This window comes from Cynocephalus volans, chromosome 12 (assembly GCF_027409185.1).
Source record: "Cynocephalus volans isolate mCynVol1 chromosome 12, mCynVol1.pri, whole genome shotgun sequence".
NCBI classification, from domain to species: Eukaryota; Metazoa; Chordata; class Mammalia; order Dermoptera; family Cynocephalidae; genus Cynocephalus; species Cynocephalus volans.
The window spans coordinates 82192261-82264349 of record NC_084471.1 but is presented as its reverse complement, the minus strand read 5'-3'; the positions used below and the strand labels follow the sequence as shown (position 1 = coordinate 82264349).

Genomic DNA, 72089 nt, shown 5'->3' with positions numbered 1-72089 from the left:
CTCTGGTCTCCTCTTCTTTTCTTATAGGAAATCAAGTCTGAATTGATTGATTCTGAATCAAATCTTAATCTTATCACTGAATCCTATTAATTCTTTTCTTTCTATGCCTATTCCCATAGCCCTAGGCCTGGCCCCTGTTTCCTCAACCCCAGATTATGGAAGTACTTTTCTGACTTGTCTTCTTTTTAGTCTCTTTTCTCTATCATCTATTTTACATATCTCTTTATTACATCATTTCCCTGCTTAAAAAAATTGACTGACTCTGCATTGTATAGCAGAGGTCCCAAACTGGAGCTCCAAAGTTGGATCTCGTTTGCAAATTTGTTTTATTATAACTCGACAGTATTCTGAACATTATTTTTTAATTAGCTGGAATCCTTTAGATAGACATATGCTTCACCGATTTGTGTCTCCTGCCTCACCTCTAGACTTCCAAGGACAGCTGAGCAGATTTTATATTTTATGACTCCAGGAGGCACTGTGCACAATCTCCTGGAGTTGTGCAGTGCCCAACCTGCACAATCAGCTACCTGCACAACGCTACCCAGTGGACTTACTGAAGCCTATGGACGTTTGAGGTTTTACACTCTAGTCTGTACAATATGAGAAAGAAAACATATCTTGTCTAACCTTGTCCGCCATAAAGACTCATCAAGGCCATCCTGTACCATAGCCTGGAAAAGGCTGACATTCCTAAAAGCTTTGCACTCTAAGATAAGCCACGAAAAACAGGAATATTTGAAAAGCCTTGAATTCCAAGATATGCCATAAAGTTATTTTTTATTCAAAGACAGAAACATCTTGTTTTTCTTTTTATCAAAACCGACCCAAAAGTTATCCAGTCAGAACTGTTGACTACCATATAACAATCTGAGCTGTCCCCTGACCTTGTGATATTATACTTATTTTATACTCTGTACTAACTTTTCTCCTTTGCAAAGGCAAGTTAAAACTCTAGTCAGTTCTCACATTTGTCTCTGAGTTTTGCAGAATAAAGTGTAAAATTCATGAAATTCCATTTGCGAGCTCATTATAATATGAACCTCACAGCCCCAAAGTTTTCTCCTTTGCATAAACATTACATTTGAGACAAACTGACTTATTTTCCCCAACATAAATTGTCTAGTTCTTTGTTGCATTTCTACTCCCCTGATCCCTCTGCTTATCTTTTTGTTCGTTTAGTTTTTGGTGTTATTTTTTGGTGGCTGGCCACAGGGATTGAATACCGAGCCTTGGTGCTATTAGCACTATGTGCTGATCAGTGGAGCTAACTGGCCAGCCTCTTTCTGCTTGTCTTTTGCTCTCCTCTTAACCTATGTCACCTCCATTCCTTGAGGCCCATTTCATTCCCAACTCCTTCACCTTTGTTTAGCCACCTTGGTTTTCATCCTTTTTTTCTCTGAACTCTTTCTGCCTTTGCAGGCTACCTTATCATTTATTTGACCCTATGCAAATTTTGTACACATATATGTATTTTTCTTATTGATTTTTAGTAATGTTATTATTATTAAAGTTATACTTGTTGAATTTTTTTTTTTTTTTTTTTAAATAAAGATGACTGGTAAGGGGATCTTAACCCTTGACTTGGTGTTGTCAGCACCACGCTCACCCAGTGAGCAAACCGGCCATCCCTATATGGGATCCGAACCCGCGGCCTCGGCGCTCCCAGCGCCACACTCTCCCGAGTGAGCCACGGGCTCAGCCCATACTTGTTGAATTTAAAATACAGAAAATATAGAGGAGCAAAATAAAATGTTGAATTACTTACACTAAAACAATAAAAAGAAAAAAAATTAGCTGAATATTTGTGTAATCTTGGGATGGGGAAGGACCATCTAGTTTGATGTCAAAAGGTATAAACCTTAAATTCAGAAACAATAATCTGACTTTGTAAAACTGTTACATTTCCATATGATATTTGTTCTGCAGAGGAAAACAAGAAGCAAGTTTTGTGAGGTGAGTTTTTAACCTTTAGAAATATGCCATGAAGTTCTGTTGACTTCAGAAGGGGCTAGTTTTCTTGTTAGTAGCATAGCAAAAAAGGGCCAGCCTCTCCAGGCCTCGATGAATAGCTGCACATATCTCTACGAAGCATATTTTGTTGTTGTAAAGAGAGAGTCAGGGGGCTGGCCAGTTAGCTCAGTTGGTTAAAGTGTGCTGCTGATAACACTAAAGTCCAGGGTTCAACCCCTGTACCAGCCAGCTGCCAAAATAAATAAATAAATAAAAGAGAGCATCAAGATGTTTAGGATGTTGACACTTAGGATAGAAATTGTCAGTATTACCAGAGCCTTTGGCTCTAGACAAGGTTTTGAACAGTTCCTGGCAGGAAAATAATGAAAAATTTGTGAATGTTGGGAATGAATGGTTGATGGGAGTTAATCACTTTTCTTTTAGTCTAAAGGCTAAAGAAAAACTATTGGAGTGGTCATTAGTACTTCTGACATCTGAAGAAATCTACCTTATTTTCAAAAAGGCAAAAAAGGAAGAATTTTTTTCTTCAGGGAAAATATAGTAAAATCACTGAGTAATGTGTAACAAATAAAGCACCTTCAAACTCCCAGAGATCGCCACTCTGTGTGTGGCAGTCTGTTGAGAGGGTGAGGTCCAAATATGGCTTTGGAGGTTCCCTTCCTCCATAGTCCCTGTAGTGACTCTCTGCCTCATCCTGGATGCCTTTTGGAGTTTTCATTCATTATTATAAACAATTGATACTTTCTCAAACTTGTGTAAAGTGTAAATAAAACCCATACCTTTAATTACTACACTAGGGACATGGGTTGGGGGAAGAGACTCAAAGAAATAATAATAGCTGCCGTTTATTGAACACTTAACTAATGAGTACATTCAGTCCTCAGCACCACCTTCTGAACTGTTATCATCCTCCCCCTACAGATGAGATAAATGAAATATAGAGAAGTTAACTAATGTAAGAGACCCCGAAGGGCTGAGAATTTTCCATGTGGAAGATGTCCCTTGCACAGGATCTTAGTCCCTAACTCTTCCCCCCATCCAGTCTGATAAATGCAAATTGACCAAACAATGGCTGCTAATCTGCAACAACAATTCCTCCCTCTTCTGGGAATATTTCTGACCAACTCTTCCCAAAAGTAGCTGAATTTCGGCTGACAACCCCTTCTCTCAGCGCAGCTAAAGTTCAGTGAAATTCTTGCCCCGTCCTTCCCCAAGACAAACTGTTCCTTAACTCCTTCAGGAGCTTCTCAGGCCAGACTTTTTTTTTAAAATTGAAGCGTAATTGATTATACATATTTGTGGGCAGATGTTTTTGAATAAAATTTATGCTAATAGTACTCTGATGGATTTTTTTCATGTTAATTTCTCTAAAACCACACAGCTGGGAAGTAGCAGAACTAGGATTCAGACCCTCATCTCATAGCTGCTCTACTATATAGGTAAGTTTCTACTTTAAAAGTCACCGGTTGAGTTGTGTGTTTGCAACCTGAAATGCCATTTCTCACTGGAGCGAGTCGAAGGTCTGAAGCCAGCCCTTTCTCTTGTTATAACCACCCTGAAGCTGCCGAAAGTGGGGGAAACAAAGCAATAAAGAAATAGAGGATTGGATTTGAGAGAATGAAAGAAATAGGTTTTGGTAGAGTGACTATATAATTTATTGTTCGACTAGGAAACTCTGGAGGGTCAAACGGTGCTATTAATAATTACACTAGGAAATAATAACTATGAAAACAACAACAACAAAAGAAGAAAGACAAAGATACAAAAAAAATTTTTTTTAAAGAGAGAGAAAAAGAAATTACACTAGGACAATAGGCCTATACTGGAAGTGTCCTGAACACCCCAGGACATATTTTCACTCTAGGATTAGGTCAAAACAGAATAACGTTGAGCAAGTTACCTTAACCTCCTTGAGCCTCAATTTCTTCATTGTACAATGGGAGCATGGACACCTAACTCAGGGGATAGTTGTGAGAATGAAATAGTCTGTAGTGCACACTTGAATTTCTAAAGTACTATATAAACATAACAGTTCAGTAATTATTACTAACATTGCTGACCTGAGGTGTTGGTGCTTTAGGACACTGTCACACTGTACGTTATTGTTGATTTATCTTGCTCTCCTCTTTGACACTGTCCTATGTAGGCGGTCTCTTCCTAACTGTTATAAGAGGCAGAGAAAGCAAACCAAGCAGCAAGAGGCTGTAATAAGTTCTATTTCCTTCCAGAAAAAAATAAGCAAGTTCAAGGGTTCTAATCCCAATACTGGCCAGCCACCAAAAAACAAAACAAAACAAAAACAAGCAAACTTTTTATTCAAGTATAAAACAAGTAAGTGTTGGTGAGTGGAACATCAGATTTATAAACATTAAACCCCAATCATCAAGCCAGTCAGAGAAAGGTCCACAGACGTTCAGTACCCAGGAAGCCTCTGTACACAAGTCTCAGTTTACCTTTTATTTATAGTGTAAAATCTTCACTCGGGTTATCTCATCCTTTGTCTACTGCTCAAACTTCTTCCCAGATCTTTATCCTTAGTGGTGCTAATAAATTAGACCAATGTTAGGCCGGCCCATGGCTCACTCGGTAGAGTGCGGTGCTGATAACACCAAGGCCACGGGTTTGGATCCTATATAGGGATGGCCGGTTTGCTCACTGGCTGAGCATGGTGCTGACACCACCAAGCCAAGGGTTGAGATCCCCTTACCGGTCATCTTTAAAAAAAAAAAAAAAAAAAAAATTAGACCAATGTGCTTCCCAGCCCTGTTGACTATGTACTTCGTTTCTCATTATAATATTATCTTGAGGAGAAGGCCCACTTTTACACTAACCAGGACCTACCTGGGGAGACCCGTTTTCCAGTGTGTTCTTGGCTTACTTGACATCTGCTGGTCTTAAGTCTGAAACATAATTTGGTTTTCATTCTCTTACCTCATGACTAAGAGATATTCAACTTGCTTCTTATTTATTGCTGTCCAGAGCAATTTCCCCACAGAACTTAATATCCTCCCAATACCTACATCTACATAACATTATTCTTTATTTTCCAAGTCTTTTAACCAAATACAATTATTATTTATAATTCTATATAAACCTTATGTGGGTGTTCCACATACTATTGTAATTCATTTACTCATTACATGTAACAAATATTTATTGAGCACCTGGTATACTTGTACAATGGGCACTGGTCTAGGTCTAGGGCTGTAACCATGAACAAAACTAAGTTTTGCTCTCAGGAAGTTTACATTTAATTGGGGAACATAAAAAAACTACAATAAAGAGAGAATATATCTATTATACAAATGGTAATAGGTGCTAATGTTTTAGGCGTCAGGAGCAATCATCCTCAGAGACCCATATGAAGAAGGGAAAAAAAAAAACTTTATCTCCAGCAGCTGGGACTGCACCAGCCAATTCAGAGTGCGGCCCCGAGCCATTTTTATTTTCAATTTTTAAAGCTGCAAGCGCGGCAACTCGTTAGCCCGATCACTGAGCTGGGAGTTATTAGCCAATGCAAGCAAGCCAACAGTACATAAGCTAATTTTGCGGTTAGTGAAGTGCCTCCCATCCCACCCCCACATTCCTGCCTAAATTTTCACAAAATGGAGGGGTTATCTTAAATGGTGTCAGTCCTGCTCTCTGAAAAAGGACATTACTTCATTATGGGTAAGAGTTGGAGGGGATAGATGGTGGGGGGGATGTGGAAATACTATTTTATATAGGGTGGTCAGAGAAAGCTTTACCATCAAGGTGACATCTGAATAGAGACCTGAAAGAAGTGAAGGAGCAAGCCATATGGAAATGTGATGAAAGCATTCCAAGCAGAGGGAGGAGGAAGTTCAAAGGTCCTGAGGTGGAAGCATGCTTCTGTTCAGGGAACAGAAAGGAAGCCAGTGTGGCCAGAGTGAGGGACCAAAGGGGAAAATATAAGGAGATGAGGTCACGAGAAGCTGGGCTATGTGGGTTGTAAAATCAAGTGAGATAGGAAGTCACTGAAGGTTTTCAGCCAAAGTGTGACATGATCTCACTTGCATTTACATAGGATCACTCAGAATACTGTGTGAAGAACAGATACAGAGAAGTATAAAGATTAGTTAGGAAGTTATTGCAATAATCCAGGCAAGAAATGATGATGGTTTAAACCAGAGTGGTAGCAATGAACTGTAAGAAGTGGTCATATTGTGGATATGTTTTAAATTTCAAGTCAATAAGATTTGTTAAAGGATTCATGCAGCGTGTGAGAGAAAGAGAGGAGTCGAAGATGCCTCCAAGATTTTTGCCCTAAACATGTAAAAGTTTTTCTTCTCTGAGATGGGGAAGCCTATGGGAGGAACAGGTTTGGAAAGGAAATCAGGAGTTGAGCTTTAGATGCCAACCTGACATCCAAGTGGAGGTGTTGAGTAGGTAGGAGTTCAGAGAAGAGGCCCAGGCTGGAGATGGAAATTGGGGAGTTACCAGCTTGTGGATGAGTTTTAAAGCCACACAACTAGTTAAGCTCACCTAAGGAGCAAGAGTAGACAGAGAAGGGAAGGGATCCAAAGGGTAGAGTTTTGGGCTACCCCAGAATTTAGAGTTTGGGAGATGTAGAGGAATTAGCAAAAGATGCTGAGAAGTAGCAGCCAGTGAAGTAGGAAAAGAAGAGTGATGTTGCATAATCCAAGTGAAGACAATGTTTATATATTTTTTTGAGTTTCAATAAAGCTTTATTTACAAAAACAGGAGGTGAGCCAGAGGGTCATAGTTTGTAGACCCCTGGTCTAAATCACCAGCACCCAGACTAGCACCTTGCACATAGTAGGCACCCAGTGAACGAAAAAAGCTAAAAAAAAAAAAAAAAAAGCCATTGGCTTTGGCTGTTAGCTGGGAATTGGTACCAAGGGAAGGTGGCTTTAGTGGCATGGTAGAATGACAGTGGGCTGTTATTGTCATCAAGTATGGGTGTTAAATTTTGTCAAATAATTTTTCTGCATCAGTAATGATCATGTGGTCTTTTTCCCCCTCATTCTGTTAGTGTGGAGGATTTTTTCAAAATGTCAAGGTGTTTTCTTTTTTTTGGCAGTGGGCCTAAACATGAATCTAAACCTTTGACCTTGGTGTTATCAGTACCATGCTCTACCCAAGAGAGCTAACCAGCCAGCCCCATAATTATACTCTAGAATAATATACTTTCTTTTTCGTTTTGTCACATGCCACCAGTGTATTTGTTTATCTCCTTCACTAGACCATTGGGTTTTTGTGGCCTGAGAATATAACATATCCATTATTCTATCTCTAGGGTTTATGCTTAGCTAGACTTTTTCTTTTCTTTTTCTTTTTTTCTCTTTCTTTAATTTGTTTTTTAATTTTTTTTGGTCTTTTTTATTTTTTTGTTTTTTGTTTTTTTTCTTGTTTTCCCTCCCCCCTTTTTTGTTTTTGGTTTCTTTTCTTACTTTTTTTTTTATTATTATTATTTTTTTAGACTTTTTCTTGATGGAATACTTTTCCTTCTTTTACAAAACCTTTTATTTTGAAAAAATTTTGTTTGTTTTGTTTTTTGCCTCTGGCCAGTGCGAAGATCTAAACCCTTGACCTTGGTGTCATAACATTGTGCTCTAACCAACTGAGCTAACTGGCCAGTCATTTGAGAAAATTATAAACTAGAGAAAAGTTCCAAGAATTGTACAATGAACTCGGGAACACCCTTCACCTAGATTACTAATCGTCAGCAAACATTTTGTCATATTTGCTTCTTTTACTTTTTCTCCCTCTCTCCCTTTGAAACTAAATTATAGATATCATGACCGGTCATGCCTAAATAGTCTATCCTTGAAGAAAAAGACATTCTCTTACAAAACCACAGTATAACTACCAAAATCAGGAAATTTAACATTAATACTGATGGATCCTGGGTGTGACCTGGTGCCTTTTTACAAACAATAAGCACAAAATAGCTGCCAGCCTTTCCCTTACTAGAAACCTCGTGGTTTCTGACAAATAGAAACTCCTCTACTTCCGCATGGGTGCAACCTTCCACCTGATTACATCAGCCAGCCTTATCTTCCACACCAGCACCAAACCCCTCCCTGATTCCATCAGCCTTCCCTACAGTCTGTATAAACTCTCCCACCCACAGGTCTGGGGCTGCCCTCCATTTTGAGCGAAGCCCAGCAGACTTTTTTTAATTTAATAAAGCTCGATTGGTACCTGGTGTTTGGCTCACTTTCTTTCATTTCGGTGCCAAAACCTGGGAAGGGTCCTGGCCAGGACCTTCGGACGATCCCCTCTCTTGGGTTGATTGGCCCTCCCGGCTGCCCTTCCCAGACCTGCCAAACTGGGTGCCTCCAGGACTCTACTTTTGCCATTTCAGACCAATGCATCCACCATCGGCCTCAATTCAGGGTGAGTCAGTGGGTCTGTCCTACTTCTATGGGTTCCCCCAACTACTCTCTATGACTACTGTCTACTTGCTACAAAGCCCAGGTGCCAGGCTGAGGGAACTCCTCTCATGCCCCCCAGCTATTGGAGGATGCTCCTCTAGCCAGTCAGTGGCTTCTCTCTCAAAAAGAAGGTGCACAGCAAAGAAGACACTCCTTGGTGTTACCCTTCTACTGGGACTGATCATCTCCTTTTTCACCCTCTAACTGGGATCTTCACAATCCAAACCTCCATGCTCTATGCCTCTTGGCTGTCTACAATCTCTCGGCTTCCAGGGAGACATGAAAACCTGAATGCCTCATTTTTTACTGCAATGAGGTTTGGCCTAAATACAAACTAGAAAATGGATCCCAGTGGCCAGAAAATGGCACTTTTGATTTGGATACTCTCAGAGACCTAGACAACTTTTGTCACTGAAATGGCAAAGTCAGAGAGATTCCTTATGTTCAAGCCTTCTATCTTCAATCATGTCCTTCTCTCTGTCAAAACTGTCCTATGTCTCAAACTCTCCTAGCTCATGCCCAAAATCTCCTTCTAGACTCAGATCAATCTTTTGATCCGTCAGACCACTCTGCTCCCTAACCACCTCCTTATGCTCCAGATCCTTCACCAACCCCTCCCCTTCTCCCCTTTCATCAGGTGACAACCCCACTTCAGCTCTGGCCCCTTTATACCCCCTCCATGAAGTGGCAGGGATGGAGGGAATTGTCCAGGTCCATATCCCCTTTTCTCTTTCTGATCTCTCCCAAGTCAAAAAACAACTGGGATCTTTCCAGTCCAACCCAGACACATATCTTAAGGAATTCAGATATCTCACCCAGTCTTATGATCTCATCTGGCATGATATTTTTATGATTCTCACTACTACTTTGTCCCCCGAGGACAGGGAGCAGGTCTGGATAACAGCCCAACAACAGGCAGAGGAGGTACTTGCCCAAAACAATAAGCATCCTGTGGGAGCTGTTGCTGTCCCTCACACGGACCCAAATATGGACTACCAGGCTGGCCACAGGGACTGGGGTCTCCAGGATAAAATAATCACACATGATTTACGGCCTCCAAAAGGCTACTCACAAGTTGGACAGTTATGACAAGCTTAGAGAAATCCCACAGAGATCCACCAAAAATTCCAATGAGTTCCTAGCCCACCTCTCTGAGGCTTTACGTAAATACACATGTACAGACCCAAACTCCCCTGCAGGCATCGCCCTCTTACACTTTCATTTTATTATGCAATCAGCCCCTGATATTTGAAAAAAACTAAAAAAACTTGAGGATGGTCCAAATTGACCCAACAAAACCTCCTCAATACTGCTTTCAAGGTTTTTAACAATGGGGAGGAGGAGGAGAAGAAGGATCATTACAAAAGAGATCAGGCCAAATACCAGCTCCTGGCTAATGCCATCCAAGGCTCACACACTCCTAAGCCAGCTTCCTCTAGGGACAAGCCACCCAGGAACTGCTTAAATGCAGTCAACCAGGCCACTGGGTATGGCCTGTTCTAACCCCAGGCCTCCTTCCAGGCCCTGTCCCCACTGCAAACAGCCAGGTCACTGGGGGGTTGACCATTCCACTCACCAGAGAGGGAGTGGCCCAGTCCCCAACCCACGACCTTTGGCTTCACAGCCATCCTTACCAGAACTTCTCGGATTTCCAAGAGGGGGAATGATGCCCAGGGCCCAAGGCCCCCACGGAGATCACCATGCATGAGCCCAGGGTAACTCTCCTTGTAGCAGGTAAGCTGATCTCTTTTGTCATCGATACAAGGGCTACTTACTCTACCCTTCCTGGATATGCGAGACCAACAACCCTGTCTTCTATTACAATAGTAGGGGTCACGGGATCAGAACACCACCCACAGATCACTCAACACCTTTCCTGCACCCTACATCACACCCAATTCACACACAAATTTTTAATAATGCCTCAATGCCCAGACCCCTTACTGGGACAGGACATCCCTTCCAAATTCAAAGCTACCCTTACCCTAAACACTTTAACTCCAGCTACAATACTCCTGTTACACGCTGCTCCAGACCTGGACCTTGAGGCTTCGACCTTCCCCTTCCCCTTGGACAAGGTTAATCCCTCCATTGCTACACACCATTCCTCTATCCTTGTTAAGTTGCAAAACCCCTCTTTGTTCCCTAATGTCCCACAATACCCCACCACTTAACAAACACCTAATAGGCTTAAAACCCATCATACACAAACTCCTTTCTTCTCATCTCTTATGGCCTACCCACTTGCCTTTTAATACACCCGCCCTTCCAGTTATAAAGCCTAATGGCTCATACCATTTAGTTCAAGACCTCAGGGCCATTAGTGTGGCCATTTTACCTATAACCCCAATCATTTCTAACCCCTATACTCTTCTATCCACAATCCCAACAACAACCAATTTCTTCTCTGTACTTGACTTCAGAGATGCCTTTTTTTCTATCCTCTTACACCTTTCCTCCCAAAACCTGTTCACCTTCACTTGGACTGATCCTGATACGCATCACTCCCAACAACTCACCTGGATAGCACTACCTCAGGGGTTTTGGGATAGCCCCCACTTCTTCAGCCAAGTATTAGCTCAAGACTTATCTGAACTTCCTCCAACCTCTAGCACTTTAATACAATACATGGATGACCTCCTCCTTTGTAGCCCCTCCTGTGAGGATTCACAGGCCCACACTGTTGCTCTCCTTCATTTCCTGGCCTCCAGGGGATATCAAGTGTCCACCAGCAAGGCCCAAATTTCTTCTCCTTCAGTTACCTATTTGGGAGTCCACCTCACCCCCACCACTAGAGAAATAATGGTGGATCACAAGAGTCTAATTTCTGAACTCCCTACTCCTACCACAAAGGGTGAAATTCTTTCTTTCTTGGGGCTTGCAGGGTATCTTCACCTATGGACTCCTAACTTTGGTGTGCTAGCAAACCACTTTATGAGGCAGCCAAAGGGGATACTGCCATTCCCTTAAATCCCACAAAGCCCATTCATTCTCCCTTCCAGCGATTAAAAGCTGCTCTCCTCGCAGCCTCAGCTCTATCCCTCCCAAACCTATCTCATCCTTTTATCCTATACATCAATGAAACCCAAGGACAGGCAGTCATGGATCTGGGACAAGAGATAGGAGATATCTTCTCTCCTGTTGCCTACCTTTCCAAACAATTGGACAACATAGCTAGAGAATGGGGCTCCCTGTTTACAGGCCTTGGTGGCAGCCACCCTTTTAATACAAAAAAGCTCTAAACTAACTTTTGGACAACAGTCATTTGGTCCCCCCATCATCTTCAAGACCTTCTCAGCTGTTAAGGCCATGTCAATTCTTTCCCCTTCCTGCCTACGACTTATCCATCTTACCTTCATTGAAAATTCCCAGTTCTCCTTTAAACCTTGCCCTCCCTTAAATCTGGCCACTCTCATCCCAAAACACTCATGACCCTTAGAACATAATTGCATGGAAGCTTTAGACCCCTTTCTCAATCCATTTTCATGCATCTCGCCACATCCCATTATGCGGCCCCAACATACATGGTTCATAGATGGGAGTGCCACTTCCATGCCCGCCCCCCAGGCAGGTTATGCCATAGTAAATCTAACACAAGCTATTGAGGCTGCCCCCCTCCCCCCTAACACCACTTCCCAACAGGCAGAACTCATTGCCCTCACCCATGCACTCACTCTGCAAGTAACAAATGAGTCAATATACACAACGACTTTAAGCATGCTCACCACATTCTACACTCCTACACAGCCATATGGAAGGAGAGAGGATACACGACCACTCAAGGAGGGCCCATAAAAAATGGACATCTCATCAAGACACTTTTTGAGGCTGCGCAACTCCCAAAGGAGATTAGGGTTATACACTGCAGAGGGCACCAAACCTCCAATAACCCCACAGCCCAGGGAAACAAACTGGTGGATCTAACTGCAAAGCAAGCTGTTCAGTCACCAGTCCCCCACTCTCCCTTTCCCTCTCAGGTCCTTCTCATGGCCCCTACACCCTTACCCCAATATACACCTTGAGAAATACAGAGGGGAGCACAGAGGAAGGACAGCTGGTATACTCTCTACAGTTGCTATGTCCTCCCTACCACACAAACTGAGCAAATCCTTTTAGATTTCCATAATTCAGTTCATATAGGCTCCCCACATGGCCAAGTTACTTAAACAAATCACTCAAAATTATCCTTTGTGTACTAGTTGCTCCAATCAAGGTGGCCTCCAAATTTGGTCCTTTCCCACCCACCAGGCCAGAGGATACACTCCTGGCCAGGATTGGCAAATTGACTTTACTCACATGACTCCCCACAAAAGGACAAGCTATCTTCTAACCTTAGTAGATCCCTTTTCAGGTTGGGTTGAGGCCTTTCCCTGCACTTCAGAGGATGCTACAGCAGTTATGCATGCTCTCACCTCAGAAATCATCCCTTGTTTTGGTTTGCCCACCAGCCTCCAGTCTGATAATGGCCTGGCATTCATTTCTCAGATTACACAACTCACAGCACAGGCCTTACATATCAAATGGGGCTTACATATACCATATCGGCCTCAGTCATCAGGCAAAGTAGAAAAAGCCAATCACCTCATAGAAACACACCTCACCGAGCTGTCCATGGAACTTCACCTCCCTTGGACCCAACTTCTCCCTCTAGCACTCACTCACTTGTGAGCTGCCCCCACAAACCCACTGGCCTCAGGCCCCTCGAACTTATGTGTGGTAGAGCCTTCACCCTCACACCTCTCCCTCCCAGCTCATCACCTTTAGGCCAGTATCTCCCTACTCTTTTGCTCATTTGGGATCTTCTTTGGGAACAGGCCAACCTTCTGTTACCTCATCCTTTCCCCACCACCCCCTCAGACTTTAAACTGAGACTGGGACAGCAAGTGTATATTAAAAACTAAATCCCAAAGCCCCTCTCACCATGTTGGGAAGGGCCTTATACAGTACTTCTCACCACCCCCACAGCAGTAAAGGTGATGAATTTTGTATGTGACCAGCATCACTGTGCACACAATAAGCACAAAATAGCTACCAGCCTTGTCTTCCACTCCAGTACCAAAGCCCTCCCCTCCTTTCCTTTACAAGAATCCTTGTGACTTAAACAGAAACCCTTTTGCTTTTGCAAGGGTGTAGTTCTCCACCCTAGTTGCATAGCTTCAGCATTAGCATAATGCCCCTCCTTGATGGTATCAGCCAGCCCTTGGTGCCTTATATAAGCTCTCTCACCCCCACATCTGGTGCTGTCCTCCATTTTGAGGGCAGCCCTGGGATACCCTCCACTGTGAGCACAGCCCAGCAGATTCTTTTCCTTTAATAAAGCTTGATTGGTACCCAGTGTCTAGGCTCACTTTCTTTCAAAAGGTACTAGGAAAGACTCCTTGGTATCACTTATCCTTGGTAAAACTAGCACCTGAGACTTTACCTAAAGAATCTGTTAATACCAAGCCAGAGGGGTCCCTCTGCTCAACCCCCAACCTGACATCTCCTTACACTTCATCCATTTTAGGACCCACAAAATTGAAAATCTCCAGGACCTTCACTCTTCCCCCAATCCCAGAAGGATGATCTTTCCCCCCGGTGATTATCCTCTCACTCCTGCAGGCCCACTTCACGTCCTTCACACAGGAGCTGCTGCAAGACTGGTCCCAACTCACCACCTCCAGCATTGAAGACATCCTTGAGTGGGTAACTGAATTAGCCTGGAAGGGTGCCCTCTACAATTACACCCCCAATAAGGTTACCCTCTACTCCTTTTTCCTACTATGCATCCTCTCAACCTCTCACCCCCTGAACGCTTGCCTACTCTCTTCCTCTTGCTTCTTTTCCTAACAGAGACATATGCCACACCCTGTTCACAATGTATAACCAAGGTCTTCGTGGGTAGAAGGACACTTTCCAACCTCCTGGGTCTGCCACCCAGAATCTTTGGGGGAAACCCTACAGGACACATTCACATGCCTGACATACGTTCCCACAACATGCTATGACCAGACAACTCCCACATCATGTTCTTATAGGGGTAAAAACTACTGGATAGCACTTTCCAAAGGGGATTCTGCTGGAGTCCAGTGCCCTCGCCAATAAAAATATTTCTGCTTCACCCAAACTGCTCACCTAGGCTATAGTAATAAGGGAGGACTTCAGGACAAAACACGTTGGTCCCCAACCATGATGGGACTTAGTTTTCTTCTTGGTCCCTGCCTCTTTTGGTGTATCTCTAGTTTCTTACAGGAACATACGCAGACCGTCATCAATCAAAAGGTCACTGAATTCTTCATGGGAGGAGGATATCAGCCCCTCAGAATCAGCAACCCTTTTCTGGAAGAATACAGCCTCCCACACGAAACCAATACCCCACCACCTAATTGTTTTACCTGCCAACATAAATCTTTTATTTTTTCATATCTTCACCCATCTCCAGCAAGAAGTATCTTCAGAAGAATGAGACATTTGCCCCTTTTCCCTTCTCCCTATACTTAAAAGGTGGGAATGATGGATCTTGGATGTGACCGGTGCCATTTTACACACAATAAGCACAAAATAGCTGCCAGCCTTTTCTTTACGAGAAACCTTGTGGTTTCTGAGAAATAGAAACTCCTCTACTTCCGCATGGGTGCAACCTTCCACCTGATTGCATCAGCCAGCCTTATCTTCCACTCCAGCACCAAACCCCTCCCTGATTCCATCAGCCTTCCGTAGAGACTATATGAGCTCTCCCACCCCCACACCTGGGGCTGGCCTCCATTTTGAGTGCAGCCCGGCAGACATTTTTCCCTTTAATAAAGCTTGATCAGTACCTGGCGTTTTGGCTCACTTTCTTTCAGATACACTGTTATTATCAATATATAGTCTATAGGCAAATTCTGCCAATTGTCCCAATAATGCCTTTTGTAACAATCCTTCTCCCTTTCAGTCATTTCATTTATTATCCTCATCTCTTTAGTCTCCTTTAATCTGGAATAGTTACTCAAACTTTGTTTTTAATGACAGTGACAATTCTGAAGTTCACAGACCAATAGGTTTTTAGAACATTCATCAATTTGGATTTTGAAAAGTTTCATTGTTAGGTTTCCTCCATTTTGTGCATGAAAGTACATAAATGATATCGTGTATATATTATAAACTCAATGTTGGCTGAATCACTATTAAAGAGAGAAATTCACCGATTTCTTGAAAGGAGGACTATGAAATAGTGATGGTTCTGAGATGTACCCTACTTGAATAGTCACAGATAGATAGATACATATGCTAATAGATACTGGCAGAAACACTTGGTGTCTGTGTTGTCAGGTACAGGTCTGGCTCCCTACCCTGTCTCAATAACAAACCACCTAAAAGTTAAATGTTGGTTAAAATGGAAGTCAGGTTTTATTCAGGAATACCAATGACCTGAGGACAGATGTTAGGCTAAACCGTCTCTCTGGTAAACCAGACGGAGCTGGCCAGACTAAAGCCATCTCCCAGGCTCACGTTTACTGAGGAGTTTTTAAAGAGGGGGTTGAGAGAATGGAACGTGGGAAATGAAAAGCAGGAGGGAGGGGGACATGAGCCACTGGACTCCATGCCGAATGCAAGGTCTCACCAAGGCTCTCTGCTGTCTGCTCCTGTCCTTGCTGTTATCTCAGGGTCCTGCTGGAGGGGTGAAATCAGTATAGCTTTATTGATGTCTTCCTTGGTTTCCCAGCATCTAGATGGGACATGCAAAGTGTGCAGCTACAGGCTGACTGGAAAACAACTTTACATTCATGTAAATAATGTCATCTTGCCGCATAACCAAGGTTCAAAATATCAAATAACCATGGGAAAAGAGAGAACTCAGAGAAATGCACACCAAGGAAAAAACTATCTCCCTTTAAAATCTAAAAAGAAACTATGTGTTTTTAGGTCCTAACATGGCTTCAGTTCTGCTCACTCCAACATCTGAATCAGAGATCAGAGTTGATTTATTCACAGCAAGAACAGCAGCCAGAGTAACATCACTGAGTTGTCTCTCATGCCTAGCACCCTGCAGGTGACACAGTGAAAGCTAGATGGATGAGCCTATGTGTAGGATGGATCACCCTATAATAGAGGGACTCTACAGTGTGGATCTAGGTGTTTACATAGGAGAGGAATAGCCATTCCCTTCACCTTTTTTCAAGGGAGGGGTGGAAAATCTTTGCTCCCTAATGTAAATAAATTGTCTTTAGGAACAGAAAGGAAAGCATCTCGTATTACCTTTTGGGATCTAAATATCTGTCTCTACTGGGAAGATAAAACCAGACCTTTGAAGGTTTTCTTCCCTCTGACAAGTAAACACGTAGAGAGATAGTGCTGCAAATACTTTCAAAGGTCTTTCTAGGGAGGGGAGGAAGTTCCTTCTTCTGGAATGTAAGGCTTTGACTCCAGGTAAGATAAAAGAAGTTTTATTATCATTTAAATTGGACCAGATGGCTCCATAATCAAAGCTGTAAAGAGCAAACATTTTCGGGGAAAAGCAAATACTCTCATTTTCATAGTAGAGAAATATCCATGGCTCAAGAGGCTGTGGTTTTGCAGGAACACTGAGAAATATACAGAAAAGTATTTTCCCACAGTGCAGAATTTCGGAATGGGTAAAATTTGTCTTTAGTAACATGTGAACATTTTTTCTGCACTCTTTCCCTCCCATTTAGTGCATCTTTTCTTTGGCCTATGGTGCTCTTATGGAAGCTCTACCCTATCACTATTTTGGGATATGGTCCCCCTTCCCAAAATACTCTGTTACACATAGAGGCAAAATAAATCCTCTATTTTTATCCACTATTTACTAATATAGACAGATGTAAATTTCTTTTACAAAATGACAGCTTTTCCAAGACAATCCTATGTCTGCGGTTTCCCTGAATAGCCAAAGAAGGATATTTTGGGGTGGCAAAGTTTAGTCTCCCACAGTCAAATTTTGGGGTGGTATGTCCTGAGCCCCAACACAAGATTACCTTTGTACCATGTCCCCAAATTAACAAAACCCCATACTTTTAGTGCAGCTCATCTCAGCTTGTTGTTAGAAGGAGAGTAAACTAAGTCACAATTGGCCATAACTGAATTATGTGCTTTTAGTATTGCAGGTTTTTTTTTGAGTACCAATACCTATCACATGGAGGGGGAGATAAAAAATAAAGTGAGGTTAAATAAAATTGTGAAAGCACACTTGTAATTTGTAAAATACCACATAAATGAAAGATTTGTATAATAATTATGCACTGACACCGAGACCTGGGAATGAGAAGACATTTACCACAATGTATTTTAATACATGATTTATACTGACTTCCCACATTTTAGTGCAGAGATTTTCATTTCTTTGCTTCTGTTTCATTGGCATAAGATGGCTACGGCATCTACAGACTCACATTTATAATTTTGGCAGAAAGAAGGATATAAAGTAAAGGGTGAAAAGGGCAAAAAATAATGTGGTTTTTTTTCATTCTTTTTTTTTTTTTGTAATCACCATATCTCTAAGGCCTTTTTTGTGTGTGTGTGGCTGGCCGGTATGGTGATCCAAACCGATGACCTTGGTGTTACAAGGCTGCACTGTAATCAGGAGAGCAAACAGGCCAGTCAGCTTTGTCTTCTTATTCATAAAGCGAGACTATCCCAAGAGACCACTGCCTTCATCTTATTGATTGGAACTGTGTCGCATGACCAGCCCAGATACAAAGGAAGAGGGAGAAGTGAATTTTTTGATTGGGCACATGGCTACTTCAAATAAAATCAGGGTTCTATTTGGAAGAAGGATGTGGGGGTGGGGAGGGGGATATTGTTTGAATAGGCCACTAACAATGCCCAGCCAGCAATTTTACTTCTAGAAATTTATCCTACAGTGCTAGTCACTGAGGCAGAAACTGTTGGGGCTCCTACCTAGATCCCTGCTACCATTTTGGCATGCCCATCTCCCCAGCAGCTGTGGGTGCTGCCGGTATTGGTCACACAGCTCCAGAGAATTGCCCTTGGATGATCAGAGCCACCTGGACCTGAAGTTCATGGGAGTTATGTACTGCTCTGCCACGCCGCCCACCCCCAGGATTAGTCCATAGCCAGTGACTATCTACGTGGGGATACAAATACTCTGGTCCCTTGACTAAGGGCAAACAGATCCTGCTTGTAGTTTGTGCTTCAGAGCTCTGTTGACCAAAATTAAGGCTGTTGAGGCAGAAATAATTTTGTTAAGTTTATTAGGAACCCAAGAAACACCATCTGACACAGAATCGAGAAGTTTATTACAAATAGCAAAGGTTTTATAGTCAGAAAAGGCTGATAAAGGAAGAGACGAAGAACAGAAAGCAGATTGGTCATTTCAAAGTTACTTTCTTTGTAAGGTGGGGACAGGCAGACAGAACAATAGGAAAATAACTGATGAGATAACATCAGGTTACTTCAGGCTTTCTCTTTTGCATAAGGATTAAAACAAAGGGAACTTTATTTTCATGCCAGCTGAAGATTTAAACTGACCTGTTCAGGATATTGGCTGTTATATCTTTCTACTGATTTCTGGGCAGGTCAGATCACACCTAAGTGACATCTTGATCTTGAACCTTGCAGGGGTGACACCATTTTGATTTTTAGTCTGGTCTTTTGGGGTGTAGTGCAGAAACTTAGTCCAGAACAATGGCCTCTGACATTTTTTATTTAATGGCTCTGTGCAGGAGCAGGCTGCATCTAGACTTCACCTGAAACTACATTCTGGCTCCGTCTCTTCCCCTTCCCTGTCCTGCTTCCCTGCACCTCTTAGATTTCTCCTTAGAGTGCTCTCCTAATGAATCACCTGCCCAAGAATCTCCACCAAGAAGCTCCAGACCTGAAACCCTCACACATGTACAAAATGACACGTATACCCAAGCAAACAAACAAAAAGATAAAATTACAAGATTATTCATTGCTTCATTACTTGTAATAGGAAAAGACTTTTAACCAGCTGAGTGTCCATCACCAGGATACTGGTTAAATAAAGTATAGTGATGCGTATAATAGAATGCTTACCATGTAGCTGTTAAAAAGAATGAGGCAGCTAAACTCACAACATGGGTTCCCTGGGAAAGAAACTGGGGATTGAAGGACAGAGTGAGAAGTAAACTTTCTCCATACCTTTTGTTCTCTTTGAATTTTGAACCATTTGGACATATTGCGTATTTTAAAAAATAAAATTAACATTAAAAATCAATGTACATTAAGCAAGCAAATTTGATAATTAAGTGAAAATTTGTAAGTACCTACACAATCTGTTACATGACCATAAAATAGTAGTAACAAAAACTTTTATTTATTAAAAGATTACTTACGGCCTATCTCTCCTCCCTTTTATATCCACATTTCTCAAAGTCATCTATACTGCCTGTCACCCTGTACTTATTCCTCTGCCATTGCAATCTGGCTTTCTCCTCTCCCCCAAAACAACTCTTACCGAGCTTTTCAGTGATCTCCTTGTCTTTAAATCCAGTGGCTGCTTTTCAATCCTCATATTCTTTATCTCTCAGCAGTATTCTGTGCCATTATGCTGTCCCGGTTTTCTGCCTACATCTATGCTCATTTCTTCTTATTCTCCTTTACCACTTTATCCTGTAAGACCTGTGCACCATGCACAAATCCCACATATCGGGATGGCTCACCTCACAAAGACCATGAGACAGAGACCGTTGCAATCAAGCAAGAGGAGTTTATTCCAGCATGCTGGGGTCACTCAGTCTTCAAGACAAAAGCGACCCCGAGCCCTTAACACAGATGCTTTTTATACACTTTTCAGACAGACTTTTGCAACAGGATGAGTTGTATACTGCTTACGGGTTATCTGAGGTGACCTTTAGATTTATGGGTGGTCTTTAGCGGGCTGGCACACCGATAAGGAACAGAATATTTCCCAACTGTTTATCTTTCAGGCCAGGCGGCCTCTAGATAAGGAACTGGTCCCTGGAACCGGTGGTGTTTCCTCCCTTCCTGGAATTTAGTGTGTCTGGCCCTGCCTGCTTGGCGCCTTAGAAGCTGCCTTACTTGAAATGGCATTAGTTATGTTTTCTCGTTTTTAGCAAGCATTAATACAGAAGCAAATTGTGAATGTTAAAGTTATATTTTATTCTACAATCCCCTTCTGCCAGTCTTTAAATGTTCAAGTTTCTCAAGACTTAGACCTAGGCTGGCTTCTCTTCTTACTTCCCCCTCCGAGAGGGGAAAGTAAGAAGAGAAGCCAGCCTAGGTCTAAGTGGAGAGAGCAAGAGTGAAGCCATGCTGGGTCCTAAACTGCATGGGCTGTAGGCAAATTTTTAAAAGACAGTTTTTTCCTTGGCATGCATTTCTCTGGGTTCCCTCTTTTCCCATGGTTATTTGATATTTGGAAACTTGGTTACGAGGCAAGATGACATTTACATGAATGTAAAGTTGTTTTCCAGCTGGGCTGAAGCTGCAGAGTCACACGTTACTACACTGACCCTAAGATAACAGTAAATATGGGAGCAGAAACCAGATGCAGCCTTGGTGAGACTCTGCACCTGAGACCTTGTGTGAACCCTCACTGCTTGTGTGTCCCTCCCTCCTGCTTTTCATGTCCCACATTCCATTCCCTTAGCCCACTCTTTTAAAACCCCTCAGTAAACCTGAGTCTTGGAGGTGGCTTTAGCCTGGCCACTCTCCTTCAGGTTTACCAGAGAGATGGAATATCCTAATATCTCTCCTCAGGCCACTGGTATTTCACTTTTGCCAACATTTGACTTTTGGGTTGTTTGTTTTTTGTCTGGGGGCAGGCAGCTGGACCTGTGAGTTTGATGTCAAATTTTGGGGAGCCTCAGCCGCCCCTGTAACATTCCTAGGTATTATTATCCACATCCATGGCTTTAATTTCCATCTACAGATGAATATGTCCCATGTTTGGAAAATCTCCTTGGAGCTCTTATTTTCAACTGCATAGCTAACATTTCTACTTGGACATCCCAGTGAACGGCACCAGCATCCATCTAATTTCTCCTTTCAGGAGGCTGAGGACCATTTTTCTCCTTCAATGCTCATATCTAATCAATCACCAAATCCCATCAATTTTAAATTTAGACATCTCTCTAACTTGTTCATTTCCCTCCATCTATACCACTGCCACCCCTTTAGCCACCTCATAGTCTCTTACCAAAATTAATGCAAAAGCCTTTCAACTCCCTTTCTGCTTTCAATCTTGTTTTCTTCTATTGTATTCATCCCACTGCACCCAGAATAATCTTTTCAAAATATAAAGGTAATGTCATTCCTTTTGATAAAATCTTGCAGGAGACTTGAAACCAGCTGCAAACCATCTCAGATAATTGATTAAGCTAAATGGTAAGTAATTGGCTACTGACCATCCTAGATAATTGGCTGAGCTAAGTAATTGCCTGAAGTTTCTCTTATAACAGAATGTCTTTCACGTTTGCTTTAGTGAGCAAATGATCATTAGTCACTATGGTCTAAGTTGATTTACAGAAATTTCAGAGCCCTTGAAGTGAGACGGACTCAAGCAGAGGAGACTCTAATGGCCTCCAGAGGAAATAATTAAAGGAAAACAAAAGTGAAGGATCTGTCACCAATTATTGAAAGACAAGCAAAAAAGCATCGAGACTGAGACTGGAATGTGCTTACCTCCCCAGTCAGCTCCTGCCAACTTGCATTTTTTGCAACAACATGCATTTTTTAAAATTATGCCTATGCCTCTTTACACTTTGAGTTTCCTATAAAAACAAGACTTGCTTCCCGGTTGGAGATGCAGATTTGAGTTTGAAGCTTAGCTTCTGCCTCCTTACTGATCAATCACACAAATAAAGTGTTTTCTTTTCAAAGAAGATGGTGTCACAGTTTTGGGCTTTCTGTGCCATTGGGCAGCAAGCCCATTATTGCTCAGTAACAGATTTTCAAAGCATTTCAAATGAAGTCCACATTTCTCACCAAGGACTCCAAGGCTATATGATCTGGCCTTTGTCTGCTCTAGCACTCTCTCTTTAGCTCCCTCTAGGTTCCTTCCTCAGTACTGGCTCTTTATTATTTCAGGGCATCTGCTTTTGTTGTTTCAGTTTTTAACACTTTTTCTCCCTGCTTTCATGTGTTTGGCTTTTTCTCAGTGTTCAAGTCTTGGATCACACGTCACTTCCTCAGAAAGCCTTCACCAACCATCTCTAAACAGGGCGGCATGGAAGCTCTGTGCCCTTTCTCCCATGTCTTGCCCTGTTCATTACTCCATCTGTATCCTTCCTAACATCCTTTATAATAAACGGGTAAATATAATTGTGTGTTTCCCTGAGTTCTGTGAGCTGCTCAGCAAATCAATCAAACCTGAGGAGTGGGTTGTGGGGATCCTGATTTATAGCTGGTCAGTCAGAAGTTCCAGGGGCCTGGGCTTGTGGCTGGCATCTGAAGTGGGGGCAGTATTGGGGACTGAGCCCTCAGCCTTTGGGATCTAACACATCTCCAGGGAGATAATGTCAGAATTGAATTTAACTGGAGGACACTCAGCTGGTGTCTGATGGAGACTTGACTGCTTGCTTGCTGGTGGGGAGAAGTCCCCGCACATCTGGTGTCAGAAGCCGGTTGGAGTGGGAGGAACTAAACTGACTGTTTTTTCCCCCCAGTCAGACTCTCACATCTCTCCTCTTTTTTACCCTCTAGTCACGTTGGCTTTATTTGAGTCCTTAAAAATCCTCAGCACCTTAGCATATGCTGTTTGTTCTCCCTGGAAAGCTCCCTACTATCATATATTTAGTTAATAGTTACCTATTTTTCAGGTCTCAGCGTAAATGTTATTTCTCCATTTTTGCTATCCCTGATATTCTAGACAAGGTGACATCACTGTTACACAATCCTCTAATACCTATATTTTTCCTTCATAGCACTTAGGAAAATTTGTAATTATATTTGTTTGTTGATCCTACACCAGAGATTAGCAAACTGTGGCCCATGGACCATGTCCGGCCCATCAGCTATCATGTAAATAAAATTTTATTGGAACATGGCAAAACCAATTCATCTAGATATTGCCTGTATAGCTCCTAAAACATTTTCTTTCTTTTCTTTTCTTTTCTTTCTTGCTGGCCAGTCCAGGTATTGAACCCTAGACCTTGGTGTTATCAGCACCATGTTCTAAACAGTTGAACTTCCAGCCATCTACTATCTGCCCTTTACAGAAAAAGTTTGCTGACATCTACTCCAGACTAGCCTATAATTTCTATAAGAGCAAGGATACTATCGGTTTTGCTTATTTCTTCCTAACACGCTATTAAAATTTAAAGGACTCTAGTAAAAACCAGTGAAACAGATGAATGGTAATCACTTTGCTAAGTACTTTACATGTATTATCCACACGATTTTATGAAGAAACTCCAGTAAAAACCAGTGAAACAGATGAATGATAATCACTTTGCTAAGTACTTTACATGTATTATCCGCACGATTTTATGAAGAAAGTATTATCTACAATTTACAGATGAGGAAACTGAGGCTCAGAGCCATCCAGTAAGTTGCCCTAAGGTCACACAGCTGTTAAGTAGCAAACTTTTATTTGAACCTAAGTTTTAAAAAAATTTCTTCTTGAAATTTTATTTAGAAATTATTAATTGATATTAAAATAGTCAGTGACAGACTAATAAGAAATGGCATATCATTACACAAATCACTAATTAATTACAAAAGAAAAATGGTAACTTTACAGGGGAAACACCAATTGATCAAAATTAACACCACCAACAATGGGGTAAACTGACATCGTTTCTTCCTGATGTAATGCAATAAGAAGGTCATAACATCTTTATATAGTTTTTACGCCAAAAATGCAAAATCTTAATCTAATCACTAGGAAATATCAGACAAACCCAAATTGAGGGACATTCTACAAAATTTAAAATGTCAAATAATTCAAAATCCAAAAATGTCATTGTCATGAAAGACAAAGCAAAGCGAAGGAACTGTTTCAGATGAAAGGAGACTAAAGGGACATGACAACTAAATGCACAGTGTGATCCCAAATTGGATCCTAGATCAGAGAATCTTCTTTTTCTATAAAGGACATTTTGGGACCATCGGTTAATTTATTTATGTTAGAAATTGCGGAGCACTGGGCCAGCCCATGGCTCACTTGGGAGAGTGTGGTGCTGATAACACCAAGGCCGTGGGGTCAGATCCCTATATAGGGATGGCCATTTAGCTCACTTGGGAGAGCATGGTGCTGACAAAACCAAGTCAAAGGTTAAGATCCCCTTACTGGTCTTTTTTTTTTTTTTTAAAGAGGAGTCTCACAGAGACCATGTGCCCTGCAGCACCAGTGCACAACTGAGCAGGTAGGCCTCACCAGTGCCGGACCCCATCCCCAGCCTAGCTGAGTGCGTGCCAAACACAGAGGCACCCTGCTGGAGAGGCCCAAGACCCATGGAGACCACACAGCCAAGGCGCCAGCAGTCAACCGAGCAGACACTGAGGCAGCCGTGCCAAATTGGCAGCCCCAGCAGGATCCTAGCCAGCCAATACCAGTGGACCATGAAATCCCTTGCCACAATGACTAAACATCAAAGGAAAAGTACCAGAAATATGAAAAATCAAGAAAGTACACTACCAAAGGGTAATAACTCTCAAGCTCTAGATCCTATAGAACAAGAAGCCCTTGAAATGTCTGACAAGGAGTTTCAAGTGATAATTCTAAGAAAACTAAATGAGATAACAAGAAAACTCAGCTAGACAACACGATGAAACAAGGAAAAGTATATAGGACCTGAAAGAAGAAATGTACAAGGAAATCAATGCCCTGAAAAAGAATGTAGCTGAGCTTGCCAAGCTGAAGAATTCATTCAGTGAAATAAAAAACAAAAACAGAGAGTTTAACCAGCAGGCTTGCAGAAGCAGAAGAGAGAACTTCTGACCTTAAAGATGGGCTGTTTGAAATAACACAGGCAGACAAAAAAAAAAAAAAAAAAAAAAGAAAGAAAGAAAGAATTAAAAACATTGAAGGAAATCTAAGAGAGATATCAGACTACCTTAAGCACTCAAATATCCTAGTCATGGGTATTCCAGAAGGGGAGGAAATAGGAGATTGCATTGAAAACATATTAAACAAAATAGTGGCAGAAAACTTCCCAGGTATAGGAAAAGACACAGATCTTCAGATTCAGGAAGCTCAAAGATCCCCAAATGTATTCAACCGAAAAAGGTCTTCTCCAAGACATGTTATAGTCAAATTGGCAAAATTCAAAGACAAAGAGAGAATCTTAAAAGCTGCAAGAGAGAAGCGTCAAATCACCTATAAGGGAGCCCTAATCAGACTAACATCAGACTTTTCATCACAAACCCTAAAAGCCAGAAAGGAATGGGATGATATACTCAAAATTCTAAAAGAGATTGCCAGCCAAGAATACTCTACCCTTTAAGGCTATCCTTCTGAAATGAAGGGCAAATAGTATATTTCTCAGACAAACAAAAACTGCAGGAGTTCACTGCCACATGACCACCCTTACAAGAAATTCTCAAGGGAGTACTGGGCTTGGTACCTGAAAAATAACTACCACTACCATAAAAACTCAAGAAAAATCAAAACCCACTAGCAAAATAAAAATGCCAACAATGAAAGGAGGAAAAATAAACTTTATTTACAACCCAAGAAACCAATAAATACAGAAGACAAACAGTAAATCAGAAAGAAAGGAACAAAAGACACTTAAGACATCCAAACAAAAATCAATAAAATGCTAGGAGTAAATCAACACTTTTCAATAACAACTCTTAATGTAAAAGGATTAAAATCCCCAATCAAAAGACACAGACTGGCTGACTAGATTAAAAAGGAGGACCCAAAGTCAGGCACAGAAAGAGAAATACCACATGTTCTCACTTATTGGTGGGAGCTAAAAATTAATATATAAATTCACACACACACACACAAAACCGGGGGGGGGGGGGGAAGAAGATATAACAACCACAATTACTTGAAGTTGATACGACAAGCAAACAGAAAGGACATTGTTGGGGGGGAGGGGGGGAGAGAGAAGGGAGGGAGGTTTTGGTGATGGGGAGCAATAATCAGCCACAATGTATATCGACAAAATAAAATTAAAAAAAAAAAAAAAAAGGAGGACCCAACTATAGGCTGCCTTCAAGAGACCCACCTCACCTATAAAGACTCACTAAGAGTCAAAGGATGGAAAAAGATTTACCATGCAAACTGGAATGAAAAACAAGCTGGAGTAGCTATTCTTGTATCTGATAAAATTGACTTTAAACAAAAACCATAAAAAGAGATAATGAGGGCTACTACATAATAATAAAAGGATTGATCCATCAAGAAGACATAACAATCATAAATATATCTACATCCAATGTCAGAGCAGCCAGATTTATAAAGCAAACTTTATTAGACCTAAAGAAGGAAATAGACACTAATACCGTAATAGCAGGGACCTGAGTACCCTACTATCAATATTGGACAGATGATCATCTAGGCAAAGAATCAGCAGATAAACACAAGATCTAAATGATACTCTAGACCAATTGAACTTGGCAGATATCTACAGAACATTCCGTCCAACGACCTCAGAATATTCATTCTTCTCATCAGCACATGAATCATTCTCCAGGATAGATCACATGTTAGGTCACAAATCAAGTCTCAACAAATTCAGAAAACTTGAAATTATTCCATGTATTTTTTCTGACCACAATGGATTAAAATTAGAAATCAATAACAAATGAAATTCTGGAAACTATACAAACACATGGAAATTAAACAGCATTCTACTTAATGACATATGGGTCCAAGAAGAAATCAAACCAGAAATCAAAAAATTTATTGAAACTAATGAAAACAGTGATGCATCATACCAAAACCTGTGGGATACTGCAAAAGCATTACTAAGGGGGAAATTTATCACATTAAATGCTTACTTCAGAAGAACAGAAAGATGGCAAGTGAACAACCTAATACTTCACCTTAAAGAACTAGAAAAACAAAAACAATACAAACCCAAATTTAGCAGATGGAAAGAAATCATTAAGATCAGAGCAGAACTTAAAGAAATTGAAACTCCCAAAATGATACAAAACATCAATGAATAAAAAAGTTGGTTTTTTGAAAAGATAAATAAAATTGATAAACCATTACCAAGGCTAACTAAAAAAAGGAGAGAGAAGACCCAAATAACAAAAATTAGAAATGACAAAGGTGATATTTCAACTGATTCATCTGAAATACAAGGAATCATTAGAGACTACTATAAACAACTATATGCCAACAATTTTGAAAATCTGGAGGAAACGGATAAATTTCTGGATACACACAAACTACCAAAACTGAGCCAAGATGATGTAGAAAACCTGAACAGACCAATAACAATAAAAGACATTGAAGCTGTTATCAGAAGGCTCCCAACAAGGAAAAGCCCAGGACCAGATGGATTCACAGCAGAATTCTACCAAACATTCTAAGAGGAATTGACACCAATTCTCTATACACTATTCCAAAAGATTGAAACAGAGGCAATTCTCCCAAACTCATTTTATGAAGCAAACATCACCCTGATACCAAAACCAGGTAAAGATACAACTAAAAAAGAAAACTACAGGCCAATACCCTTGATGAATATAGATGCAAAAATCTTCAATAAAATACTAGCTAACAGAATACAGCAACATATATACAAAATTATACACCATGATCAAGTGGGATTTATCCCAGGGATGCAAGGTTGGTTCAACATACACAAATCAATGGGCTGAGCCCGTGGTGCACTCGGTAGCGTGCTGCGCTAGCAGCGCGGCGACGCTCCCGCCGCCGCGGGTTCAGATCCTATATAAGGATAAGCGGTGCACTCCCTGGCTGAGCGCCGGTCACGGAAAAAAAAAAAAAAAAAACATACACAAATCAATAAATGTGATACACCATATCAATAAAATCAAGCACAAGGACCATATGATCATCTCTATAGATGCTGAAAAAGCATTTGATAAAATTCAACACTTGTTCATGATAAAGAGTCTCTATAAGTTAGGTATAGATGGAAAGAATCTCAACATAATTAAAGCCATATATGATAAACCCACTGCCAATATCATCCTGAATGGGGAAAAGCTGAAAGCTTTTCCTTTAAGAACAGGAACTAGACAAGGATGCCCACTCTCACCATGCCTATTCAACATAGTGTTGGAAGTACTAACCAGAGCAATCAGAGAAGAGAAGGAAATAAAGGGCATCCAGATTGGAAAAGATGAAGTCAAACTGTCTCTGTTAGCAGATGACATGATCCTATATATTGAACAGCCTAAAGCCTCTACAAAAAACTCTTGGAGGTGATAAATGATTTCAGCACAGTAGCAGGATACAAAATCAATACACAAAAATCAGTAGCATTTCTATTCTCCAATAGTGAACATGTAGAAAGAGAAATCAAGAAAGCCTGCCCATTTACAATAGCCACTCAAAAAATAAAATACTTAGGAATTGAGTTAACCAAGGAGGTGAAAAATCTCTATAATGAGAACTACAAACCACTGCTGAGAGAAATTAGAGAGGGTACAAGAAGATGGAAAGATATCCCATGCTCTTGGATTGGAAGAATCAACATAGTGAAAATGTCCATACTACCCAAAGTGATATACAAATTCAATGCAATCCCCATCAAAATTCCAATGACATTTTTCTCAGAAATGGAAAAAACTATCCAGACTTTCATATGGAATAACAAAAGACCATACATAGCCAAAGCAATTCTGAGCAAAAAATAAATAAAGCCAGAGGCATAACACTACCTGACTTTAACTAGACTACAAAGCTATAATAACCAAAACAGTATGGTACTGGCATAAAAACAGACACACTGATCAATGGAATAGAATAGAGAATCCAGAAATCAACCCACACACCTACAGCCATCTGATCTTTGACAAAGGCACCAAGCCTAGACACTGGGGAAGAGACTGCCTCTTCAGCAAATGGTGCTGGGATAACTGGATATCCATATGCAGGAGAATGAAACTAGACCCATACCTCTCACCATATACTAAAATCAACTCAAAATGGGTTAAAGAATTAAATATATACCCTGAAACAATAAAACTTCTTAAAGAAAACATAGGAGAAACACTTCAGGAAGTGGAACTGGGCACAGACTTTTTTTTTTTTTTTTTTTTTTTAAAGATGACCGGTAAGGGGATCTCAACCCTTGACTTGGTGTTGTCAGCACCACGCTCAGCCAGTGAGCGAACCGGCCATCCATATATGGGATCCGAACCTGGGGCCTTGGTGTTATCAGCACCGCACTCTCCCGAGTGAGTCACGGGCCGGCCCCCTGGGCACAGACTTTATGAATATGACCCCAAAAGCATGGGCAACCAAAAGAAAAATAAGCCAATGGGATTATATCAAACTATGAAACTTCTGCACAGCAAAAGAAACAATTAACATAGTTAAAAGACAACCAACAGAGTCAGAGAAAATATTTGCAAAATATACATCTGACAAAGGATTAATATCCAGAATATACGAGGAACTGAAACAACTTTACAACAAAAAAACAAGTAACTCAATTTAAAAATGGGCAAAAGAGCTAAATAGGCTTTTCTCAAAGGAAAATTTATGAATGACCAACAGACATGTGAAAAAGTGCTCAACATCACTCAGTATTTGGGAAACGCAAATGAAAACCACACTGAGAAACCATCTCACCCCAGTTAAGATGGCTAATATCCAAAAGACTGTGAATGATAAATGCTGGCAAGGTTGTGGAGAAAAAGGAACTCTCATACATTGTTGGTGGGACTGCAAAATGGTGCAGCCTCTATGGAAAATGGTATGGAGGTTCCTCAAACAATTGCAGATAGATCTACTATATGACCCAGCTATCCCACTGCTGGGAATATACCCAGAGGAATGGAAATCATCAAGTTGAAGGTATACCTGGTCTCCAGTGTTCATCGCAGCACTCTTTACAATAGCCAAGAGTTGGAACCAGCCCAAAAGTCCATCATCAGATGATTGGATATGGAAAATGTGGTACATCTACACAATGGAATACTACTCAGCTATAAGAAAGAATGAAATACTGCCATTTGCAATGACATGGATGGACCTAGAGAGAATTATATTAAGTGAAACGAGTCAGGCACAGAAAGAGAAATATCAGATGTTCTCACTTATTTTTGGGAGCTAAAAATAAATAAATAAATAAATAAATACACAAATAAATGGGTTGGGGGAAGAAGACACAACAATTACAATTCCTTGAAGTTGATAAGACAAGCAAACAGATATGAGGTGACTGGAGGGAGCGGGGAGAGGAAAGAGGGAGGGTTTCGGTAATGTGTTCCAATAATCATTCACATTGTATATCGACAAGATAAAATAAAATTTAAAAGGGCTGACCCTGTGGCGCACTCCGGAGAGTGCGGCGCTGGGAGCGCAGCAGAGCTTCCGCTGCGGGTTCGGATTCTATATAGGGATGGCTTGTGCGCTCACTGGCTGAGCGCGGTGCGGCCGGTCACAAAAAAGACAAAAAAAATAAAAATAAAAATAAAATTAAATTTAAAAAATTAATAATGTTAGAGCTCTCTATGAGAAAGAATGTCCCTTTTTTTCCTCAATTTTGTCACATATTTTTCCACCCCCAATTTCATTTGCTTTTTGAATCTTGTTAATATGATATAGAAGATTTTTCTTTTTCTCCTTCGTCTTTTTTTATGTAGTAAAATTTGCAAATCATGACCTGCATGTTGTATTTGTGTGCTTTTAATGATCTGAGAGTCCCTTCCAATAAAAGAACAATATTTTCTTTAAAAAAAAAAAAAGGAATTGTGGAGCATTAAATATAGCTACAATTATTTGTACTCCTGAAAAGAGGTAGAGTCTACTTACCCACCTCTTGAATCTTTTTTTTTTGGTGGGTGGTGCGTACAGGTATCCAAACCCTTGACCTTGTTGTTAAAACATTGCACTCTACCCAAGTAAGCTAACCGGCCAGCCCCTCCTCTTGAATTTTGGACTGGTCTTGTGACTTGCTTTGACCAATAAAATGCAAGATGATATTGTATGACTTCTGAATTTCAGCCGGAAAAGTCTTCTGGTTTCTGCTGTTGCTGTCTTAGAATGCTGTCCTGAGAATGCTATGTAAAGAAGCCAAGTCCTGCCTACTGGAAGATGAGGCCATTGAACTGAGGTATACACATTGACAGCACCAAGTGCCAGGTGTGTGGAGGAGACTATCTTAGAGAGATGCCTGAGCCACATGAGTGATTCCAGACAAGACCAGCAGAAGAAACAACCAGCTGATTCAAGACCAAATTTCAGTCCACAGAATTATAAGCAATAAGCGGATGCTGTTTTAAGTTAATTTTGGGGGTGATTTGTTACACAACAAAGGTTAACAAAACAGACGTGTCTGAGATCAGTTGGCTTCTTGGGTAAGGGCTCACAAAGTAAAGTTGTAAATTAGAATCATTAACATACAGAGTCTGGTTCCCAGTTCTCAGATGCCAAAATTTAACATTGTTGAGAAATCCAGAATTGATCAGATGCTGTGAATATTATGGTAACTAAATGATTCATAATAACCAAACTCATAAGAAAGTATATAAACCAGGATATCTATCAGAAAAATTTGTAGTAAAAATTATATATTTTTTTCTTGTGCTCTATTTAGGTAACTGGGAAGCATTCATATAATCAGAAGTTTACTTAAGGGACAATGCAATTAGAGTAATAGGAAGTATACAGTTTTTTTTTTTTTTTTTTAAAGATGACTGGTAAGGGGATCTTAACCCTTGACTTGGTGTTGTCAGCACCACACTCAGCCAGTGAGCGAACCGGCCATCCATTTATGGGATCCGAAGCCGGGGCCTTGGTGTTATCAGCACCGCACTCTCCCGAGTGAGCCACGGGCCGGCCCCGGAAGTATACAGTTTTAAGAAATACTTTATCCCACCTGTAATAAAGTAAAGTAAACAATCCCTATGCTACCATAGTATATAACTATAGTACAACCAGAGAATTTGTGTCCACCATAGTAAATTTCTCTGAGCTCTGGATAGTGTTGGGTAATCAGTGACCAAATCTTGCTCTCTTGCTATCTTTTACTTATTTCCTCTGACCTTTGCTTTGATTGCAAAATTTCTTTAGACAATGCAAAATCAGTATTTTAGGTTAGAACCCAATCAATATATATTGGGTTCAATTACATTCTAATCCTTTCTCCCTGATATTACACTACAATCACCTTAATGGATCTTGGGTATTTCCAGGTATTCTTATTTCATAGGTGTTTGTTATTTGCGTTCTGACTTTGTTAGTGGTGACTTATGCCATGCATAATTTTTTGTTTAGTAGTCAAATTTATCATTGAAGAAAATTTCTTCTGGGTTTTGTATCGTACTTAGAGGACCAAGGACCTCAGAAATATAACTCTGGCAATTGGAAATAGGTTTTCAAGTAAAAACTTTTATCCCAGAATCAACACTGCAGGAGTAAGCTAGCTGACTTGGTAACAAAACACATGACCTCAGTAATAAATAGGAAGAACTGAAGACAATAAAAGGCAAGAAGAACTTGAACTTGAAGAAAAACAATCTTCCTCATTCTTGGTCTGTGAAACAGTTTCCTGGCTCGTATAGGGAGATTGTTTCACCAGTTTTTTTCTTTTTGTTTTGTCGGGGTAGAGGAGCTGTTGCTCTGTTCTGTGTAATAAGTTCCAGATACAAACCTGATATACTTATAAGAGGGATTATTGTGTCCTCAGAGCATATTTATTTTTATATATGAAACAAAAGAAAATAGCAGTGGGGTCTTCTTATTTTACTTATCTGCCATTTATTTTAATTTATTGTTTTTGTTTGTATTTAGACAGGAAAGAAAATCTTTTTGTGAAAAGTAGTTAATTTATATTTCAGAGACAACTGAGATAACTTTATGCACTCTGATGAACAACCTCAAATTTTCACCCTCTTGCTATAAATATACACAGATCAACTTACGTTTGCAGTCCCTGGTCACAACGTAAATTTATTATCATTATCTGAGTTTTTTTGTTACTTTGTTTTTTGGTGGCTGGCCGATGTAGGGTTCAAACCCTGGACCTTGATGTTATCAGCACTATACTCTAACCAAGTTAGCTAACTGGCCAGCCCCTCAAGGTCTACTATCTCTTGTCCCATCAAAGTAAAATTTGTCTGACCTTATAGAAAAACATATGTGAAAATAAAAATTGAAATTGACAAAGGAAGTCTTAGAAGGAGAGAAAGGATATTCCGCTCTCCTGTATAGCTCAGAGGGAAATATCTTTCTGAAACATAAAATTTGTTCAAAATATCTGCTTTTGTAAAATATTACATGGTGAATATTCAGAAAGTATCAATCTTTTTTTCTTCTGTGAAATATGGAGAGGGTATGAATATTAATAACTGTTTTCAACACGTTCTGTTTCTTATCATTATAAATCTGTCTCTGAAAAAAAAAAAGTCTTACAAAACTACTAAGGCTTAGAAACTTGGTTGCTCTGTCCTTGAAAATAACCTTTGGAGGAATGCTTGTGCTTTAAGGACTCTGAGAATACTGTATGCTAGCTTGGAGGTTTGTTAGGACTCATTGGACTCCGTAGCAGGTTATACTCATGGCTATAATTTATTATAAGAATATGATGTGGGATTAGCAGAAATAAGATATGCCTAGGTGAAGACCAGAAAGATTAGGTGTAGACTTCCATGTTCTCCCTCCATGGAGGTCACATTAAAGGGCTTTCTTTCTAGCTGCAAATTACAGGAAGATGTGTGAGACGTCTCTGCCCATGTAAGCCTACTTAGGTCTCAGGGCCCAGGGTTCTTTTAGGAATCTGGTCACATAGGCACATTCCTCCTATGTGACCACCCATGGTGCAGATCTCAACCCAAGAGGCAGATGCTCATGATAAATCTTGATATATGAAGCAGTGCTGACAATCTGACACATCATGTCCCAATGCAGCAGAAGCACAAAACAACCTCATTAACTAGTGACAATGTTAACTCCAAAGATTTAGCTCCCAGAGTTTAGCGAAGGGTTGGTACCATAATTTCAGGAACTCCTGGAAATAAGCAGATGTGCTGAGTGAACGCTGTCCTCAAAGCTTGTAATTCTGATTGGTTGCTTTACTTGATAATTTGTTGCTCTGTTTTAATTGACATCTCTGCATGTGTAAATAGTATAAATTTGTGTAAAATTGCTCAGCAAATTAGATCATTTGTTCTCTTTGTGCATGGGGGGGATGCGGAGAGCAGGGAAGTTCAAGACTTTGCTAGATTGCTTGCTTTAACAGTCTGTGAGTCCTACCCAGTTAAAATTAACAACTGGGAAGAGATTCTGGCAGCATATCATTTATAATATTTTATTATAAGAGAAATTCATGCTTGCAAACTGTTCATAATACTTAATGCAGTATAATAATATCTTCTTAAAAATAATGTCCATTTTGTTAGTCTAGAAATAATGAATCAAAGGTCCAACGGTTGCCTTTTTAAAAATAACATTTTTATTGAGATTTAATTCATATACCATAGAATTCACCCATTTAAATTTTTAAATTGTACAATTCATTGAGTTTTAGTATGTTCACAAAATTGTGCAACCATCACCACAATCAATTTTAGAACATTTTCATCACACCAAAGAGAAATCCCATACCCATTAGCGGTCACTCCCATTTCCACCCGAACTCTATAGACCTAGGCAACAACCGATCTATTTGCTGTCTCTATAGCTTTGCTTATTGTGGACATTTTATATAAACGGAATCGCATAACATGTAGTCCTCTGTGACTGGCTTAGTTTACTTAGCAAGTTTTCAAGGTTGATCTATGTTGTAGTGTGCACCAGTATTTCATTTCTTTTCATTGCTGAATAATATCCCATTATATGACTATACCACATTTTTTTTAGCCATTCATTTGTCAATGTATATTTGGGTTGTTTCTAATTTTTGGCTATAAATAAAGCTGCTATTAACATTTCTGAATGCTTTTGTGTGAATGTATGTTTGCATTTCTCTGGGTATATATATAGGAGTGAAATTGCTGGGTCATCTATAACTCCATGTTTAACATTTTGAGGAAATACCAAACTGTTTTTCACAGCATCTGCACCATTTTACATTCTTACCAGCATTGTATTAGGGTTCCTGTTTATCCATATCCTTCCAACTCTCGTTATTTGTCTTTTCATGGTTGCCATTTGAGGAGGATTTTTTTTCTGTAATGCTTCTAAATATAATTTCTGATGAAAAAAATCATAATTACCAATTTGAGGCATTTCTAAATTCTGAAAAAGGATAGTGCTCTGAGAGAATTGTTTGCTTATCACTCAACTTTGCGGTTCAATTTTTAGTTGGGAATATTATATCCTATTGTTATTAAAATTAAATGATTTCTAAATTCATGTACTACCAAGAAGTAGTGAGTTCACCATTACTGGGTATATTTAAATAGAGAAAGGGTGACTTGTTAGCTGAGACAGTATAAAAGCAACATACATAGGGGCTTCAAAAAGTTTGTGATAAATGGAATTAAAAGACACAAATAAAAAATATAAACTTTATTTCTCAACATAAGCTCCATCAAGTTCAAGACACTTTTGTAAGTGATCTCAGCCATTCGGTCCATTGTTAAAGAACTGAGGGTCCTGGGAATCTAACCATGCCAATGCAGTCTTTTTTACATTATTCACTGAAGAAAAATGGTGCCCTTTAAAGATTTTTCAAGATTAAGAAACAAAAAGAAGCCAGAAGGAGCCAAATCAGGTCTGTAAGGCGGATTCCTAATGATTTCCCACTGAAACTCTCGCAAAATTGCCCTCGTTTGATGAAAGGAATGAGCAGGAGCATTGTTGTGAAGGAGAAGGACTCTATGGTGAAGATTTCTTGGGTATTTTTCTGCTAAAGCTTTGGCTAACTTTCTCAAAACACTCTCATGATAAGCAGATGCTATCTTTCTTTGGCGCTCCAGAAAGTCAACAAGCAAAATATCTTGAGCATCCAAAAAAGTGTTGCCATGACTTTGTTCTTGACCAGTTCACTTTTGCTTTGACTGGACCACTTCCAGCTCTTGGTAGCCATGGCTTTGATTGTGCTTCCTCTTCAGGATCACACTGGTAAAGCCTTGTGTCACCTCCTGGTACAATTCTTTGAAAAAAATGCTGCAGGATCTTGATCCCACTTGTTTATTATTTTTTTTTTTATTTTTTATTTTTTTTTTAAATTTTATTTTGTCGATATACATTGTAGCTGATTAATGCTCCCCATCACCAAAACCTCCCTCCCTTCTCCCTCCCCCCCTCCCCCCAACCATGTCCTTTCTGTTTGTTTGTTGTATCAACTTCAAATAATTGTGGTTGTTATATCTTCTTCCCCCCCCCCCCCGGTTTGTGTGTGTATGTGTGTATGTGTGTGTGTGAATTTATATATTAATTTTTAGCTCCCACCAATAAGTGAGAACATGTGGTATTTCTCTTTCTGTGCCTGACTTGTTTCACTTAATATAATTCTCTCGAGGTCCATCCATGTTGTTGCAAATGGCAGTATTTCATTCGTTTTTATAGCTGAGTAGTATTCCATTGTGTAGATGTACCACATTTTCCGTATCCACTCATCTGATGATGGGCATTTGGGCTGGTTCCAACTCTTGGCTATTGTAAAGAGTGCTGCGATGAACATTGGGGAACAGGTATACCTTCGACTTGATGATTTCCATTCCTCTGGGTATATTCCCAACAGTGGGATGGCTGGGTCGTATGGTAGATCTATTTGCAATTGTTTAAGGAACCTCCATACCATTTTCCATAGAGGCTGCACCATTTTGCAGTCCCACCAACAATGTATGAGAGTTCCTTTTTCTCCGCAGCCTCGCCAGCATTTATCGTTCATAGTCTTTTGGATTTTAGCCATCCTAACTGGGGTTAGATGGTATCTCAATGTGGTTTTGATTTGCATTTCCCGGATGCTGAGTGATGTTGAGCATTTTTTCATATGTCTGTTGGCCATTTGGATATCTTCCTTAGAGAAATGCCTACTTAGCTCTTTTGCCCATTTTTTAATTGGGTTGCTTGTTTTCTTCTTGTAAAGTTGTTTGAGTTCCTTATATATTCTGGATATTAATCCTTTGTCAGATGTATATTTTGCAAATATTTTCTCCCACTCTGTTGGTTGTCTTTTAACTCTTTTAATTGTTTCTTTTGCTGTGCAGAAGCTTTTTAGTTTGATATAATCCCATTTGTTTATTTTTCCTTTGGTTGCCCGTGCTTTTGGGGTCGTATTCATGAAGTCTGTGCCCAGTCCTATTTCCTGAAATGTTTCCCCTATGTTTTCTTTAAGAAGTTTTATTGTCTCAGGGTGTATATTTAAATCCTTAATCCATTTTGAGTTGATTTTAGTATATGGTGAGAGGTATGGATCTAGTTTCATTCTCCTGCATAACGATATCCAGTTATCCCAACACCACTTGCTGAAGAGGCAGTCCCTTCCCCAGTGAATAGGCTTGGTGCCTTTGTCAAAGATCAGATGGCAGTAAGTGTGAGGGTTGATTTCTGGATTCTCTATTCTATTCCATTGATCAGTGTGTCTGTTTTTATGCCAGTACCATACTGTTTTGGTTATTATAGCTTTGTAGTATAGCTTAAAGTCAGGTAGTGTTATGCCTCCAGCTTTATTTTTTTTGCTGAGCATTGCTTTGGCTATTCGTGGTCTTTTATTGTTCCATATAAATGTCTGAATAGTTTTTTCCATTTCTGAGAAAAATGTCTTTGGAATTTTGATGGGGATTGCATTGAATTTGTATATCACTTTGGGTAGTATGGACATTTTCACTATGTTGATTCTTCCAATCCAAGAGCATGGGATATCTTTCCATCTTCTTGTATCCTCTCTAATTTCTCTCAGCAGTGGTTTGTAGTTCTCATTATAGAGATTTTTCACCTCCTTGGTTAACTCAATTCCTAAGTATTTTATTTTTTTGGTGGCTATTGTAAATGGGCAGGCTTTCTTGATTTCTCGTTCTGCATGTTCACTATTGGAGAAAAGAAATGCTACTGATTTTTGTGTGTTGATTTTGTATCCTGCTACTGTGCTGAAATCATTTATCAATTCCAACAGTTTTTTTGTAGAGGTTTTAGGCTGTTCGATATATAGGATCATGTCATCTGCAAACAGGGACAGTTTGACTTCATCTTTTCCAATCTGGATGCCCTTTATTTCCTTCTCTTCTCTGATTGCTCTGGCTAGTACTTCCAACACTATGTTGAATAGGAGTGGTGAGAGTGGGCATCCTTGTCTAGTTCCTGTTCTTAAAGGAAAAGCTTTCAGCTTTTCCCCATTCAGGATGATATTGGCAGTGGGTTTGGCATATATGGCTTTAATTATGTTGAGATACTTTCCCTCTATACCTAACTTATAGAGGGTCTTTGTCATGAATGAGTGCTGAACTTTATCAAATGCTTTTTCAGCATCTATAGAGATGATCATATGGTTCTTGTGTTTGAGTTTATTAATATGGTGTATCACATTTATTGATTTGCATATGTTGAACCAACCTTGCATCCCTGGGATGAATCCCACTTGATCGTGATGAATAATTTTTCGTATGTGTTGCTGTATTCTGTTAGCTAGTATTTTAGTGAGGATTTTTGCATCTATATTCATCAAGGATATCGGCCTGTAGTTTTCTTTTTTGGTTATATCTTTACCTGGTTTTGGTATCAGGATGATGTTTGCTTCATAGAATGAGTTTGGGAGATTTGCGTCCGTTTCAATCTTTTGGAATAGTTTGTAAAGAATCGGTGTCAATTCCTCTTTGAATGTTTGGTAAAATTCTGCTGTGAATCCATCTGGTCCTGGGCTTTTCTTTGTTGGGAGCCTTCTGATAACAGCTTCAATCTCCTTTATTGTTATTGGTCTGTTCAAATTTTCTACGTCTTCACGGTTCAGTTTTGGGAGCTTGTGTGTGTCCAGAAATTTATCCATTTCCTACAGATTTTCAAATTTGTTGGCGTATAGTTGTTTATAGTAGTCTCGAATGATTCCTTGTATTTCAGATGAATCAGTTGTAATATCGCCTTTTTCATTTCTAATTTTTGTTATTTGAGTCTTCTCTCTTCTTTTTTTTGTTAGCCATGCTAATGGTTTGTCAATTTTATTTATCTTTTCAAAAAACCAACTTTTTGATTCGTTGATCTTTTGAATTGTTTTTTGGTTTTCGATTTCATTCAGTTCTGCTCTGATCTTAATGATTTCTTTCCGTCTGCTAACTTTAGGATTGGATTGTTCTTGTTTTTCTAGTTCTTTAAGGTGAAGTGTTAGGTTGTTCACTTGCCATCTTTCCATTCTTCTGAAGTGAGCATTTAATGCAATAAATTTTCCCCTCAATACTGCTTTTGCAGTATCCCACAGGTTTTGGTATGATGTATCATTGTTTTCATTAGTTTCAATAAACTTTTTGATTTCCTGCTTTATTTCTTCTTGGACCCATATGTCATTAAGTAGAATGCTGTTTAATTTCCATGTGTTTGTATAGTTTCCAGAGTTTTGTTTGTTATTAATTTCTAGTTTTAATCCATTGTGGTCTGAGAAGATACATGGGATAATTCCAATTTTTTTGAATTTATTGAGACTTGATTTGTGACCTAATATGTGATCTATCTTGGAGAATGATCCATGTGCTGATGAGAAGAATGAATATTCTGAGGTTGTTGGGTGGAATGTTCTGTAGATATCTGCCAATTCCAATTGGTCTAGAGTCTTGTTTAGATCTTGTGTTTCTCTACTGATTCTTTGCCTAGATGATCTGTCTAATATTGACAGTGGAGTGTTCAGGTCCCCTGCTATTATGGTATTAGTGTCTATTTCCTTCTTTAGGTCTAATAGAGTTTGTTTTATAAATCTGGCTGCTCCAACATTGGGTGCGTACATATTTATGATTGTTATGTCTTCTTGATGGATCAGTCCTTTTATCATTAAGTAGTGTCCCTCATTGTCTCTTTTTATGGTTTTTAGTTTAAAGTCTATTTTGTCAGATATAAGAATAGCCACTCCAGCTCGTTTTTCTTTTCTGTTTGCATGGTAAATCTTTTTCCATCCTTTCACTCTTAGTCTGTGTGAATCTTTATGGGTGAGGTGGGTCTCTTGTAGGCAGCATATAGTTGGGTCCTGCTTTTTGATCCAGTCAGCCAGTCTGTGTCTTTTAATTGGGGAATTTAAGCCTTTAACATTAAGAGTTGTTATTGAAAGGTGTTGATTTATTCTTAGCATTTTATTGGTTGTTTGGTTGTCTTAGGTGTCTTTTGTTCCTTGCTTTCTGATTTACTGTTTGGTTTCTTTGTTTGCTGGTTCCTTAGGTTGTAGATAGTGTTTTTGTTAGCTTGTTTTCTCTTCATGAATGCCATTTTTATTGTACTAGCGGGTTTAGATTTTTCTTAGGTTTTTATGGCAGTGGTAGTTATTTTTCAGGAACCAAACCCAGTACTCCCTTGAGGATTTCTTGTAAGGGTGGTCTTGTGGTAGTGAACTCCCGCAGTTTTTGTTTGTCTGAGAAATATACTATTTGCCCCTCATTTCGGAAGGATAGCCTTGCAGGGTAGAGTATTCTTCGCTGGCAATCTTTGTCTTTTAGTATTTTGAAAATATCATCCCATTCCTTTCTAGCTTTTAGGGTTTGTGATGAAAAGTCTGATGTTAACCTGATTGGGGCTCCCTTATAGGTGATTTGACGCTTCTCTCTTGCAGCTTTTAAGATTCTCTCTTTGTCTCTGAGTTTTGCCAATTTGACTATGACATGTCTTGGAGAAGGCCTTTTTGGGTTGAATACGTTTGGAGATCGTTGAGCTTCCTGGATCTGAAGATCTGTGATTTTTCCTATACCTGGGAAGTTTTCTGCCACTATTTTGTTGAATATGTTTTCAACGGAATCTCCATTTTCCTCCCCTTCTGGAATACCCATGACTCGGATATTTGAGCGCTTGAGGTTGTCTGATATCTCTCTCAGATTTTCTTCCATGTTCTTGATTCTTTTTTCTTTCTTTTTGTCTGCTTGTGTTATTTCAAACAGCCCATCTTCAAGTTCAGAGGTTCTCTCTTCAACTTCGACAAGCCTGCTGGTTAAACTCTCCGTTGTGTTTTTTATTTCGCTGAATAACTTCTTCAGTTCAGCAAGTTCTGCTACATTTTTTTTCAGGACATTGATTTCCTTGTATATTTCCTCTTTCAGATCCTGTATACTTTTCCTCATTTCATCATGATGTCTAGCTGAGTTTTCTTGTATCTCATTCAGTTTCCTTAGAATTATCACTCGAAATTCCTTATCAGTTATTTCAAGGGCTTCTTGTTCTATCGGATCTAGAGTTTGAGATTTATTAACTTTTGGTGGTGTACTTTCTTGATTTTTTGTATTTCTGGTGTCTTTTTTTGGTGTTTATTCATTGTGGCAGGGGGTTTCACAGTCCACCGGTTTAAGACTAATGACTAACTAGGATGTTGCTGTGGTTGCCAATTTGGTATGGCTGCCGCCGTGACTGCTCAGTTGGCCTCTAGTGTCTTGTGTGTGTGGTTGCCTCGGGTCTTGGGCTTCTCCGGGGATCCACCTTTCTGGTCAGCTTGTACTCTGCTGGACTGGTGGATCACGTACCACAGGGTGTGTGATCTCTGTTGAGCTTTCACTTTCTGTACAGGACTTCTCCCCGTTCAGTGTGCTCTGGCCCAGGCTGTTAGATCGTGCAGTGGCGACCCCACCGGGTGTGTGGTTTCTGTCGAGTCTCCGCCTCCCTGGCCGCACGTCTCCCCCCTCTGTGCACACTGTGCTGGGTTGGGGTGTGTCTTCTGCACCCCTCGTCTATCAGCTGGGCCTTCAAGACCCTGCTCAGCACCGCCTCGCCCAGGAAGTCTACCAGGTTTCTGCTAGGCACAGACGACCAGTCTCTCTGGGTGCCTTTGTAGCACTGTGTAGATCTTTCTCGGGTCTTGTTCACCTTTGTATCCCCCCGGTATAAACGGAGTCTAGTGCCCGCCTGCAGCCTGCTCTCCGGCAGGTTCAAGCAGACCTGGGAACTCTCCTACCACACTATTCCCAACCAGAAATTCGTTAGGCTTTTTTCCAAACTGGTGGTCACAGAGATGGTATCTGCCTCCCAGTAACAGGAAGTTTACCGGGGCCGGAGTCCAGGGTGTGGTGGAGTGACAGTCGGCCCGCCCGTACTTCCTAGCCCTCCCAAAACTGGTCGGGACGCCCCACACCCCCAGCCCTGCCAGAGAACCGTGGAGGGAGTGGGAGAGGAGGTCGGCCCGCAGGGTCCGGAAAGCCCCGCGCCAGGCCAAGCAAATGGGCTCAGTGATGGCCGAGCAGGGCGGAGCTGCCCGCACCTGGGAAAATGGAGGCAGCACCGGGGCAGTGAGTGGCCTGGTGGTGCAGGCGGGGAGCCGCGTGGGCATCCACCCCCCGAACAGAGCTGTGCCAGGGATCACTCACAGTGCTGTGCCAGGTCGGGCGCTCGCTCTGTCTCTGGTTTGTTGCCTTCCGTGTTCTCGGCGCTGCCGCCTCGGGCTGTTCAGTCGCGGCGCCGCTCGGGCGCTCCCAGGAGTCTTCTTTAATGCCGGCCTGAAACCTCGAATCCTGGATAGGGCAGCTGGCCGCCTTCAGCACGGCCCCGGCCTCCGGGATCCTGGCTGCATCCACAGCAGCCCTGGCGCCGTGTTCCCTGTTTCAAGACTCACTTTTGCAGCTAAGAATCAGTTCTTTTCCTGCTCCACACTTCAAAGCTGTTGCCTGTAAATGAGGCAGCCTCTCCTGCCGGGGGCAAAGTGGCGTTGAGCCCCCACGACCGGCCAGCAGCAGCAGTCCTCCCTTAAGAGATGGCCAGAGGAAGGTCCACAAGTTTCCCGGCTGCCTGAGGCCCAGTGGCCACCTTTTCCACCTCAGCTACTCCGCGCCAGCCGCCGCAGCCGCCGCCATCTTGAAACTCCTTGATCCCACTTGTTTAAAATTTCCATTGAAAGCTCTGCTCTTGTCTGTAGCTGATCTGGTTGCAACAGTTTTGGCAACCATCAAACAGAAAGTTGCTCAACTGTAATTTTTCAGTCAGAATACTGTAAGCTGAACCAGTTGAGATGTCTGTGGTGTTGCCTGTTGTTTCTGCTGTTAATCATCAGTCCTCTTCAATTAGAGCACAGACAGGATTACTTTCCTCCTTGCAAATTGGTGTGATTGGTCTGCTGCTGCAGGCTTCATCTTCAACATTGTCTTATCTCTTCTTAAAATGAGTAATCTATTTGTACATGGCTGATTTCTTTGGGGCATTGTCCCTGTAAACTTTTCAAAAAGCATCAATGATTTCACCATTCTTTCACCCAGATTTTCCTATAAATTTGATGTTTGTTCTTGTTTCAGTTTTAGCAGAATTCATGTTGCTCTGATAGGGGCTCTTCTGAAACTGATGTCTTATCCTTTTTAGTGCCTCAAACTAGATCTTGTTTAGACATGTTATAACAAGTTAGTATGAGTTTCTTCTGGTGCAAAAAAAATTTGCAATCCATGCATAGTTTTTTCATAATAAGCATCTTCCATGAACTTTTTGAAGACTCCTCATATATGTGGGTTGGTATAGATGGTGTTTGGGGGGTTTCAAGATCCCCCTGAGTTTGGCAATTTGTCAGAAGGATTCACAAGACAAAATAGCAGGTTAAATTCACAGCTAAAGTTTACTACAACAAAGGATACAGAGCAAAAGCAGTAGAAAAAGATACCCCTCAGGTGATATCTAGAGAGGCCCAACACATATTCCTAGTCCTTCTTCATCTGAAGGCACACAAGACATGCTTTCTCTCTAAAAGCAAACTACAAAGACATGTGTGGAATGTCTCTGCTCAAGGAAGCCCATTCAGGTTTCAGAGTCTGAGGCTTTTATGGAAGACTGGTCACATAAGCATATCCTGTTATGCTACTAGCCATAGCAATCCCGACTCAGTACCCCAATAATGAAACCATGGATACATCATCAATCTTACTGTTTGTGCAAAGCAAATTGTCAGACTGCCATGTTACAGTACATTCTTCCAGGTATACACAGCAAAATCATCAGTTAGTGGCATAAAGAACTTCCCGAGGAGCACATTTCTGAGGGTTGGCCAAGGCTCGGTCATAGTTCCAGGCTTCCCTGCGGAGGCGAGGACTGAGTCATTCGATCTGCTGGGCAGACTCACCTTACAGATGGTGCTGAAAAGGAGTTTTCATCATTGGAGAATCTCATTTGTCAGAAGGATTCACACATTAAAATTCAATCTTCCCAAAGAATTGAGAACAAATTCAATAAGGAGAAAAGTCAGATCACCAAGAAAATTGTAAGTGAAATCAATCATGAAAGTCACCACATAAATAGGAAAAGTTGCATAGCAGTTTTAACCTATTTGCTTAAGAAAAAGGGTGGTAAGTCGAACTTGGGTATTAATAGGATGGTGTTTATTTTTAATTTGGGAGAAGATATCAAGCCCATTCCATCTTTTTCTCCCCCTGTGGCTAGCCAGTAACAGGGATTGAATACTGGACTTTTGTGTTATCAACACCATGCTCTAACCAACTGAGCTAATCAGTAATGGAGCAGTCCAAGCCCATTCTATCTTCTAGAGCAGGAAGTCTAACTTCTATTTTGGGATGATGTGAAAGATAACCCAATAGGGACCCAGAACCCAGGCATTCGGGAATAAGAAAAATGAACATGTAATTAGCGTCAGAGGCGGGAAACAGAACTATAGGTATTAAAAAAAAGTTTGGGCCAGATAACAAGGTCACACTGGTCCTTTTAGGAAAAGGGACATTTAAGCAGCTGAGAGCAGAACTACAATGCAGATGAGGAAGTAAAAATGCTTAGCAGAGGAAAAGGGCAGTGTTTGTTTGGGCAGCACGAATACTAGAGGGAAGGGGCAAAGGCAGAAAGGGAAATAGGGCCCACAAGGATTGCTTTATCTTTTTCCTCCTTCCTTTTCTCTTTCTTTTGCAATAAATATGTATAGAATACCTATAATCCATCATGAACTATGTAAGCATTAAGAGTGTCTTGAACAAGTGATCTCCAAGTAAGTATGAGTCACGTGTGTCTAGATGTTTTCCATCTGTGTAAAACCCCTCAATTTGTCAAATTTGGCACCAAAGCTTCTTAAAGTGAAAGCCACTTATTGTGTGGATAATAGGTTGATTTATAGATGGTCGGAAAAAACTCTTTGTCTTTGGGGAAGCCTGGATGTTTGATTTTTGACCCTTGGCCAATATAAGGGCAGTAGAATTTATCATGTGCTGTTTAAAATCTGAATCTCCTCTGGCAAACCCAGGGTCAGTTTCTTTACTGATGATTTTCAGCTGGCCTGACAAATTAGATCATCTGACTTGATTATATGACCAGAGGGACAGGAAATCTAGCTGGAAATTTCTGCTTTAGCCTTTCTTGAAGTCAAGATTCCTTTCGCTTATCTTGATGGTTCAATCTGGTGAAGAAGCCCCATCCCACCATAATGACCCTGGGAGCTTGTGTTTACCATTGTTTTAAGCCATTACATTGGGGCTAATTTGCTATTTAGCAAAAGATATATAGATAGCTAATTAGTCAAGGCATGATTGGTCATGAAATAAGCCTATCTGGATGAAATAAAGCTGAATATTCCCTTTATTTTGTATTTTAGAGAAAGTTTTTACAGCCCCCACCCCTGCACCTCTCACAGCATACAAGTTTGAGCAGGGTTAGGAGGTGTGTCTTATTTTACATGTTGGGAGAAGGATGATTGGAGCACTAACAAACCATAGATACAAAGGTCAATTTTATGGGTGCAAATGGAAGCCGAGACTCAGAAATTGGTTCCTTCAAGCTATTCATGCCCATGTACATAATGGAAATTCTTCAAGATCCCCCAAGGATACATATCTCAGTTTGATGACCATTGGTGAGGAGGTGCTATTCCATGTTGGGAGACCCTGTGAAGCAGGAAACAGTGGGTATGATGAAATTAACACTTCTCGGAAGGTTTCCAGTGGACTCACTGTTGCTGACTCTTCAACCCAGAAAGACATCATAAACTGGAGTCTAGGCTCAGTCAGGACCTCCTGGGATGGTAAAAGACGTTCACACATGGGCCTGTCTCCTGCCTTTGATGCTCCTGTTCTCTGAGAGATGGAAGACAGGTGTCAGATTGCTTGGTTTGTTTTAGAAAACCTTTTTTTTTTTTTTTTCTGAAATAACTTTGTTTCAGTATGTTTGTCTAACAGAGACCTTCTAATTGTTTCTCTCTTCCTCATACTCATCTTCTCCTTTATATATTTTGCATGGCAATTCTGGATACATTTAACCATTATGGGACATTTCAAGAATTACATAACTGTAATACTGCCAGTGCATAACCACAATTTAAAAATCTTATCAATCCAATTAATAGCTGACTCTTAATAAAAGATAAAGGTAGAACTTATCAGTTATCTTTGTAGTTCTTTATGTTTTTGTCAACTCTCATGGCTTTGGTTACCACCTAAGCATCTATAACAAAACATGAAAGTGACTTTTTCTGTTGAATGAAAATCAGGGACTAAGGTCAAAAGCTAAGGCAAAGAAGAACCAAGAAGGAGAGACATTTTAAAGAGAGCCACCCATCATCTAGTGGGGCTAGATTCTACCACTGGGTTTACTAACAGACAGCAGATTGAGTCTTATTCATACCAGTTTTCCCCCTATCCCCAACTCTAGTCTATGGAAAAGAGGGCTAGGGAGGGGTGGGAGTAAGGAGAAGGAATCAGAGTTGCGTGAGAGAGGGCAGTCTTGGAGAAGTCACAATTCTCACTGTTTGACATGGTAGGCATGCACATGTTTTCTTGGGCCTTAGCTGGTCCCAAGACATTGCTGGTCAGGTGAGGGGACCCCAGCAGTCAGAGGCTGGAGGACAGGTAGAGTGGGGGTGGTTGGGGTGGAAGATGTCAAATGAAAGCTAGATCTCATGTCAGTGTGGTAGAGGAAATAATGAAAAAGACTATATTCCCATCTCCCAAATGCCACCTCTTTCAGTTCCTCAAGCCATAACTCTAGTAAGAAATGAAGTGTAGTGTCTTAGTCTGTTGAGGCTGCTGTAACAAAATACAATATACTGGATAGCTCATAAACAACAGCAATTTATTTGAGGCTGAAAAATCAAAGATCAGTATACCAGCAGATCCTGTGTCTGGAGAGGGCCCACTTCCTGGTTCATGGACAGCTGTCTTTTTACTGTAACCTCATGTGGCAGAGGGGAAAAATTCCCCTGGGGCCTCTTTTAAAGGGCATTAATGTCATTCACGAGGGCTCCACTGTCATGACCTAATCACCTCCCAGAGGCTCTACCTCCTAACACTATCACCTAGGGGGTGAAAATTTCATTATATGAATTTTGGGGGGACACAAACATTCAGACCATAGCAGAGAGGGAAGTTTTGAGTTAGATATGTGATTGAACAATGGAATACTACTATGCCATAAAAAGGAATGAAATTCTGCCATTTGTAGCAATATAGATGAACTTAGAGAAAATTAAGTGAAATAAACCAGGCACAGGAAGAGAAATACTGCATGTCCTCACTCATAAGAGGGAGCTAAACAAACAAACAAACAAAAAAAGAAAGAAAGAAAGATACAACAATCACAATAATTTGTTGAGCTTTCAAAAGGAGAGAGCAGAACTGGGGGAGGGGGGAAGAGGGGGGTTGGTGAGAGATTGGTAAAGGGCCACAGAAAATGATGTGTTTGTGTAATGATAAATATAGTAAAAAAATAATAATAATAAATAAGTTTAATATGAGTTAAAAAAATAGATATGTGATTACAGTTTTCAACTGGACTGAACTAAATTCACAACGGAAAGTGAGGAATCCAAATGGAAAAATCATAAAATCTGTCCATGATGTTGTTAAAGGACAGGAATATGAGACTTAACAAAGCATGGTTGAAAGCACTGATTTGAGGAAAAACAATGTATTCATATATATACTCTGCTGAGTTGAGACCCATATAAGCTGGTTACTGGCTGATGACTCCAAAATTTACATCTCTAGCTCCAGATTCATATTCTCAATGGCCTCCTGGTCATTTGGATGCTCTGCCAGAATCTGTTTGGAACACTGTGTATAGTAGTTGTTGGTACGGGCCCAGGAGCCAGACTGACTAGGTTTATTCCTGGCTGTACACTTAACTAGCTCTAAAACCCTTGGCAAGTTGGTTAACCTCTCTGTGCCTCAATTTCTTCTTTGTGAAATGTGGATAATAATATATTCCTCATAGTATTATTGTAAGGGCTAAATTATTTAGATTGGCTGGTACTCGATAGAGCATAGAAAATAATAGAACAAGGACTTGAACCTCATTTTATTTGACCCCAGAGTCCATTCTGTCAATCACTGACATACAATCATTTTTTAAAATTGATTACATACATGTTGAAACAATAACTTTTTGGATATATGTATATATACACACAGTATGAAAGTATATTATTAAAATTAATTTTATCTGTTTCTTTTTCCTTTTTTTAAAATGTGGCTACTAGAAAATTGAAAATTACAAATGTGGTTTGCATTCTATTTCTGCTGGACTGTGCTGCTTTGGACCTTGTCATGACCTGAAATTTCCTCATTTCCAAAATCTCAAACATCTCACTCCCCAAACACAAACTCTTTTCTCGCACTTTGCCTAAAATGGTCTCAATTAGCTCTTCAACTCACGCACAAATACATGCAGTTCATCATTCTACTTAGTAAACCCCTATTCATCCTTTAGGTGCAAATTGGTTGCCACTTCCTCAGAGAAGCCTTCCTTAACTTCTCTGATTAGGTCAAGTGACCTATTAGAGCTTTCCTTGCAAGTTATACTCTTAATCCTTTCCATTTCATTCCTTATTACAGTTGCCGTTTGTTTGTGTGATTATTTGGTTACTGTCTTGCTGCCCCACTAGAACATAAAATCCATAAGGGGAGAAACTATGTCTATTTTGAATCAACATCGATTTCTCAATATCTACCACAGTGCTTAGCCCACAATAAGCACTCAAAAGATAAATATTCAGTACATAAATATTCTCACTCAATCATTTTTAGACTCTATGGGATATAGACTCTACTGATCTTAATATTCCATATTTTCTCTCTATTTGTCAGTCCTATTCTAACTGTACTGACTCCCATCCTGAGTAGATTACATGTGCAATTATTGAGTTTTAGGTTATGTGCATGTTCAACTTCATTCTGTAATAAAAAACTATTTTACAAAGCAGTTACACCAATTCCCACCACCATTGTATGAAAGTTTTCATTACTCCACATTCTCACCAACACTTAATTTCATCAGATTAAAAAAAACTTTTGCCAATCTAGTGGCTAAGAAATGCTATTTTGTGTTTCTTTCTTTCTTTTTTTCCCCCCCACTGGCATTTTTTAATAGCACCTTAAAAGCACACAGTTAATGAATGGGAGAAAATCACAAGCTTCTTAAAATTTTGCTTTCATGCGTTTCCTCCTTGCTGTGTAAAATGTGTTCACTGTTCTTTTATTTCAGTAGCTATATCAACAGTGAAGAGCTGCAAATGAAGCTAATAATCAACTTGGGAAGAAACAATCAATAGTTTGCTAAATTCCATGTTTATTCTGCAAACAAGGTTCAGAAATGTACAGACACAATTTGTAGGCTGAGAAATCTCTGTGGGGTTGTTACTTCACAACAGTACTTCACTATAGCGGTAATGACAGCTTCTCGGCATGTTAACCAGCCAGTTTTTTGTTTAAAGCAACACAATGAGAATGGATTATAAATGACTATTTCTCTAACTCACGGTCAACTTTTTCTGCTCTAATCTGTAAGATCAAGTGGAGCTTTCACTTGGTCAGCCACCTCCTTGCTGCTCAGCGCCTCAATGATACCAAGAGCAAACTCAAAGCTGGTCCCAGGACCTCAGCTTGTAGGAATCAGGCCGTCCTTTTCCACACAATTCTCAGAGTAGCTGTAATGACTTCCAGTCATCATTTTTGTCTTTAGCAAGTGGGTGTGTTGTAACTTTGCTTCCAAAACCTATTTCATGAGCCAACAGAGCAGTAGGACCTGCACTGATGGCAGCTATGAGGCCCTTCCTGTTTTCTTGTTCCTTCAGTATCTCTTTCACAGCAGCAGACAGATAAATTCTGTGCGCCCAGATTACCTCCTGGTAGAACCACCACATCATATGGTCCCTGTTTTTTTGCATCTTCAAGACTGGCATCAGAACAAATGACAACATCATGGCTACACTGTACGGGGTCTTTTCCAGCGAGACCTGCAATGGTGACCTTAATCCCAGCTCGTCTCATGACATCTGTAAGGATGACTGTCTCCATATCTTCTGCTCCCTTAGCCAGGATGACCAGAGCTCTTTCTGAAGCCATTTTTATGATGTTTTTTAAAGACCCAAACCTGATAGATGGGGAACACACCTATCTTGTGTTTTTAATTTACATTCCTTCATATAAAACTAGCTGAACATTTTTTCAGATGTTTACGGTTCCTATCTACAAAATGCCTTTTGCCCATTTTTCTGTGTATTTCTTTTTTCTTTGTAGAAATTCTTTATATACTCTAGAGAGTAATCCTTCCAGTTACACAATTTGCAGATATCTTCTTTTTGTTTGTGGCTTGTCTTTCACTTACTTTATGGTATCTTTTGATAAATAGATGTTCCTAATTTAATGTGGTTCAGTTGTTACTCTTTTCCTTTGACAAGTGTTTTCTTTCACATGTTAAGAAATATTTTCTGATATTAACATCATAAAATATTTTCCTATTTTGTCTTCTAAAAGTTTCGTAATTTTGCCTTCCACATTTAGGGCTTTCATTTACCTGAACTCTTTTCTTGTTTGTTTGTCTGTTTTGGCACCATTTACGCAGGAGCCATCCTCTCTCCACTGATCTGTAGTATTCCCTCATAAGTAATGTTTCTGTACATGCATGGGACTTTCTTCTGGGTTCTCATTTCTTTTTCTGGCCTAATTTCTCTGGCTAGAACTTCCAGTACTATGATAAGTCTTGCATTATATTTGTTTGCCTTGTCTTTTTACTCTTTTTTTTTTTTTTTGTCTTTTTCATGACAGGTACTCAGCCAGTGAGTGCACCAGCCAGTCCTATATAGGATCCGAACCCGCGGCAGGAGCGTCGCTGCGCTCCCAGCGCTGCACTCTCCTGAGTGCGCCACGGCTCGGCCCCTTTTTACTCATTTTTTTTTTTTTTTAATTTTATTTTGTCGATATACATTGTGGCTGATTATTGCTCCCCATCACCAAAACCTCCCTCCCTTCTCCCTCCCCCCCGCCAACAATGTCCTTTCTGTTTGCTTGTCTAGCAACCTCAGGTAATTGTGGTTGTTATATCTTCTCCCCCCCCCCCCCCCCCGGTTTTGTGTGTGTGTGTGTGTGTGAATTTATATATTAATTTTTAGCTCCCACCAATAAGTGAGAACATGTGGTATTTCTCTTTCTGTGCCTCACTCGTTTCACTTAATATAATTCTCTCAAGGTCCATCCATGTTGTTGCAAATGGCAGTATTTCATTCGGTTTTATAGCAGAGTAGTATTCTATTGTGTAGATGTACCACATTTTCCGTATCCAATCATCTGATGATGGACATTTGGGCTGGTTCCAACTCTTGGCTATTGTAAAGAGTGCTGCGATGAACATTGGGGAACAGGTATACCTTCAACTTGATGATTTCCATTCCCCTGGGTATATTCCCAACAGTGGGATAGCTGGGTCGTATGGTAGATCTATCTGCAATTGTTTGAGGAACCTCCATACCATTTTCCATAGAGGCTGCACCATTTTGCAGTCCCACCAACAATGTAGGAGAGTTCCTTTTTCTCCGCAACCTCGCCAGCATTTATCGTTCAGAGTCTTTTGGATTTTAGCCATCCTCACTGGGGTTAGATGGTATCTCAATGTGGTTTTGATTTGCATTTCCCGAATGCTGAGTGATGTTGAGCATTTTTTCATATGTCTGTTGGCCATTTGTATATCTTCCTTAGAGAAATGCCTACTTAGCTCTTTTGCCCATTTTTTTAATTGGGTTGCTTGTTTTCTTCTTGTAAAGTTGTTTGAGTTCCTTATATATTCTGGATATTAATCCTTTGTCAGATGTATATTTTGCAAATATTTTCTCCCACTCTGTTGGTCCTTTTTACTCATTTTTGATCTAGAACATTCACCACATCTTCTTTGCCTGTTAGTTCTTTATGACATTGACTTTTGAAGACTGTACATAATTATTTTATATATAATATAGGGAAGCAAATGAGAAAATACATTAAAAGGAAAAGAGAAATGAGATACAAAAATAACAAGAAAAAAACTATAATGTTCGATTTGAACTGGCAATATCAATATCAGTTCATGATTTAAAAACTATATTATTTCCTAATTTTATTCACTGAACTGGCCTAGTATCAATGACACTCCAGTAGCATTGAGCATACCTGGTGCCCAGATCTTGATTTCTACATATAATTTGCCATTAAAAGGAATCATTTCCTTTTAATTGGAAAAATGAAGTGATTTCATTGTTCTTCAGATTCCAGTCTGAAGGAGGGAAAATACAAGTTGAGTATAGAATGTCTTGTTGTGACCGTGAAATTAGATTTCCTGGTTTTAAACATTCGCTCTACTAGTAAAAAAAACAGGCAAAAAACATTAACCTCACTTCAATGTCTTTATCTGTAAAGCAGGAGGTAATAATAATAAGTCCATAGAGTTTTTGCAAAGAATTAAATAACAATACTTACAAAGTGCTTAAAATGTAATTGGAACATAGTAAGTGTTCAAGAAGCTTAGGTATTATCATCGTTATTTTCATTAACACCATTCAGACTTCCTATTGCTCTTAGCCTATAAACTAAAATCTTTGCAAGGCTTGCAAGGCCCTGCATAATCTTCTTTCTACTTTGTTGTGTTCACTGCCTACCATCCTTCCCTTTGCTATTAAAATTTGAACCACCTTCATGAATGTGCCACCTTTTTGCCCACTTCAGGGCCTTGGCACATAATGCTCGCCCTTCTTGGGATGTTTTTCCTTGTCTTTTTGTCTGGTCCATCCTAGTTCAGCTCAGACATAACTTCAAAGAATCCTCTCCCCAAGCCCTCCTGTTATATAACCTCCTCAGCACCCTGTACTTGTTAGTAGCACTTCCTTGGTTACATTGCACAGCAAACAATTCCAAAATCTCAATGGCTTAAGACTACAAAGTTTTTCTCACTCTCATTACATGACTTCCGAGGTTCTGTAGGAGGCTTTGTTCATCATAGACACTTAGTCACTCAGTACTCACCATCTTGAGCATCAGCAATTGTCACGCTAGGGAGGAAAGGTCTTTAGTTTCTCATACTGGGCAATTAAATGCTTATCCCGGATATGACCCATGTCACTTTTTTAAAAAATGAGATAAAATTTACATAAATACAATTAACTATTTTTTAAGTGAACAGTTCTGTGGCATTTAGTACATTCACAGTGTTGTGCAACCACCACCTCTATCTAGTTCCAAAACATTTTCATCACCCCAAAATAAAAAACATTAAGTAATTACTCTGTCTTCCTCCCTAGTCCCTGGAAACCACCAATCTGCTTTCTGTCTCTATGCATTTACCTATCCTGTACATGCCATATAAGTGGAATCATGCAATATGTGCCATTTTGTGTCTGGCCTTTGTCACCCACTCTGTTATTTTCAAGGTTCATCCACATTGCAGCATGCTCTTCATTCCTTGTTACGACTAATATTCCATTGTACGTATGTACCACAGTTTTTTTAAATCCATTCAACTGTTGATGGATATTTGGACTGTTTCCACCTTTGGCTGCTGTAAATAGTGCTGCTACAAACATTGGTGTATGAGTATTTGTTTGAGTCTCTGTTTCCAATTCTGGTTATATACCTACGAGTGGAATTGCTGGGTCATACGGTAATTCTACATTCCACTCTCTGAGGAACTGCGAAACTATTTTCCACAGTGGACGAACCGTTTTATATTCCCCCCCAAAAATATGAGGGTTGTAACTTCTCCATCTCCTCACAAACACTTATTTTCCTTTATATATATATATATATTTAATTATAATTATCCTAGTTGTTGTGAAGTGGTATTTCTTTGTGGTTTTTATTTTCATTTCCCCAGTGACTAATGATGTTGAACATCTTTTCATGTGCTTTCTGGCCATTGTATACCTTCTTTGGAGAAACCTCTATTCAGTTTCTTTGTGTATGTTTTAAGTGGATTGTTTGTCTATTTGTGGTTGATTTGTTAAGTGTTCTTTTTATTGTGATGAAAAGACCCTTATCAGATATATGATATGAAAATATTTTCTTCCATTTTCTAGGATGTCTTTTCATTTTCTTGATAATGTCCTTTGATGCACAAAAGTTTTTGACTTTGATGAAGTCCAATTTATCTACTTTTTTTCTTTTTCCTTTTTTTTTTTTTTATGACTGGTAAGGGGATCACAACCCTCGGCATGGTGTGGTCTGTACCATGCTCAGCCAGTGAGCACACCAGCCAGCCATCCCTATATAGGATCCGAATCTACGGCCTCAGTACTCCCAGTGCCGAACTCTTCCGAGTGAGCCATGGGGCTGGCCCTATCTACTTTTTTTCTTTTATTACTTATGCTTGCTTTTTGTGTCATATCTAAGAATCCATTGCCAAATTTGAGGTCATGGAAATTCACCCCTCAGTTTTTTTCTAAGTTTTATTGTTTTAGTTCCCATATTTAGGCCATTGATCCATTTAAATGTAATTTTTATATATGGTATGAGGTGGGGGTCCAACTTCATTTTTTTGCATGTGGATATCCAATTGTCTCAGCACCATTAGTTGAAGAGACTATCTTTCCCCATTGAATGGCCTTGGCAGACTTGTTGAAAATCTATTGACTATTGACCATAGATGTATGAGTTATTTCTAGATTCTCAATTCTATTCTATTGGTCTGTATGTCTATCTTTATGCCAGTACCACACTGTTTTGACTACTGTATCTTTGTAGTAAGTTTTGAAATTAAGAAGCATGAATCCTCCAACTTTGGTATTCTTTAGGAATACTGTTTTAGTTATTCAGGGCCCCTTGCAATTCCTTGTGAATTTAAGGATTGGCTTTTCCACATCTGCTAAAAAGGGACATGCCTCACTATTGTTTGTAACATGCATTAGAACTATTAACTTGATCCACACCAACCCCAACCCAATCCTACTATGTGTCTGAAAGAAGAGTACAATAAAGTATTAGTAAGCAGCACTAATAATTAACACAAGAATTATTAAAACTGTAGCTTAACACATACTTTTATCATTTATTGTTTAATGCCCGTGATCCTAACTATAACATTCATTCCTGAAGGGGAGTAATGGTGTCTAGCTTTTTTACTACTTTATCTCCAGTATCTTGAACTTAGTAGGTGTTCAATCAACATTTGTTGAACACATACTTCTTTTATTTAAGAAATGGTATTACTACACTCCATATGAAGATAATCTGGTCTCTGAGAACTATTTCCTCACAATTTCTTTTCTAGGGATAATTAATAAACAAAGCAGAAAATTTCTAGTCAACAATTACATAGAAGCATCAACTAACATTTTTTGTGTAGTAGACATACCTACAAGACATATCTACCAAAGCTAGCATGGAAATCTGTCTCTTGCCTTTGGAGTTCTGATATTGGTATGATGAGGATGTGGGACCATGGAAAAGCCCATTTATGGTAAGAGAGAATATCACCATTTCACAGAAGAAATTAGGTTGGAGAAGTTGGGGACAAAATAGTGTGCTTGCAAGAGCAATTGCAAATTGTGATACTGTCTGAGCTCCTGGATTATGAAACATTTGAAAGTAGATCTAACCCTGGAATTTCCAGTGTAATAAACCGATATATTGCCCTTGTAATTAAACTAGTTTGACTTGTATTTCTGTTATTTGCAACTAAAAGAATACCAGTAAATACAGATGCATACTCCATGTAGGAAGTTCTTTGAAGAGAATTCGAATGTATTTTAGCAACATACCTGTTAAGCAAGACATTTACATTGAGAAAAAGATTTGTAAAATATTGAGTGAAACATAGGGTTTATGTTTGCTCACAAACTTGACTATCTACCAGTGAGAACAGGGGGATAAACCTGCAGAAGACTGAAGTGTTTTACTGAGCCAGGCTGTTGGAACAAACATCCTTTTGTCTTATCTTCCAGATGTCCAAGGAGAAAACTTGAATTATCTCTGGCATACAGAAGGCCTGGACAGCTTCAGAAATTGGTTTTATCTCTTTATAAATGTCAGTAAAAATGCCCATAATATTTTTTTTAATTTCATAGTAGGTTTTTACAATAATTTACAGAGCACATAGTACTCTCGTTGTCATTGAATCAGTGTTAAATTAAATTTTTAAATATTAAAATTTATTTTAAAATATTGAACATTAATTTTGGGTCCTACTTAACACCTATCTTTTTATTCCTGGATCACTGGTTAAAGATTACCCTTTATTACCCAAACAATGTAAAGTATTTCACTTTCTTTTAGCAACTAATTTTCTTTTTTTTTTTTGTCTTTTTCGTGACTGGCACTCAGCCAGTGAGTGGCCATTCCTATCTATATAGGATCTGAACCCGCGGTGGGAGTGTCGCTGCACTCCCAGCACCGCACTCTCCCGAGCGCGCCATGGGCTCGGCCCAGCAACTAATTTTCTAACTGGCAAGACCTGATCCTTTCTCAAGTGAAAATTACTAAAATATAATATATTTCTTTGAGAAGAAATTGCAGTACTGCTATGAAAGTTCCCTGAAGCCATAATTTCTTCTTTGTCTCTAGAAGGCGTTTTAGGTAAGCTCACTGCAAAGCAAATAGCCACAAGTGTGCTTGAAAAAGAGAAGCACCATTCACTGCTCCCTGTGAGTACAATCCTTAAAAACAACAGCCGGATATAGTAAAGTTATCTTGGTAGCTCACGGTGGAACTGGGAAATGTTAAATTACCTCTTCAGTGAAAAAGGCTTAATGAATAGAGTTCACCAACCCAGAGACGTACACTAGAGATTTGACACCAGATTTAAGAGTCCCAGTGGTGTAACTAGAGATCCTCTAAGGCACCAAGAAGGAAATGCATTCCATCTTCTCCTGGATACCATACTTCAGGATGTGTTGTGACGGAGGAGATTAAAAATAGTCTACAATGTGAAACTTGTCCAGCTTTACCTGCAATTCGTATTATGAAAGCTCTTGACTGCCCAGCACTTAGTATATGCCTGGCGCATAGCAGATTTCCAGCCACCTCAGAATCATGAATCTCTTCCTCCCTTCCTCTCACTCTCCACACACAGTATCCTTCTAGTTCTTATCACTCCCACCACCCTCAGGCAAGCCTCCTGCTCCTGGGTCTCTACGAAGCCTCCTCACCCTCCAGATTTAGTATGGGTCCTCCTCCATTGACTCCTTCTCAAATTAACTCACTTAGGCCCTGCCTTTCAGGCACTCAGAATGCCTGCAATCGCTTTCTAAAAATCGCCTGTCTGTGATTCTTTCTGCAGAGAGGCACCTGTCTAGGACGAACCCCATTGGGTGAGGTGAACACTTCTGACCTTCACTTCCTCCTCAAGCTCCAACGCCTACACCTGCAAATCCATGTTCTGAGTGAAATAAACATGAAGACCAGCCTTGGGAAAGAAAAAAAGGTGGCTGCAGGAAAGGTGGTGTGGACAGAGTGGATATGTCCATGCCACGAGCGTTTTGGGTGCCAGCTGACATCACCTCACTGTTTCCTTCCCCCAGCACCATCGTGGACCTCTAGTCACTATCTCTCTGGATGTTTCAAAAAGCCTGTTCTTCTCTTCTAAAAGTGTTTGTTCCTTGTATTCATTGAATAAAAACCATATGAGCAGGGACCACTCTTTATTTTTTTAATTGGGGACATATATTTTACTTTATATGTTATCTTATGGGGACACAGCAGACTACTTTCCCCTCCCACATTTCTGCCTTCACTTCGATAAATTTTATTATTCTTAAACTAAGAGAGTCACAGTGTCACTCTCTTACTGTAGGAGGGGACCTACACCCCAGTTTATTCAAATTATATTCAGATATTCTTTTTTTTTTTTCTGACTCTTCTTATCCCCATCTTGTTAAGTTGGAAACTGTGAAGAGTCTGAGATTTTAAACTACTTGCATGCTAACAAGTTACCTTGCCACAAGTTTTTATATACATACTGGCAGAAAACAGGAGACCTCTGCATTAGAGACAAAGACAGTGTATTCACAGCAAAGGCAGCAGCCACAGTAACATCAAAGCTCTGGTTCCCTGAGTCCTAATCCCTGTGGGGTGACATAGGGAGGGCCAAATGCTACCTTCACATGCTTTTGGAGGGGGCAATACAGAAGACAAAGACTGCGTTTAGGAGTCCCTGATCTTCCATAGGACTGCTGGCAAATCTGCCCATCTTCCCTTCCACGTTCTTCTATTACATTGGAACATGAGCAAATATTTCTGGGGAAAGATGTCTACAAATCTCTGGGAGGGAGTCATCGTTTTGATCTTTACTTATCCAGGAATGCAAATACGTTTGCTCTAGGGAGAGTTCCTGTTTCTGTCTTTCCAGGGCTTTCTGCTTGCACAAGCATTCCTAGAAAGATAGTCCTGGAGCACATGGGCTAACCACGCAGGAGTGTTGCAGATTCATGGAAAATTATGTCTCAACTTCTCTTAAATTGTTTTCTCCCCAAAGCTCTGCTTTTAGACATTTTGCTGCACTTTCGTTAAAAAAAAAAAATCTCTTTTCCAACAATTTATATTGTAAAAATTCCCAAGTCAAGGGCTACTAATTTCTGCAATGTCAAAACACTGTGGGCGACAAAATTAGTGTTCAATCAGAATATTTCAGCAGAAAGCATAATGTTAGATTGTGTATGGGATAATAATCTTGAACTAGAGAAGGTGAAAAAATCCCAAATCTCACAGTTACTTTTTTTTTTTTTTTTCATGGTCTGTGATTTTAATTATCTTAGGTCTTATAACCACATAATTTACAAATTTGTGTATAGCTCTTTTACTTTAATCCTTCTAATGAGCTGGCAAAAGCACCATTACCAATCACACATACACAGTAGTTCTACAGTTTTATGTGTTTTTGAATACTTGTTTAAAGGCAATCCTAAATTATAACTGAGCTTGACTTAGTAAAGAATTCAAAAGTAAAATTTAACTTGGTATTATATCTCGTCACCCTGACTTTTAAAAGCATCTGTTCTCATATATCATCTATAAAATATGACGTGTTAAATCTTCCTTATTTGATATAATACATAAACCACACTAAAATGCTTTTCAATAAGTAAAAGGCAGCATTTTAGACACAGGGAATTCTCATTAGATTGGCATAGTTAAGACCAAAAATATAAAGTAGACATTGCTACTTTAACTTCAGCCCTCGCCTTTAACAGGCTAATGAACACACATTAAAACAAAGGTGAGTCTTGCTCGGTTCTGAAACTGTGAAGGGATTTCTCCAGTATTTAAATGTATTCATATAATCAGTTATAAATCTAGATATAAAACCAATCTCCAATAGGTTCTGAGATGGCATTCACCATCTTTGTGAAAAGTTGAACACTACTAATCAAGTCCAATCATGTCTTTAGAAGGGGAAAGCAATGATAGTATTTACTGGACTGGAATTACTATCAAAATTCAAAAAACCTATTATATTTACCACAAACCAGTCTTACTTAAATCAGGACTGTCCAACAAAAATATTCTGTCAGTCACTCATGATCTAAATTCTGGTGTATGATATCAACTAAATTATGGTACACATAAAAAGTCATGAGACATTTCCATTTTGTAATAAATAAGGCAGTGGCCAACTATTACTCATTAGAAGCTTTTTTGAGATAAGCTATCAAATCTGCTCTTTCTGCCTTCTTCTTAATGCCAGCGAAGATCATTTTTGTTCCAGGGATGTACTTCTTGGGATTCTCCAAATACTCCATGAGTGTGTCCTCTCCCCAGGTGATGCCTTTGTTCTTGTTAGCATCTGTGTAAGAGAATCCAGGTGCCTGACCTGTCTTCCGCCCAAACAGACCATGGAGATTGGGCCCAGTCTTGTGCTTGCCTCCCTTTTCCATGGTGTGGCACTGGGCACACTTCTGAACAAAAATCTTCTTGCATTTCTCAACATCACCCATTTTTAATTCACTCTTTCGTCGCTAGTGCTACTAGGATACCCTCTCGGAAGCCAGACGTCCCGCTATCTTCACAGTTACTTTTAAAGATGACCTATTATATTAGGTATTTGTACTGAATATTACCATTTGTGTAAGAAAAAGGGAGAGACAATCCATATTTAATTTCTTGTGGATTACACATCAATATAAGTATAATAAAAACATCAATAACATTAGTTGTCTAGGGAAAGGCTACTGAGTGACTGATGGACTGGTACAACAGTTTGGATTATTGCTCGGTAAGTATTCACTCCCCTCCACTTCTGCTGTGGGTAGATTACCCTTCTTAGGCTGACCCTGTGACTTGCTTTGGCCAATGGAATAGTAGGAGAATGGGCCTTAAATATGTTTGACTTGGCTCTTATTTCAACATGCACTCATAGTCCTGCCATTTACCATCAGAAGGACATGGCCCAACAGCATTGCTCCTTCAGCCTGGGCCCCAGACAAATCCTGAAGCCCAATCATCCAAACCCCAGTCTGAAGCAGAATTATCAGCTGACCTGCAGACTTACAAGTAAAAAAAGTAAATGTTTGTTGTATGCTACGGGGTTTTGGTATTTCTATTTTTTTTTTTTTTTGGCAGCTGTGTATTTCTTTTACACAGCATTATTGTGGTACTAGCTGACTCAGAGTTGGGAAGGAGACATTTCATTCAACAGTCTTTTACAGTTTTTACATTTTCAACTATGTAAATGTACTACTTATTAAGAAAATTTTAATGTATCCTGTCAAGCACCTATGCCAAAATGACTCAGCATATAGAAAAAGGTAATCCTCATATTGCTGAATGGTTTCTTTGTGTCTTTCCATTTTTACATCTTGGATTTAAGAAAGTGGTAGTGAGGGAACAAAATGGTGTTTTAAGAGTATCCTGGCAATGTCTTCAAAAGTCTGAGGGAACTTAATTTCCAACATAAAATTCTGTACCTCGCTGAACTGTCAATCTAGTGTGAAGGTAAAACAAGGCCATTTTCACTGATTTCCCCAGTTAATGCTACAGGATGAGTTTGAGACTTTTTTTGTATTCAAAAGGACATGCCCTACCTCACACCTACTAGGGTGGCTATAAAAAAAAAATCAAGCACTGGTGAAGATGTGGAGAAATAGTTGTGCATTACCAGTGGGAATGTAAAATGGTACAGCCACTGTGGAAAACAGTTTGGCAGTTCCTCAAAGAGCTAAAAGCATGGAATTACTGTTTGACAAAGTAATTCCATTAACATGCATATACCTAAAGAAACTAAAAGCAGGGACTGGATCAGATATAAACCAATGATCATTTCAAGCATTATTCATATTTACCAAAAGGTGGAAACAATTCAAATATCCATCAACAGATGAACGGATAAACAAAATGTAGTATATACATAAAATAGAATGTTATTCATCAATAACAAGGAATGAAATTAATGTACGTGCTATAACGTGGATGAACTTTCTAGGTGAAAAAAGCCAGACACAAAAAGACAAATATTATATGATTTCATTTCCATGAAATCTCTAAAATGGGCAAATTCATGAAGACAGAAGGTAGATTAGGGGTTGCCAGGGGTTAGGAGAATTATTGTTTAATGATTAGAGTTTCTTTGGGGATGATAAAGAAGTTTTCAAAATAGATAGTGGTGATGGCTGCTCATCATTGTAAATTACATTCATTAATGCCACTAGATTGTACACTTAAAATGGTTAAAATGGCGACTTTTATGTTTCAGACATTTTACCACAATTTTTAAAATTTAATAGTGTAACATACCAAAATACACTTTAAATGTGTGAATTGTATGTTATCTGAGTTATGTCTCAATAAAGCTATTGGGGGAAAAAGGGACACTGAGAGAGACAATTCTGCATGTGCCAGTAAGAACAGTTAGGACACAGGATAATGCTGACATATAATTATTTAGTAAGTACATGCAAGCTAGTCCATCTTGAAATTCAAAAAATAATAAAGGAAATACAAAGCTGGAAATTGAGGATAGAGCTGTTGTTCCTCAAGTCAACTGTCAAGGCTTCCAGGAAAACCTGTTAATCAGTCAAAGCTTTATTTATTAGACTTATTGCAGTAAGAAAGAACACAACTTTGATAGAGTGTTAGTAATGTTTCAGAAGAGTGAGATCAGAGAAAGAGACATACGGTTTTGGAGTCTGAATTCAGTGACTTAGGTGGGTCTTTCAAGAAAGTAAATTAATTAGAATTGGGCAAAGTTTGTGACATAAAATAGTCTAAGATTGGTAGATAACGTGAGATGGTGATCTTGAAGGGAGTCATAATAAGTCAACTATTACTTGACCAGTAAGTTTTTTGTCCAGGTGAATGATCTATATATAGTAAAGCTAATTAACTTTACAAAAATCTCCCCAGATGAATAATGAAGTTATTTATTGATTTATAGACTCAACTTTCTGGGCAAGAATTTCCTGAGGCAAACATTTCAGTTCTCCAGCCCAATAATTAGGCTATTTTGATGCAGGTAGTCTCAATTATCACTCAGGAAGAGTGAACAGTCCTTGAGAGAGAGGACTGGGCACTCCATTTACCCTATTTCTTTCTTAGTATAGATCAGTGATCAGCAAACTATGTCCTGGGAACCAAATTTGGCTCACTGACTATTTTTGTACTGTAAGACCTGTGCACTAAGCACAAATCCCACACGTCGGGGGTGGCTCACTTCACCAAGACCACAAGACAAGAGATCGGTGCAATCAAGCAAGAGGAGTTTTATTTCAGCATGCTGGGTTGCTTTGTCTTCTGGACATAAGTGCCCCGAGTTCTTTAACATCAAGGTTTTTATACAGTTTTTTAGACAAACAGGAATAGCTGCTAATTAACTGAGGCGCCTTAGGATTTATGGTTAGGCTCAACAGGCTAGCACCCGGATAAGGAGATGATACATTTTTCAATCGTTTATCTTCCCTGGTCCAGCCAGGTGTCTTGAAGATGAGGGGGGTGCTGGTTTAGTCCTTGGGACCAACTGGTTCCTGGAATGTGTGTTTAAGTCTGCCTGACTGACCTCTTCTTGAACTCTTAGAAGCTGCTTTACTTAAAATGCCTTTAGATATGTTTCCCCATTTTAGCAAGCGTTTGCAGAATTCTGCAGGTTAAAGCTATACTAGCAAATTGTGCAGGTTAGAACTATATTTTTTTTGTTATTTCTACAACCCTACTACAATCTTACAGTACAAGCTAATAAAGGCTTTTACATTTTTAAATAGTTGGGGACTGGCCAGTTAGCTTTGCTGGTTAGAACATGGTGTTATAACACCAAGGTCAAGGGTTCAGATCCTCATACTGGCCAGCTGCCCAAAGTAAAATAAAATAAAAATTAAATAATGGGGGGGGGGGGAAACAGTATTTCATAACATGTGAAAATTATAAGAAAATCAAATTTCAGTGTCCATGAAATTTTGTTGAGATACTGCCACACTCATTCATTTATATATTTTCTGTGGCGACTTTCATACTACAAGGGCAGAGCTGAGTAGCTGTAACAGACTGTATGACCCGCCAAGCCTGAAGTATTCACTCTCTGGTCCTTTGTAGAAAAAGCTTGTTTCCCTCTTCTCTGGATGGGAGAACAGGAAACACATCACCAAAGGGTGACCAAGATATTTGAAAATAAAAGGAAGGGGAAACTGTTCAGGTAGGAATGCAGGAAGAAAAATAGTGAAAGAAATTATTCTGTCTGACTGGGTAACTAAATCGAAGGTATCTGGACCACGATATTCTACTCATATATCAGCACAAAGCTGATAGCAAGGTACCTTAAAGAAAGATCTGTTTTCAAATATAAAAGTTAATACAGCAAACTAAAACCATGTCTTTATTGTCTTCATATTTGAAAAACAAGGCACTTGCTTTTTAGTAATTCTCTGCATTTGGGGGCCTAACCATATGCTTTGTTTCTACCTCAGAAGGAGAACAAATAAAATGCAGTATTCACCACATGCACACACATGCCCCCTTGCACAAACTCATGTTCACCCAAAAAATGCTCCTCCCCAAATAAAAACAAAAGCAATAACGACAAAACAATTCCTTATGCTACACCTACACTTTGTATTTAAAAGTGTCAGGATTTGGGGAGTAAATGCAAAATATGAAGCCAAATTGTTAATGGACTCAACGGGTCTGCCTCACAGAGAGTATATTCCAAAAAAACTCTACCGAGATCAGATTGGAGAAAGGAACTTTCATTACTTATAACAAGCAAGGAGAACACCAGGGATAGCTCCCAAAGCAGTGTCTCCCCAAGAAAAAGTCAAACTCTCTTTTATTTAGTACAAACACAAATATGCAAGAATTTTAGTTAAGTCATCACATGTAGAGGTGGATCTTGACGCAGGCGCAGTTATTCACCATGCCTGTTCATACATCCCATGTCATGTTAATGAGGCTTAAGCTCCTCCTTAGGCAGAGAATTTAGCATTGTAATGAGCAAAGTTTGCAAAAGTTCAGCTCTTCAGCCCCAGAAACCCAAATGTTTTCTTGCAAAACAATTTTAAGGACGGTTATTCCAACAGTTTTCTTATATCCCTTTTCTTATTCCCTTAGTTTGCCTATGAAATGATGAACAAAAAACATTTTTAATATACAAAGTACTCCTATTGCATAAATATTACTTGATGATTTCTCTGCTTCTCTAGATCTTTGGAACCATAGACCTAATTTGTTAAATCTAGTCCACATGAGCTCCAAGAACCAGAAAATATTTTAATCTCATTCTTTGATGTCACATCAAGATTTCCTAGGGTATCTCAGAGGAGAGAATGAATATACAAATGGACAATGGACTATATATAAAAATAGAACTCTGATCTATAATCTGCAGTGACTGGCCCAGAAAACTAACGCATTATGTACAATAGCCAGCCCAAGGAATCAATCTACTATTTGTAAGTAAGATTTGCAGGAAGTCAGACCACTAGCTATAGCAATCAGTCCAGGAAGTCAAACAACAACCCCTGTAGCAATCAGCCCTGAAAGGCCAGGACTTGATTAGTATCTGGAAGCCTCCCTAACTTTTACCCCCTGCTGCCAGTTTAGGACCAAACAGAGAAAGCCAAATATTTTCCCCTAGTCAATCATATAGGATGCTCCACTTCTCGTTAGTCCACCTATAGCTTCCCCATGTCAGCAGCCTGCAATCAGAGCATACCTGAAACCTTTCCTTCTCCCCATCCCCTCACACTGTCCCCCTACTCCTGTCCCAATAAAGCTCTCCCACTCCTCTGCCTGCCAAAATGCAAGTAACAGTGATGCCTGACTCTCTTGCTATAGCAAGTTCTGATAAATAGGCTTTGCTTTTTCTCACTTAGGTGGTCTTTACCTACTTCCACAAGACCATTATCAGCTTCATCATCAGTGTCTTCTAGTTGTTTTTTTTTTTTTCTGTTTTGTAAGCTGGCCAGTACTTTAATGCTCTGCTCTTCAACACTTGCTGTGAAAGACTGTTTGGCTGACTTCCTAGAACTTGTAACATTATCATTGCCCAGCTGCCTTAATATTCCAGGAAGCATTGCTGAGACCAATTTGGCCTTTGCGTGGTGAGTAATTACAAAAGTGTTAGAGAGGAAAGCTTGAATCCTGAGGTTACCCCTTTACCTCTAATTAGGTTTATCTATTCCACTCCAGTTATATTACTCACGGCTATTTCTGAAAAGAAAACTCTAAAATAAAAATAAAATAAACATAGGAGCCGGCCCGTGGCTCACTTGGGAGAGTGTGGTCCTGATAACACCAAGGCCACGGTTCGGATCCCTATATAGGGATGACCAGTTAGCTCACTTGGGAGAGCGTGGTGCTGACAACACCAAGTCAAGGGTTAAGAACCCCTTAGCGGTCATTTTTTTAAAAAATGAATAAATAAATAATAAGTAAAATAAAAATAAAACTCTGAGGCTTTTTTTGTCATCAGCTGTTGCTATTCTATATTTCACCTTCTTTCTACAAGGGAAGGTACAGTTGTCTCCATTCCAGATCTGAGTCTGAAGTCTGGGCACCTTTTTTCGATTCATGCTGTTGGTAAACATGAAGCAGGAAGCTCTTTTGACACTAGCAGGTGTCAACAGCAAAATGGCTGCTTTGAGGAAGACAGAGAAAGGAGTCCACTGGGAGTTAGTTTTAAGAAAATGAGTTTCTAAATCCTCACCTTCTGTATATACCTTTTCTTGAAATCGATGTGCCTGAGAATGCACCTGTAGTCAAGGCATCGTGTTGGCTCTCAGATGTTATACAGGTCCTGCTTTTCCAGCTCACCTTTTACATCTGCTCTCGTGCCACTAACAAGTACCTGCTGTGGTATATTACTCGGGGGAGAGGAAACCACCAGGGCTGCAGGAAGGACACATTTCTATACATCAGTGTTGACCATTGAGGAAGTGGATAACTCTAATGATGGATTCACACATCTTTTGCAACTCAGATGCTTTCCAATTCTTTACTTTCAACATTGAGAGTGCCTAAAGAAGTTGAAAGCTGAAATTTCTGAATATTTCAGAAAGATTCAAATAATTGCATGAAATCCCTATAACAAAATCCCTTCCAATCCCATCTACCTATTTATGCTACAAGGTGTTAAATAAAAACAAATCTGGCTAAAAACAAAAAGGCTACTATAACAGGGGTAGGGGGATTATTGCAATAAGGGAAGGAAGGTATTGCAAAAGAAAGAACACTTTACTGGAATAAACAAGGTTAGAAGGACAAAATGTGGGGGTGCGGGATCGGCAGGTGGCACGTTGAGCAGGTGACATGATTGAACAATTTTTCTTTGCAGTCAGCCAGTACAATTTTTCTTTGCAGTCAGCCAGTTCTGCAAGGGTCATTAAGAAGGTTGTTCTACATTCCAATGCTTGTTTAAACTCAAAGATAGGTCAAAGTTCAGGGGCCTGAGGGAAGGAGAGAAGCCTAACTAAAGTTTTGTCAGGTCAGGTTAGCAGGCATTTTGTCTGGGTTGGTCAAGACAAACAGTTCAGCTAATCATTTATGAAACAAAGAATGGGAATTTGGAGGCCTGTGTTGGCCTTGCCATAGGTAAACAAGTGGGGTCATCCATTAGTCTTATCTAAGGCATGTGGGGAAGGGTGGGTTTTTACAGTGAGCCATTTCCAGGAACACAAAAAGGTGAAAGGATTTTTAAACTATTGCTGTTTTCCAGGAGTACAGGGCTCAGGTAAAGTTCCACATTGCCAAAGGTTCGCATAGGTTTGGAATGGAACTCTATGGCATTCTATTAATAAGTCATAGTCGTCCACGGAACACCCACCTCATTAAGATACGTGTTTCCAATAAAATTCTACTTCCATGATGGAGTGGCCTCTAACTCAGCTACTGGTGAGTCTTATGTTCAGGATTGATAGAAAGACTGACTAGATTCAATTGTTTCCATAATATAGATGCTCATTCCACACAAACTGTTCCATTCTGCAGAATCCACAATTACATTGCTGGCATCCTGCTTGTTTTATCTGAGGAGACAAGACAGCAAGGATTCCTCAGGCAGTTGCTGATATTTTTCAGCAGGATGGCTCAGTTTCTTTATACTGTAATGCCGGGCATCTATAATGACTTGCACACCCCCATGACCTTGGCTAGTTTCATCAGTGAGGGATCTCAGTGGGGTGGCAGTGTGAGTAACTATCGTGTCCTTTCACGTTCCCAACAGGGTCCTGAAGGAAGCTGAGGCTCAGTTTTTGTTTCCAAGCTCTTGGCTCCTCCTTTTCCTTCCTTTTGTCAGTAGATTCATTTCCAACAATGTCATAGCAACAACCATGGGATGATATTTTTAGCCTTTCCCACTTAAGCTTGCTTCTTTTTCAACCCACTTAATCAATTCTTAGCGAACCAGACCAATGATTTTTAAATTCCTCTAATAAGATCAATTTTTGGACAGGGCCATAAAATGTTAGTCATATCAAACAACATGATGGTTCAGCAACACCTCAAGCATCAACGTTTTTTAGTCCATTTTCTTACCGCATAAGAGTTTTGCCATATGCAGGAGAGGTCTTCTCATTAATTGCTACTTCTAATGCAAATATGGATTGATGAAAAGACTAACAAAACATAATGTGGTTCCAATACCAGTCTGCTTATCTTATTCAAAGAGTACAGGTCAGGTAACTCAGCATGCAAACAAGCACCAGTTTTAGCAAAAGGTCTGGTGATACCCCAGGCATCGCTTCCAAGACCTCCCACTTCATGGGTCATGCTCAGTTGCAAGGGATGAAGCTAAAGCAAGATGGACCATTTTGGCTCTGGGAAGCTATTCAACTATCTGCACCTTGACTGCTTATTGTTCCTCAGGGTGTGTATAAGAATTAAATAAAAATCCCTGTGGTATGAGCTAGCATCAGTATTTTTTCAAGCTCTCAAGGTGATCGTAACTGTAGCCAAGTTTAAGAACAACTGGTATAGAGAATAATAATCAAACGAACACCAATGTACCCACCACCCAGTTTAAGAAATAACAATCTTAAGAAATACACAGTAGGCTCTTCCCTGATCCCACCCCATCCTGCCTGAAAGTATCTCCATCCTGATTTGGGTTTTCCTCATTCTCTTGATATTCTTCACAGTTTAATCAAATATGCATGTATCTTTAAAACAGATGGCTTTATTCTTACATGTTTAACTTAATGTAAATGGAACCACACACACTATATATACATATATTATAGATATTCTTTTTTGGCAGCTTGCTTTTTTCACTCACCATTATGTCTATGAAATGCATAGATTTTAACTCATTTTGCTATAGTTTATTTTCACTGCTTTCAGTATTTATTATATTTTTATATCAGAATTTATTTGTCCATTCAACTTGAGAACGTAGGGGCTGTTTCCAGTTCTTTAGTATTATAAATAACATAGCTTTGAACATTCTCGTTTGCCTGCTTGTGCCCACATGCGAGAATTTTTCCAGGGAACATGCCCAGTACATGGAATTGCTGAGTCATAAGGCACATCCATTCCAGCTTTTCCAGATAATGCCAGATTGGTTTCCAAAATCAATGCACCAGTTTAGACTCCTATCTACAGTATATAAGATTATTTATTGTTCCACATCCTTTCCATCACTTGATATTATCTGACTTAATTTTTTTTGCAATATGGTGGGTATAAAATTATGTCTCACTATGGTTTTAATTTGCCTTTCCCGTTAAGTAGTGAAGTTGTGCTTCTTTTCATATTTTCATTGGTTGGTGGTTTGTGAAATGTCTGTATATGACTTGCCCCCATTTTTCTTATGGGTTGTTCAGTACTTCTTACTTATTTGTAGTTATTTATATTTTCTGGATAACCCTTTTTCAGTTATGTGCCAGACATCTCCTTCCACTGTATAGCTTGTATGTTCATTTTCCTAATGGGGTCTTTTCATGAACAGAAGTTCTTAATTTTTTATTTTTTAAAGATGACTGGTAAGGAGATCTTAACCCTTGACTTGGTGTTGTCAGCACCACGCTCTCCCAAGTGAGCCAGAGGACGGCCCCCTTAATTTTAATATAATGGAATTTATCGATCTTTTCCTTTGTATGATTTCCCTCTTTTTCTTATTTTAAATGGTGAACTATTAAAACTTGAAACTATATATGATGTCATCTATCATTGTAATTTTTATTATTATTTTAAATCTGGCAAATACGAAAGATTAAAAAAGCAAAATAAGTGGCATACATAGGAAAAGAAAAGATAAAATGGTCCCTTTCAACTGATTTATGCCTGGGAATACCAAGGACTCTAGGTTAAAACAAACAAAAAAAAACTAAACTAAACTATTTGAATTAATGAAAGCAGTGATATGATATTATATTTAGGATAAATATATAAAAGGTATGATCTAGAAATGGAATGGGGGGACTGGCCAGTTAGCTCAGGTGGTTAGAGCTCAGTATTATAAACAAGGTCAAAAGTTTGGATCCCTATACTGGCGAGCCACCAAAAAAATAAAAATAAAAAAATAGAAAAGAAAGAAAGAAAGAAAAGGAATGGGAACAGTCTATTCACAATAGTTACCAAAGATTACAAAATACTTAGGAATAAATTGAACTAGAATACTGCAAGAACCATATAGTGAAAATATTAAAACATGCAGAAAGACATAAAACATAGTATAGTAGTAGGTAGTATTAGTTGAGTACTTGCTATGTGTCAGGGACTGTTCCAGATACATTGTTGGTAGAAAGTGTCCAAGTACAGGATTCAAATGCAGGGAGTCTGGCTGCAGTATCAGGCTCTTGATTCCCTTATTTCTTCCTTGTCCCTGCTACCATGATCCCATTCTCCCCACTTATTTCCAACCCTTTCCCATTCATCTTCTGTAACCAGTCTCTTAATATCATGGTTTATCTTTCCAGAACATTCATGTAACCTTCTTTCTTACATTAAGGAGAGCATACTCTAAATACTCTTTTGGACTTTGATTTTTTTCACTCCAATTTATGTCCTGAAATTCACTCCATATCCTTTTGTAGAGATCTTCTTCATTCTTTTGCACAGCTACATACTCCTATGTACATTATGTGAATGTACGATAGTTTATTCAACCATTCTCCTATGTATGGTCATTTAGGTTGCTTCCAATATTTCACAATTAAAATCAAACCTGCAATAACCTTGTACTTACGTGTTGTTGTATTGTTGGAGGTGTTATCTTCAAGATAAATTCCTACAAATGAGATTGCTAGATTGAAATATAAGGACATATGTAGTTTTGTTAGGTACTACCAAATTTCATTCCAGAAGGGTTGTGCCAATTTGCATTCCCACTAGTAACATAAAGAGACTGTATTTCCCTACAGCCTCTCCAACAGAATGTGTTGCCAGACTGTATTTTAAAATTTTTGTCAGTCTAAATTTTCCCAGATCTGAGAAATTGTGTTTCAGTATGGTTTTAATCTGCACTTCTCTAATTATGAATAAGTTTAAACTTTTTTCATATGTTTGAGAGCCATTTTTCTATCTTTTTTTGTGAATGGTCAGTCTGTTCATGTCTTTTTTCCCATTTTTCTATTGAGTTTTTGGTTCTTTGTCCCTCAATTTTTAAGGGTTGTTTATTTATAGGGAATATTAACCCCTTGTCTGTGGTATATGTTGTAAATGTTTTCTCCCATTATGTCAATTGTCTTCTGACTTTGTTTATGATACTTTTGTCGTGCAAATTTAAGCATTTTTATATAGTCAAATTTGTCAGTCTTATATTACCTCTGAATTTTTAGTCAGAATTAGAAAGCCATTTCATACTCTAAAGTAAAAGAGGAATCTACCCATCTTTGCTTCTAGCACTTGAATATTGTAGTTTTTACATATAATCCCTAACTCATTTGGAGTTTATTCTTGTATACATTGTGAAATATGAATTTATATATATTTTCCAAATGGCTACCCAGCTGTCCTAGCACCATTTATTTAAAAGTCCTTCTTTACTTCAGCAATTTG

General features: G+C 39.5%; 1 protein-coding gene and 1 pseudogene across 1 annotated transcript; both read right to left on the bottom strand.

The window, feature by feature from the left end:
- Window positions 1–50217: 50217 nt before the first annotated feature.
- On the bottom strand, window positions 50218–50786 carry LOC134361227 (Parkinson disease protein 7 homolog; annotated as a pseudogene).
- A 9297-nt stretch (window positions 50787–60083) lies between these two features.
- LOC134360875 (cytochrome c, somatic-like) lies at window positions 60084–60610 on the bottom strand. Its single transcript, XM_063075738.1, has one exon. It carries the CDS (start codon window positions 60608–60610, stop codon window positions 60293–60295), a length of 318 nt encoding a protein of 105 aa, XP_062931808.1. The 3' UTR covers window positions 60084–60292.
- Window positions 60611–72089: the final 11479 nt, after the last annotated feature.

Excerpts from the sequence above, each read along its gene's own strand:
- LOC134360875 (XM_063075738.1), bottom strand. The coding sequence starts at position 60,610 with ATGGGTGATGTTGAGAAATGCAAGAAGATTTTTGTTCAGAAGTGTGCC.